Genomic DNA, 72089 nt, shown 5'->3' with positions numbered 1-72089 from the left:
ACAACTGATCAACAAACATATGTTGAACATCTCTAGCAATTAGAGAAATACAAATCAAAATTATTCTAAGATTTCATCTCACTCCAGTCAGAAAGGAAATTGTCAAAAATATAAGCAACAATAAATATTGATGAGGATTTGGGGAAAAAAGTACACTCATACATTGTTGATAGGACTGCAAATCAGTGCAAAAACTCTGGAAAGCAGTGTGGAGATTCCTCAGAAAACTTGGAATGGAACCACCATTTGACTCAGCTATCCACTCCACCATATATATCCAAAGGACTTAAAATCAGCGTGCTACAGGGACACAGCCACATCAATGTTTATAGCAGCTCAATTCACAATAGCTAAACTATGAAACCAACCTCGGTGCCCTTCAATAGATGAATGAATAAAGAAAATGTGGTTCGATGTGAGGGCAATCTGGCTGTGCCATCTTTCACCCCATAGATCACCAGGGTATATTCTGCTGATCTGGCTGGCAAGGTTGATGTCTCTTTCCTCCCTTCTCACTCCAAGTGCATCCCTTCAAAGCTTCTTGCAAGGTCAAAGAAGATTGAACTTTCCTGATAAAAAATGTGGTGTATATATACAATGGATTATTACTTTAATTCAATCCTCAATATATTCCCTGCACTCTCCTGTCCCTATTCTCTTCCTTCTACTCTACTAATCTTTCTGCTGTTTACTTATAGTTTATTTTTTTAAAATACCTTAAAGAAGAATAGAATTATGGGATTTGCAGGTAAATAGATGGAGCTGGAGAATATCACACGATATTCTAAAAAAACAAAGGCCAAACGTTTTCTCTAATATGCAGTACTAATTCACAATTAGGTGGTGGGGGCTAGGGAAGAATAGAGGTACTTTGGATTAGGCAGAGGTGAGTGAAGGGAGGGGAGGGGTGTCGGGGTAGGAAGGATAGTAGAATGAATCGGACATTATTACCCTATGTAATAATGCTTATATGATTTCATGACAGGTGTGATTCTACTTGAAGTACAACCACAAGAGTGAGAAGTTATACTCCACTTATATATGATGTATCAAAGTATTCTACTGTCATGTATAACTAATTAGAACAAAAAATAGAAGTGATGATTGTTCATTTTATAAACTTATAAAGTGATAAAATATTAATTTATAGTTTTTAATTGGTTAAAAATATAGCATCCTCTGTGTTATGTAAGTAAATTGCTCCCCATTCTAAGCCTTTGCCACAGAAGAAATTGAAATAACTTTGAGTCAATTTGAATCCAAACTAAACTGGATGATTTGTTGTCAAACAATTTAACAAATTTGAAATCTAATTTAATTTTATGATGTGAAAAAAAATTAACTGCATCATACATTGCTGAGGATGGCATTTAAACTATGAAGTGAAAGAGTATAATCAAATAAACTCATTAATGTTGAGGCCATTTTCGTCTAAGTTTTTTTTTTCTAGTTTTCACTGGATAGATAAGACATGATGTTAAAAAAATGTCTGGTTGAATTGAAATAAATATACCTAGATGGCTACTTGAGACCACTTTTTTAAAGTTATTTTCCCTTTCTACTCAAAAAATATCATTTTAAAACTCTTAATTTTATCAGCATTAAAATAACAAATTGATTTGTAATAATAAATTAACAGTCTTCTATCTAAACTTCATTTCTTTGCCTTAGCCTTATTTGAGTGAAAAGAGAATTTGTCTCCTTTTAGTAGTTAACATACCAGAACTGGAGGTTGAAAGTTTGCAATCTTGGACCACAGTATATTCCAGATATAGTTAGACTTAGCATGATCTGTTGTGCAGTTGAAAGAGTACTGGATAGAGGAAGTTGTATTCTATTCTTAGGTCTTCAATAAAAGTCTGCATAACCTCATTAACTATTCTTCCCCTTTAGACTTAAATTGTCATATATGGATAATGGAGATCAGGTCAGATGGTATCTGAACTCTTTCTTGATCTTAATTCTTTGGACCTGTGAGCTTAGAGTAAAAATACACTATGTAATTGTGAGAAGAAAATAAAAACCTAGTCATTTTTTTCCTTGAAAATTCAGTGGTCATAATTTTTATATTGAGCGTACAAGATTTCAAGTTAGCAGGCAATTGCCTGGAACATTTAGCATACTGTTTAAGCTATCAAAATGACATGATGAGATTTTCCTGGAATAAAGTCTACCAAAATAAATTTCCAAAGCACTCTATGGGTTTCTGATCTGATGTCTATAAATTATTATACAGACCTAAGTGTTTAAGAGTCCAAGTTATTTTTACAAGTTGAGTTGACATTCAAAAAAAAAAAAAAAAACATGTTGGAGAAAAGATAGCCCTTTAAAAACTGGTGCTGGAAAAACTGGATATCTACATGTAGAAAAGTTGAAGATAGATTCCAATCTTTCACCCTTCACAAATGTCAACTTGATGTGGATCAAAGACCTAGGAGTTAGGCCAGAAACTTTGCAACTGCATAGAGTCAACACTTCAATATATTGGCACAGGTACCCATTTTCTTAACAAGGCTCCTATAGCTCAAGAAATAAAACAAAAAATCAGTACAATGGATGGAGTCAAATTAAAAAACTTCTGCACTGCAAAGGGATTTGGAATTTTATTAAATAATATACAAAATCTTTTTTTCAGGATACATTTGATTTCTGAAACTAAATTTATGACTTATGGAAGTAAGGCTTTACTTTTTTTTTCTTACTTACAAATTAACTAACTGGTGCAAGTTCTGGTTTTAGTTTTTGGTTATCTAAATATTCTACAATTACCATTAGGTAAAGCTCCTCCTCCTCCTCCTCCTCCTCCTCTTCCTGCTCATCTTCCTCCTTCTTTTTCTTCTTTTGTATTCTCAGAAATTAGCATGATACCTGTAACATATAATCAACATGTGCTTATTTTTAGACTATACACTGTTGAAAAAAAGGATTGAAGTCTGATTTCACATTTGCTGAGTAATAGTTGACATAAACTTAATTAATGATACTTAGTAAAATTATAAATTTGAGAATAGAAAGAAGAGTTAAGAAGCCAATATGGCCAAATGTTAATCTTTGATCCTTACAGCCTCATATATGATCTCTCCTCCTTGTTTATAGTGTTATTACCTTAAATCCTTAATGTACTTGACTATCTTTAACCACGATGTGTACTTAAATCTACTGAAAGATTACACACTGGAGCCAATCACCCTTAGGGGAACATAGGAAGTAAAGAATCACTTAGGAGATATTTATGAGAATTTAAGGACTCAACAACATCCTGAATATGTCAGAAAATAGTTTTCAGGAAGTGAGTAAGAAGGCTGACTCATCTGGTCCTATCTGGGTGTCACTTATGTGTCCTTATTCCACACCATGTTAAATTGTTTAGGACAGGAGACAATTATTTTGTCCTTCTATTTAGAACCTTTTATGAATTATAGCCTTCAAAGGAATTTATCCCCATTGTAGGGAGGAAATGATGAGATGGAGCTAGAATCTTGGCCAGAGGAATTGAAACAAATGGCGATGCTAACCCTTTTAGTCATAAAGGGAATAGCATTGGTCTTAGAACTTGAACATTGGGGTCTGAGAAGTTAACTAAATGCTGGCTGTTCATACATAAATTCTTTTAGTTTTCTGAGTTTTAATTTATATAGCCTTACATGACATGCATGTCTATATATTTATGTCTATATATTTATTCATCATTAAGAAATTTTAGGCTACTGGTTTATTTTCCCTCACAGGTCATTCCTTGATTCCAAGTAGGTTGGATGTTATTTATTTTGAAATCTTAATTTATGTCCAGAGAAGAGTAAAATTTATCTTTTTATTTTTTTCTGGGTGAATCATTGATAAGAAGGAATCAGAAATCTCAGGGTTTTGAATTCAACATGCAATGTTGGCTCTCCTCCAAAATTTATACATTGAAACCTAGTCCCCATTGTGATAATATTAGGAGATGGCGCTTTGTGAAAGTCATTAGCTCATGGGGGCAGTGATCCCATGAATGGATTCAGGATCCTTATGAAGGAGATCCCATATAGCTCTTTCGCCCCTTCCACCATCTGAGGACATAGCAAGAAGGCATTGTTGGTGTGGAAATAGCCCTTCCCAGATACCCAACATGATGATACTTTGATCTTGGGCTTGCAATCCTCCAGGATTATGATAAATACATATTTGTTGCTCATAAGCAATTTGTGACATTTTTCTTATAGATGCCTGAATGAACTACGACACCACAGTAATAAAAATAATTTATGATGCAATAATAGAGAACCTGTCAAAATAAAATGCTAATTTCAGATGTTGGCACCATTTAGGCATTGAAATAGTGTTATTCCTTCCTAAATTTCTAGAAGTAGGAAAGAAACACCAATGTAGAGAACAGATTGTGACATTCAGGGAACATTTTTCACATACTAGAGATTTTAATGGATAGTTCCTCCAATATTCAACATGTAAGTGTATCATTGACACATTACATGTTCAAAAACTGAGAGGGCTGGTGCCCTTCTCTAGTTATGATACATATTATATTACAGATAGTTAAAACTTTAGAGTTTTGGAGGAAATCTAAACAAGTAAACTGTGTGATTTTACCAAATCCTTTAATTTGTAAAATTAGGGGATAAGGTTTTCATTAAGTGAGCTCTAAGGAACGAGTATAGCATTCCTGGTAAGTGTTATACTATAGACGAATTTGAGCTGGATGATGAAGGATAAGTGGTAACAAAACTAATGGGTAGTAGAAGACAATAGTCTCTCAGGTTGAAACAAAAGAAACAGAATATCATATTGGATATAAGCATGGTGTTTGCAGAGAGTTAAAATAACTCAATCTGCTTAATTATCAGTCTCCTTGAGTGTGGTCAACAATTAACAGAGTTTTCTCTGAGGCAAATATTTCACCAAAATCCCTTAATGTTTTAATTCTTTGCCAATCTTAGATTAACTCCTAATTCCCAAATGAAGACAAGTTTCACCCACTTCTCTGCTGATCCTTGAAACACATCATTTTGGTGCTTTACAAAGACGAAGACATTGACAGTGGTTTTGTTTTGGTTTTGTAATATGACATTTGGTAACTTCACCACTCCTTACATCTGGTTCCAGTTTGAGGTGAAACCAACCACTTAAACCTCATGCACCCACTGAAAGCTGTGGTTTTGTCACAACATTTTGTCACAAAAATTATATAAACATATAAACAGATGAAGAACTTGCTGGTTTTGTTTTAAAGATTTGGTTTTATTCCTCTGAATGAAAATAAAAGGCATTCTGTAAGAACTGAACATTAAAAAATTATGCTAACCAGACCAGCCAGCAATGGTTCACACTACCCTTGAAGGTCAGTTTAGATACATGTCCTAGTCAGATTTTCATTGCCGTAATCAAAATACTTGACATAAGCAACTTAAAGGAGAAAAGATCTATTTTGGCTCTTAGTTTCAGAAGTATTAATCTGTGCTCAGATGACTCCCTTGCTCTGGATCAGAAGTGGGGTAGAACATCATGAAAGGGCATGGCAGAGGAAAACTTCTCAGCTCATGGCAACTGTAAAGAAGAAACAGTAAGGAAGGGGCCAAGGACATGAGATTGTCCCCATTGACAACTTCCTTCCCCAGTGACCAACTTCTTCCAATATGCTGTACTTCCCTACAGTTTTCACCTCCTTCCAGTAGTCCATTTAAACCAATCAAATGTATTAACCCACTGATAAAATTATAGCCCTCATGACCTATTCACTTCCTAAAATCACCAATTCTGAACTTTCCGCATTGGGGAGCATGCTTTCAACAAATGAGCTTTTGGAGGGCATTTCAGATTCAAACCATAACAATTATACTAACATGCTTTATAATTATTTACCTCCTAGATGTTAATCTATTAAAAGTTTTGACCAACTTCTGTCTTGGGCAACTAGATCTTATATTTTATTCCCAAGGTAGGAAAAGATACATAGACATTTTTACTTTTGGTATGTGGATGTATGTTAGAGTCTATAAACAAGTCAAGATGGCGCCTGGCATTTTGCCAGAGGGAGTGGTTTGTAAAGTAAAACCAGTGAGCCATTAAGTGTGAAGATTCCTTATTGGTTGACTGCTGTATCTAGTTTATGTTAATTAAGATAAGCTGTGTGTAATGTATATATACCCCTCCGGTCCTACAATAAACGACTCCTACTCCTGCTGTATCAATGTACACAAGTTGCTCGTCACCCCCCGGTTATTTTGCTGCAGCCAGACTGCGGCAGATGGTGGCCCATCCAGGGAGCCCCGGGACACTCGGGGGTAAGTGACGAAAAAAAAAAGCTGCCCGTCCCTAGATAGGACGGGAGCAAATCTGCTCGTCCCTAGATAGGGCGAGAGGAAAAATGGCCATTTCGAGAAAATGAAGAGGATTGATACAGTATGTTTGTGTCTTGTTTTGTCTCAGTGTATTGTATTGTCTTTGTGATGAAAATATAGAAGGGGTGTTAGGTAAACTGATAAGGGAAGAAGGCACCCCAGTGGAACCAAGAATAATTAGGGCATGTGTTGATAAGAGCCCAGGAACTCTAATCAGAAAAAAGAAAGTTCAGAAGAAGAAGGATTATCAGGAAAAAAGTTGCAACAAAAGGCTATTACTGAATACTTTTCATTACTGGAGGGTGTGTGAATTGGTGCGGCGGCTGCCATGTGCGCGAGCTGGTCATGGTGCAGCAAGGACTTACCAAGCGGCGGCAGCCGGCTCTTCCCCGCCCCCCGCCTGGGGAGCAGGACGGCACTGCGAGAGCCCAAATCCAAACCTGACCCAGAGGCACAGTCTCACAGGCTCTTGCTCCCTGTGCCCAGTGGCACTTTGAGTCCGGAACACTCCCCGGACTCTCCCCGGGGCCATCTGGGGCTGCCGGGGATGCTGCATCCCTGAAGTTTGATCATTTCCAAGACCAGTAATTACAATGGTTCTTCCACACCTGGAAGCTAATGAGTAATGAGCACTATTAAGGCTTATTTCAAATGTAAAAAAACTTGAGATAATGTACTAAATTGTTCAGAAGGTTGTTTTCTTAGTGCCTGCTGGAATACTACAGGATTTTCTTTAGCCATCCGGAGTTCCTGCCTTTGTCCCAGTGCGGGTGAAGACAAAGGTGGAAGAATTTCCAGTGTTGCTGAGAACCAGATGTGACTTCGGAGCTGTTGCTGTTTCTGCTGCTACAGCTTAAGCTAGCTGCCTGCAGAACTTACCTGGACTGTGATTTAAGCTAGCTGCCTGCAGAACTTACCTGGACTGTGATTTACCTGGACTGTGAGTTAATCTATTGAGACACTGCTTTACCTGGAATGAGACAACAAACTGTAATCTACAACAAATTGTAACTCGGTATCTTTGCTAACGGTGTCATTGCTGGTATAATTTTTCCAAGGGCTTCTTGCATGGAGCCATCAATTGGCTTGGTATTGTGGCATTTTGTATCCTCCCCTTCTGCTTGTAGCAGATTATTTATGGTGTTTGTGTAAAAACCACTTATGGTCATTATTTAAATTAAACAAAAGGGGGAAATGTTAGAGTCTGTAAACAAGTCAAGATGGCGCCTGGCATTTTGCCAGAGGGAGTGGTTTGTAAAGTAAAGCCAGTGAGCCATTAAGTGTGCAGATTCCTTATTGGTTGACTGCTGTATCTAGTTTATGTTAATTAAGATAAGCTGTGTGGAATGTATATATACCCCTCTGGTCCTACAATAAATGGCTCCCACTCCTGCTGTATCAATGTACACAAGTTGCTCGTCACCCCCCGGGTTATTTTGCTGTAGCCGGACTACGGCAGATGTTCCCAGTGAATTTTTACTTAAGAGTTTTCCATTTTCCTTCTCAGCGCAATCATCACATTTTTAGACATTGAAAGAAATTTAGCAGTATCACACGTGCGCACAGGCAAACTCACTGCACACAAAACACACATGAAACCTCTCCAAGAATACATTTAACACTTTCAGTAAATACCCATTATCCACAGGAAAAAGTCCATGTTCCTTGGCTTGATGTTCAGCCTTTCATAACTGTCTTCAACTTAAAAGTTTAGCCTTATGTCCCTCCATATGCCTTCTGTCATTCATGCTTAGTGTAATTGAAAACATCACCATTTATTTGACATGTTCCTTATGATTCTTTGACTTTATGTTCATTCCTCTCTGTACTTAGTATGACCAGTTGTACCTTCTCAACCTATAAAATTAATACTCATCTATTTCAACTAAAATATTTGTCTTCAGTTATGTTTTCTCATTATCCCTCATTTTATTCTTATAGCAAAGTCATCAGAAGTATTCAATTCTTCCTCTGTGTATATAACATTTTGTGCATACTGTGGCATACTTTCACCACATTTGATCAAAATTATCTATTTGCATGCCTACCTCCCCTATTGAAAGCCAAATCATTGAAGCAATGCATCCTGTTCTTGTATTTTTTTCTTTTTCTTTTTTTTAATATTTATTTTTTACTTTTAGGTGGACACAATATTTTTATTTTTTTTATGTGGTGCTGAGGATTGAACCCAGTACCTCATGCATGCCAGGCGAGCACACTACCACTTGAGCCACATCCCCAGCCCCTTTTTTCTTTTTTTATACCTACAACAGAACACAGTTTTACCTCTATACCTCTCCTCACTTTTTACCTTCATCTTTTTTGGTTTAAAGTCTGTTTGGAGACTAATAATTTTTTTCTCCTGTCTTCAGTCACAACCTAATTCTAATCATCCTCCATGTTCTTCTCTGATGACCTGTTTCAAAGTGCAACTCCTGCTACTTTCCTTATTAAAATTAGGAGCATCTAAGATCAAGTTTGGGGTCCTTATTGCTTATGGTGGTATTTAATGATTTTATCCTATTTTATTTCCCTCTTCATCTTAGTGATACTGATGTTCATCTTACTTTTACCCTTCACTTCAATGATTATGAGACTTTATTAATTACCTATAATTGCAAAATATTCATAAGATTCATAATATTTATTGCCCACATGGACTTACCCAGCTTGGAATATTTCCATGTATCATACTGTTCCCCATGAAAATATTCTTACTAAATTAAAGTTGCTTAAATTTGGTGTTCCTCCTACAAAACACACATGAAACCTCTTAAAGTACACACTTCATACTTTCAGTGAATACTTGTTATCCACAGAAAAAAGTCCACGTTCCTTAGCTTGATATGCGGTCTTTTATAACAGTCTTGAACTTTAAAGTCTAGCCTTATTTTATACCTTATGCCTTCTATCACCCATGCTGGAGAAAACCATGCACACTTTACTTAAGTTGACCCCACTTAAAATTCATAGTTGCTAATCTCAGACAGAAACTTTGTCCTGACTCACAATCCACTCAAGGAAATGTACTTCATTAAACCTTCTATCTCTTCAAACAACTACAATTACTTCCTTCTCAGCCTTACTCAGAGATAATGAAGTTGCCTTTTCTTTCAATTAGAAAAATATTTTCACAAGCTTCTGTGAAAATATTTACTCACCTGTAAACTTTAGTACCAATACATTCTACTTTCTTCTTACAAGTATGGACAAACCATTAGTGCTCTACCTTTTGACCTCTATGAAGACTTATTACATTACTTCTGCAGTTTTATTTCTCTATCTAACCAATCTCTCCCTCTCACCAATTTCTTTCTCTCAGCTGTGTTATTGCCAACAACTTACAATGAGACTATATTCCATTTCAGGCAAACCTTTTGTTGACTGTGTCTTCTTCACCTGCTGTCTCATTTCTTTGCCACCCTGTACAGATCAATCTTGGCTAATTCTCCGTCTTTCCCCACTTTACACTACTTTCATCAGGTTTTAATTTTTACCAGTCAACTCAAGTGGATATTTTCTACTGCAGTGTGGCTGGGCACAAATCACGAGCCACTGAAGCAGGAACAAACTTTATTTCTGAACTCCACCAGCACACTCCACACACACTCCCCAGGAACTCTCCTGAACTCCATGCAGCTCCTCCAGGAACCACCAACCGGAAAAATCCCTCCTCCAGCACTTCCCCAACCACTGGGAACTCTCCGGTGTCGCGACCCCTTGCCCGCAAGGAAGACGCAACTCAGGAATCTTCTTTCAGCAGTTTATTCAGGCCCTTGATATTTCTTCTTCTCTCTCTCGGATGCCCCTCCCAGCCTTAATAAAGCATCTCAAGCCCCAATGCAAAGCTGCCACGTGGAGCTTTCTCATAGGGTGATAAGGGATTACGTGCCAACTCTCCAAAAAAGGAGTTGTTTATCACAGGCCACAGTGGAAGCCGGCGCCATCTTCTAATGGCGGCCACGGTCTATAGGAACGGCTCACCACAGTTCCCCCTTCTGTTTTATAAAACAATGCAGGCGAAAGTAGAGGTCCTATCCCACTGTGCAGAAGTGGCTGCAATGTATGGTTCAGTCCTAAGGAGGCGCCTTCCCCAGACCTGATCCCATATCAGCCGACGCCTTTTTTCGTAGGGCGGGGCGTGGACGTCAAACCCGCATGCAATAGGACATGCTTTCCTTGAGGTCCGTTGAGGGATCACTCAAGTGCAGTGCCTTGCCTCGCATCCTGCATCGTGACGACGATGAGAAGTAGGATAACACAGGTAGCCTGGTAATGATGACAAAATTTAAGTTGGCAACACAATCCCTAAGCCCCAGAGGAAGGTAAAGAGTCTGTAGCCGAGAAGAAAGACCAGTCCTGAAACCCATCTGCGTGCAATGGTAACAAGACCTGCAGAGTGCAAGGGCTATTCAGCACTGGGAGAGAGTAAGGAAGAGGACATGCCAATCCCAGTGCAATGTGAAATTAACTTGGGGTGCAATGGCCATGCCCAGAAATCACTGTTTAAGATGTGCAAGCCAGATTTGTGGAGAAATGCCATTTTCTAAGGCCGCAAGAGCTTGTATGATCATAGCTTTCTCTTGCGCATGGCGAGCTTTAAGGCGACAGAGAAGCCACAAACAAAGTACAACACCGAAGCAACACATTGCACCAAAAATGCCTACCCCCACCCACTCTTTGAAGAAGGAAAAAGCAGAAGATATCCAATCGGTGAATTGACCCAAAGTCACAGGATCGACACGGGTACTGTTCAAGACAGCTATCTGGGTTAGTTGAGACTGGATCATGTCTTCCGCTGCCGTGGACCAATTTCCGGCCAAATATTCGCCAATGATGCGGGAGGCATTCCTGGAATCATTAAATCTGACAGAGTTATGCATAAATGTGCACGTTGGTCAACACAACCCAAAAGCACCAAGTCGGCCAATTCTTCTACCTGAGCTTGGAGTAAATCTATTCTTTGGTTGGCAGCTAAAATCCCTGACAAAATATGTTGATTAATTGTATTTTGGGATTCAAGTATAGTGGAAGTTTGTTGAACAACTTGATTAATGGTGGCAGCAGTTTGTACTTGACTGGCCATGGCCTCTCCGGCCGTAACCGCTGCAGCAGCAGACACTGCCACAGCTGTCACTATAGCTGCCGTAATTCCAAAATCCCTACGGGTTCTAATCAATTCAACAATAGGAAAGGATTCTGGATCTGCAATAACCGGGATCGGGACAAAGGTTGGAATTTTCATAATCACTGCCATAGTCCAGGAGCCATTCCAACACTCAGACAAGTAGCAAGTAACATTAGAACAATTAAGCATCCCCTGTAATGTAACATTAGCCAAAAGAAACAGGAACGGAGATTGGAGACAGACTGCTGGGGAGGGTAATGTAGCATTAGATAATTGTGAATTATTTGCAAAAATTTTAAGCCTCCTACCTCGCTCCGAGTCTTGGGTAGTGCCAGAAACATTAAACAGCCAACTTTGGACTCCTAATATTTCCCTGGGGAAACACAAGCGCGGACTAGACTAGCCCAATCTGAGGGAGTCATACAAAATCTAGTAAGTCCCTCCATCTGAGTGAGAGTGAAAGCGGCATCTATGCCATAAGTGCGGACGGATTCTGCCAAGGTTTTAACTATCTTAAAGTCTAAAGGCTCATGATATCTTCCCCTGTTATTGTCCTGAAATACAGGGTATGCAAGTCCCATATCTGTATTAACTGTCCTCCAAACTTGCGCATGAAAAGACCTCCCGGAACCTTGGCTCCCCCCCACATACGGGGGTGGGGCAACAGGCATCATATCTTCTTCTAAATTTTCAACCTCCTCCTCCTCAGAATTCTGTTGACCAATATTAGATCCCTCCCCCTTCTTACAGTAGGCATGCGCGCCTTGTGTCTCCTTTTTCTTCTTTTTCATTTTTATCTTATGTAGTTGTTGTAACAATATATCAAGGTCCTCAGAACTCTCTGAGTCGCTTGTGTTCTCAGGCGTTCTGAATTCGGTCAAGTCTGGGTAGAGCCTTCTCCTATTTTTATCTTCAGGCTCTTTTGCCTTCTCACTACTGTTACTTTTGATACTCTCTGCCACTTCACTATGTGATCCTTCAGATTTTTCCTCATGTAGTTGTTCAAGAACGGCCTGACCCTCACTCACAGCTTCTTGGCATTTACCATCTGTAAGGCAACTACGGACCATTTTCCAAAGGGGTATCACCCCACCCTCTAATATGCCCTGCTCAGAAGCAAAGTCAAGATCTTTGCCTAATTTATCCCAACTAGGTACAGTAAGGCTGCCCGAAAATGTAAACCACGGTGCAGCGATATCTATCTCCTGTAAAAATCTCTGTAAAGTACTATGTTTCACTTCCAGGCCCTTGGAACGTAACAGGCCATCTAGGGCCAGGAGAAGCGGACTTGAAGATGCGGCACCCATGACACAACAACAAAAGAAGCACAAAAAACAAAAGCGAAAGTAGAAGCGAAAGTACACAGTGCAGCTGCAATAAAATGTAATGCTCTCTCTTTCTTTACAGAGGAGCTGCCCTGCTTTGGTCGCGGATCCCATTTACCTGGGACTAACCCCGCTTTGGTCGCGGATCCCACTTACCTGGGACTAACCCCGCTTTGGTCGCGGATCCCACTTACCTGGGACTAACCGGTGCACCACCCCTGACTGCTGAAAGTTCTGGTTCCCGGGTCTCGGCACCACTTGTCGCGACCCCTTGCCCGCAAGGAAGACGCAACTCAGGAATCTTCTTTCAGCAGTTTATTCAGGCCCTTGATATTTCTTCTTCTCTCTCTCGGATGCCCCTCCCAGCCTTAATAAAGCATCTCAAGCCCCAATGCAAAGCTGCCACGTGGAGCTTTCTCATAGGGTGATAAGGGATTACGTGCCAACTCTCCAAAAAAGGAGTTGTTTATCACAGGCCACAGTGGAAGCCGGCGCCATCTTCTAATGGCGGCCACGGTCTATAGGAACGGCTCACCACACTCCGGGAATCCCCACGAGAGCTCAACTGGAACTCAATGGGAACTCCTCGAGAACTCAAAAGTCATCATCTTAATGGCTTGCTGGCGTCACCTCTCAACCACTACTTCTGGCAAAAATGCCATGCGTCATCCCGACTCGGCTGTGGCCCTCAACATCTCCCCCCTTCTGTTTAATTAAACAACAAGCAATGTGACATAGGGACCGTCCCTGTTAGGCTGTCCAATACTACATATGGTCCTTACCTGTCATCGGATGAGCTGACCTCAAGGCGTCAGCCTCCTGTCTTAGGTTGGCACCACTGCAATTGGATCTTACCCGTCACTGACTACCAGTCCAGCATACAGCCATACTTGTGGATAGGCCTATGCACCAGTAGGTGGGTGAGGTTCTTTGCCTCACCTCTGTTGGCCCCCAAATTTGGCCTTTGCACCAGTGGGCCACCAAATGCCACATCTGGCTGGGCACAAATCACGAGCCAATGAAGCAGGAACAAACTTTATTTCTGAACTCCACCAGCACACTCCACACACGCTCCCCGGGAACTCTCCCCAATGCCACGCGGCTCCTCCAGGAACCACCAACCGGAAAAATCCCTCCTCCGGCACTTCCCCAACCAATGAGAACTCTTCAGGAATCCCCGCGAGAGCTCAACTGGAATTCAATGGGAACTCTCTGAGAACTCAAAAGTCATCATCTTAATGGCTTGCTGGCGTCACCTCTCAACCACTACTTCTGGCAAAAATGCCATGCGTCATCCCGACTCAACTGTGGCCCTCAACAATTTTCAAGGTTCTTTCCCTATTGCTTAAGCCAATGGTCACTTTTCAGTTCTGAAATTAACCAAAAGCATTTGTCACAGTTGGTTGCTCTCTGCTTCATTTGTCTTTAGAAAACTAATTGTTCTTGCTTCTCCTATTATCTTTGTTTATTTATTTGTTTTGTTTTGTTTTGTTTTTAATTGGCCTATTATTTCATTTGGTGTCCTGTCCCTTCTCTGGCTTGTAAACTTAGTATTTCAGGGATCAATTCTTGATCTCCTTCTGTTCTCTCAATAAATGTACCCTATGATTCACAAAGTTCAGTCACAAGGCATTAAAATGCTTTCTATCCTCTGATGACTTCCCAATTTTTGTTTTCAGCCCATTACATTTTTTTAGAACTGTGGGCTCATACATCCAGCTTCCTATTCAAAATCTTCACTTAGTTACAAACTGGCATCTTAAACCTACTATGGCTGTTATAGATTGAATGACTATGTTCGCCTCAGAATTCATCTGTTGAAATCCTAAATCCCCCAAGTCATGCATTTGGAGGTAAGACTTTTTTTTTTAAAGTTATTAGAGTTAGATTAGTTCCAAAGGGAGTCTATCATGACAGGATTAGTGTCTTTATGAAAAGACAAGGATACAAGTTACCCCTCTCTCTGTTCTCAGCCATGTGGAGATACAATAAGAAGACTATCACACTTGCAAACTATGAAGTTGTCCTAATTATACACCAGAATTTCTAGTTTCTTGGCCATGACTTTCCAGCCTCCAAAACAGTGAGATAAAAATGTTTGCTGTTCAAGTTACCCACTCTATTGTAATTTTTAAAAGCAGATCCCAATTAAATGCCTAGATGTCAACTAGCTGCCTAAAACTGGCATCTAGATTGCCTAACAAATGCTTGTTTTTTGAATCTTCTTCATGTGAGTGAATGACAACTCTATTCCTCTAGTTGCTTGGTCTAAAAATCTAAAAATGCTAATCCTAGTTCTTGCTTATGCATCACTTGATCAATTATCAAATCCATTCAGTTAACAGTACATCCAGAATGTAACTACTTTCACCACTTTCTCCATAATCACCCTACCATTGATCTTTCTGCTTCTATTTGATTTTTCTGCTTCTTTCTCTGTGATAACCTCTTTGCCTCTCCTCAATAAAGTAGTCACAGTATCCCTGGACATAAAAGTCAGATTGTTGGACTATTTTGTTTGAAGCCCTTCAATGTCTTTTCAGCTTGTGTTTACCTACAAAGTGCTGTGTATCTATATCCCCTCCTCTCACCTCATTTTTCTGATTTCATCTCCTGCTACTTTCCTACTCAAATATTTCAGTGATACAAATCTCTTTTTTCTTGAACATTCTGAATATGCTGTTGCTTCAGGATATTTCAACCTACTTTTTGTCTCTGCTCTGACTCTTCCCCAAATGTTTACGGGAGTCCTCTTTCATGTACTTCAGGTCTCTGCTCTCATGTCACTCTTTAGAGAGGGCTTCCTTGGCCATTCTTCATTAAAGTTTAACCACCTGTGACCTGCCATACATTTGTCTCTTCTTTATTTTCTTCTGTAGAATTATCACAGTCTTGTTCTCTATATTTGTTTCTTTATTGTCTGTCTCTCCCTACTTGGCTGATCCATAAAACAAAGATTTTATCTCTTACTTGTTATTATTTATCAGCAGCTAAGACAGTACTTCCACATCATACATGCTCCATCAGTGCTCACTGAAAGAATGAGAGAATGAATTTCCCACCACTACTTTACATAAATGGAACATAGCAGCAACACTTGGCTAACTGCTCTTCTCTGAATTCCATAACAGGCCTTGCATTCTTCCTTCTTTTTGCCCACTTCCACACACTCAAACCATACTTATATTTCAACTCTTATTTTACTTGCTATATCACATGCAAACATTTTACCTACTGGAAATTATCTCCTTAGACTACCCATACTAACTCAGATGGGTATGTAGCTGAGTGGTAAAGCCCTTGCCTAGCGTGTATGAGGCCCTGTTGTGATCCCCAATTCTGCAAACAAAAATCCATACTACTTCTTAAATTTAATTTGAGCAATTAGTACTTTCTGTTTTATCATTCTACAGCTTCTTAAGAGAAAGTACAGATACTCTTTGACATATGAAGAGGTTATGTTTCATAAACCCATTGTGAGTTGACAGTATCATAAGTTGAAAATACATTATGTGTGTGTGTGTTTGTGTGCACCTGTGCATGCCAGAGATAGAATCCAGAGGCACTTAACCACTGAGCTACATCTCCAGACATATATATTAGTTGTTGTTGTATACAATATCTCTTCGGTTCATTTATCTATTTTTAAGTGGTGCAAGGATGGAACCCAGAACCTTGCACGTTCTAGGTGAGCGCTCTACCAATGAGCCACAACCCCAGCCCCCACAGACCTTTTCATCATTTTTAAAAACTTTTGAAACAGGGTCTCTTTAAATTGCTTAGGGGCTCACTATGTTGCTCAGCTGGCCTCCAACTTGTGATCCTCTTACCTCAACTTCCCAAGTCTCTAGAATTACAGGCATGTAGCACTACGCCTAGTGAAAAATACATTGAATACACCTAATCTACTAAATATCATGTCTGACCAATACAGTACACGATATTAAATGCTTACTCTTGTAATCATGTTGCTGTGCTTGCTGGCACTGCCCACCATCTTGAGAGTATTGTATTGCATTTTGCAAACCTGTAAAAGAGCAGAATTCAAAGTTTGAAGTACAATTTCTACTGAATACATATCACTTTTTCACCATCCTAAAATCAAACCATTGTAAGCCAGGGACTATCTGTATCAAGTCTATTCTTGTCCAGACCCTAGCACACAGGAGCAACTCAGTGTTTGTTTTTTAGATCAATATAAAAATTAAGTTTCATGTCACTGATAAATGGCAAGGATATGCAAAAATCTGTACTGAGATTTCAAACCGAGCTTTAAGAAATAAAATCCAAACTGCTTCCATACACTAAACAAACAAACAAATAAACAAATGATCTTTCTTACATGATCTTACCAATTGCTATGGTTTTGAATTTCATGTGTTCCCAGTTTTCATGTATTGGAAACATATTTTCTGAAGTCACATGTTAAAGGTATTTGAGAGGTGGTATATGACTGGATCAAGAGGGCTCTGACATCATGGATTAATCTGTTCATAAATTAATGGGGTTATCAAAGGACTGGATTTAATATGAGATCAAGTTCTCTCTGGTAAGTTCCTTCTGCCTTGTAATGACCTGAAACCCCTTGGACTCTTTAGATAGTCCCATCAGCAAGAAGTTCTCACCAGATGAAGCCCCTTGGTCTTCAACTTTCCAGCCTCTGAAATTAAAAATAAATCTCTTTCCTTTATAAATTCCCCAGTTTGTGATATTCATTTAAAGCAATAGAAAATTGACTAAGACACCAATGCTTACAATTTCATTTTGTAGCATCTCCCACCACAGTGACCATGCTTGTTATATTGACCTTCTTGTTTTTTTCTAGAATACTCTAAGCTTGTTTCTACTTTGGGTACTTGCCCTTGCTGCTTTATGGCTTGGATTTTGTATGATATTTTGTTTTGTAAATTGGTAACTCGAGCGTGAGCTCAAAAATCTTGTGTGTGTGTGTGTGTGTCCTAGCCCAGACCACTATAATAAAATATCATAGTCTAGGAAGCTCATATATAACAAATATTAATTTTTACAGTTCTGAGTGCTGGAAAGTCCAAGATCAAGGCATCAGCAGACTTAGTGTCTAGTGAGGGCCAATTTCCTTCTTCATAGGCTTCTAGCTATGTCCTTACCTAGTGGAAAGGGCAAATAAGCTCTCTTGGGGCCCCTTTTATGAGTTCTAATCCCATTCCTGAGGGCTCTATCCTTAGGACCTAAGAACCTCCCCAAAGAGCTCATCTCCTAATACAACACTTTGGGGGTTAGAATTTCAACATATAATTTTTATTTATTTATTTAGGCACTTGACATTGAACTGGGGGGTGCTCTATCACTGTGCTGCATTTCCAGACCATTTTTATTTTGGTCTTGCTCAGTTGCAGAGGCTGTCCTCAGAACTTACAATCTTCCTATTTCGACCTCCAGAAATACTGGGTTACTACATGCACCACCACTCCTGGCTTCAACTTGGACCATAGAACTAACCTAATCTAAGGTCACTGCCAATTCCATTATTATCAAATCACCTTTAGTTAATCTCTTTATAGCACTTATCACTATTTGAAATTATACTTTGGGAATTGCTATTTTGTTTGCTTACCATTCATACGTAATTGAGTAATTGATTTCCTCTTCTACTTCTTGCCTTGTCTCTTCCCATAATCCATACTGCATATTTCTAGAATATGAAATATTTGAAGGTATTCGTTTGCCTTTTTTATGGCTATATCTACCATCTGTATAACTGTGGCATCTTGTAGATACTAAATAAACATCTCGTAGATACTAAATAAACATCTATTATTTAAAAAAAATCTGTTGCTTGGCTTGACTTTTTAAATAACTGCCACTTTGTTTTTTTTTTGTTTTTTAGCTTTCATTAATAGCAACATTGAGAAGGATTTCTTTGTCCCTTTTCCTTTCAACACAGGAACCCATGTATTCATTTATAGAAATAAAGCACTCTTCTAGAGCATGTCTAGACAGATATTAAAGGCAGCAGTAGTCCTGAAATGACCTGATGCTGTTTCATATTTCTATCACTTCCAGTTTATGAAAGACAACTTAGTCTCTAAAATAAGAATTTATATTCCTACACATGAAACAACTTTATACTAATGAAGTCATCCAGCATCAATAGTTTCAAAGGTGGAATAGTCTGAAAACATTTCCTTAAATATTTAAAGATTGCTGGTCTTCTAGGGTGGAACTATACATTGTCATATTCCAAACCACTGATGTTTAAGAACTTTGGTATTTTGTGGCAAATGTGGTTTTCAATGCTGTGCATGTGTAGATTTATTAAAATCTTCATGAGACCAGGAAAAAAATCTATATAAACATATAGAATTGACACCATGGAAACAGATCCATGTTGAAGGGTTTTATACTTAGCTGTCTTAATGTTTTTCCATTGTGGTCGACATTTGCTGAAGACAAATGGAAACCTTTTGTTTTAACATGAACCTTTCTGGGATCTTCCAAAGCAGTAGTAATCTCTTCTCCCTTTTAATTTCAAAGCCATATCTTTCTTTCTCTTTTTATAATGTTCCACTTTCTACCTTGTATTATAGTTATGCTTCATTACTCCAAAAGAATGAAAATTCTTACTAACCTTTGCATTTCTCCATCACTTCCCATTGCCTTCTATAATTCAAAGGACATAGAAGTTATTCAGTAAATTCTCAGGGAATAAATAAACAACAGCATTTCTGCAAACAATTCTGTGGCACATTTTGAAAGTCAAACATATGGAGAAATAAGATGACAGTAGAACAAACTTTCAAATTAACAATCCTATTCCCAGAAAAAAAACAAATTTACCTAGGATGATGCAGTGTAGCAATTTCTAGATTCCTAGGAACCTGAAATGTCTGCTTTTCTCTCTATTTGTAAGCTTTTAATAAACACCAACAAGGCATTTAGTATTCATCAGTAAAAAATGGTGGAAAGTCCATCAAAATGCGTAGATCTCCTTCCAGTTGTATAGTACAATGCTAAGCAAGAAGCTTCTTTATAATCTGGATGTAGAAGAGCAGACCTTGGAGTTACATTTCGGTCAGACAGCGTGGCATAAGAACAGGTTTGAAGAGGGACATTTTAGGACTTTTTGTGGAAGGATAAGTTGTCTGTCCCATTTACAAAGTAGGATAGATAAAGAAAAATAGTTCAGGGTAATCTGAGAAGGAAGTTGCAGACTGCCAAGGTGCCTGGACTCTTTGAGTGAGGTTTGAGGCTTTATTTGGTTGGTGGAGTATTCTTGACAGCATCTGCAGAACAGTGACATTATCAAAGCTGTGCCTTAGGGAGAAAAATTAGAAAGTGTGTGTTTGACAGGGTGGCTAGAAATAACCAGGGAGGAGAAATCTTTTCAGAGGCTTTTTCTAGGTAGTGTTTGTTTCCTATAAGAAAATGCATAAACTAAAATGTTTCTGTTTGACACCTAGGGGAAAAAGAAGATCAGACAATGACCGGATCATGTTTGTGTAATTTCTCTCTTTTATTTGTGCATATATATAATATATATATTCAGAAATAACATTGACTGTTTAGATTTATAGAGTACAGCATTTGACAGGATATTATTCCGATCATTTGGTTTCCAGATATAATTATTGGAACATTTTTGTTTTATTAGATCATATGACTGAGCACACTGGTCACAAAATCAATTTTAAACTTCACTCAATTTTCTTTCTTTAGGTACTTCTATTGTAAAGGTGCTAGTGGCAATTGATGTAGAGTAACTTAATATTGTGTGATATGTCAAATGTATTTGTTAAGTCTTATAACAAAGGATTTCCACATGATTTGGGGGAACTTAAACAAAAAACAGGCAGCAGGAAATATTCCACCCACCTTGAACTGCCATTTCTATCATATGTGGGGGGGGGGGATATGCAAATATCTCCTCAAAATCTTTTTTTTAAATTTTTTATTGTTGGTTGTTCAAAACATTACATAGTTCTTGATATATCATATTTCACACTTTGATTCAAGTGGATTATGAACTCCCATTTTTACCCTGTATACAGATTGCAGAATCACATCAGTTACACATCCATTGATTTACATATTGCCATACTAGTGTCTGTTGTATTCTGCTGCCTTTCCTATCGTCTACTATCCCCCCTCCCTTCCCCTCCCCTCCCCTCTTCTCTCTCTACCCCCTCTACTGTCATTCATTTCTCCCCCTTGTATTATTTTCCCCTTCAAAATCTTAATAATTCTTAGAAATCATTGATTTTTTTTTCATTTCTTGCATTATCTGAAGCACAGAACACAGATCTGGGCACATAGATAATGCTTTCTTACTAAGCTCTTACTGAATCACAAGCACATTCTGAACCCTTGTTTTATGTAAAATATCTTGCCAAGAGCAATGCTGAAAGGGCTAAGGTAGAAGAGAGAGCTTTCTCATTAGGTTTATTAGCTTAATGTTTTAACCCCATCAAATTATGCATTAACTATTTTATACTTATTTCATTTTTCTTATTTATAAACAGTATTTTTGGTGTGGGGCATTATAGGTCATATATACTTTTCCTTAGTTCTTTGATCACAGATTTTAATTTTAAAAAATAATTTAATTATAGTAAAACATATATAAACATTTATGATTTAACCATTTTAGGTGGATAGTTCAGTGATGTAAATACATTCACATTGTTGCACAACCATCAACACCATTCATCTTGCGACTTGTTTATTTTCCTTATATGAAATTTGTATACTCTAGTCACTAACTCCCCATTCCTCCTTCCTCCCAGCTCCTGGCAACTACCATTGTACTTTATGTCCCTATAATTTGATTATTTTATGCTCCTTGCATAATTGAAATTATGTAATATTCCCCCTTTTGTGACTGGCTTATTTCACTTAACATAATGTAGTCAAGCTTTATCCATGTTGCAGCTACGTCATGATTTCCTTCCTTTTAAAGGCTGAGTAATATTCCACTGTATATGTGCATTCCGTGTCTTAATAATCTTTTCTTTCATTGATAAACATTTGGGTTGATTCCACTTTTTGGCTATTGTAAATAATACTATCATGAACCTTAGTGTAAAAATACTTATCAAATTCTTCTTTTCAATTCTTTGGGGGTATATCCCAGAAGTTGAACTGCTGGAACTTTAATGTTTAACCTTTGAGGAAGCACCATGTATTTTCCACAGCAGCTGTACTATTTTGCATTTCTACCAACAATATACAGGAGTTCCAAGTTCTCCACAACCTTGCACATGACTTATTTATTTTTGATAATAGCTATTCTAATGCTGCAAAGTGGTATCTTATTATAGTTTTGACTTCTCTGCATTAATAATTGTTTTAATGGGAAATGGTGCTTGCCTACTGGCTGTTACTGGTTTGAGAGATGTTTTCCTTAGCAAAAGCAGTTCCCACGAAGATGTTTCACAGCTTCTATCATCAGTACTGATGCCCACTTTGGGCAATCTCCAATGGCTGCTCTTTTGGTTTCATTTATTAGATTACTGGCCTTATTTTGTATTGCCTTCCACTTAGATCTTCAAAAGCTAGTCAGCTCTTACTTGTTAATTCTTCCCTTTGGTACATCTCTTTAGGTTTTCAGTAAGCCTTCTTTTAATTATTTGTTATTGAATTATCATAAGTCATGAGTAGCCTCTAGATTTTAAATCAAATACTTCTTACACTCAAATCCTTGATTGTACCTATTGATTCTACTAGTAACTGAAGTAAGTTAGAAACTAATGGTGAAATTTGAGCTAAGTAAAAAGGTAAAACACATCTAATTTCATATTGTTGTTAAAACAAATATTTTAAATTCTACACATTTAGAAGAGTTATTTTAAAATCATTTTCCAAGGAAGACTTTAATTAAAAAAATAAAAATTCGGATGAATAACAACTTGTTTTGAAAATAGTGAAACAGTTACTAGGAAAAATCATTGGCAGTTCAGAAAAAAAAAAGCTGTTAAGGAGTTGATCAAAAGAGATAAAATCCTTCAATTATTGAATAATACTTCAGTGAGGAAAATGTTTGCTTTTTTGCAAACCAGTTTTATTTAATGAAAAAAATATATGAAAAGGCAAGATACTAAAGAAAAAATACAAAACCATGATTAGAAAATACGCAGTCACTCACCAGTTAATAAAAGCTCCCTTCTGGCTTCCTTCTTTCAAGAGCTCTGCTGTGCTTTGAGTTTATCCCACAGTTTTCTGTGTTGGAAAGTAGGTTTCCAATGTGGTGATGTTAAGAGGTGGTGATACATTTACGAGGTGAGGCCTAGTAAGAGGTCTTTGGTGACACTGTCTTTAGAAGAGATTGAGGGGGGCTGTGGATATAGCTCAGTTGGTAGAGTGCTTGCCTAGCATGCACAAGGCCCTGGGTTCAATTCCCAGCACCACCACCACAAAAAAAAAAAAAAAAAAAAAAAAAGAGAGAGAGAGAGAGAGAGAGAGAGAGAGAGAGATTAAGGTAGTTATCTTGGGATCCTGAGTTAGTTCTCTCAAGTGTGAATTGTTATCATAAGTCTCTTCTCGCTCTTGCATCATATTGTGCTATGTGATCCATCTTTCTCAGACATACTCCTACCATGCTACCATCTGCTATGATGTGAAACATGATGTGAGCCAATTGCCAGAGCCAGTGTCATGCTGTTCCAACTTCCAGCTTCCAGAACTCTGAGCTAAATAATCCCCTTTTCTTTATAAAGAATCTTGCATCAGGCATTTCATTATAGTAACAGAAAATGAACTAATACAACTTTTAAGATACAAATATAAGATCTGGTTTGGGATTTAGGATTTTTGGAAAGGTAGAAGAATGAGGAACAGAAGCCTAGGTGGTAGGATCAGCAAAATAGACTGAGTTCAGTGATCATAGAAATCAAGAAATCAGGGGCTGGGGTTGTGACTCAGTGGTAGAGCGCTTTCCTGGCATGTGAAAGGCACTGGGTTCGATTCTCAGCACCACATGAAAATAATAAATTAAATAAAGGTCCATCAACAACTAAAAAGAAAAAAAAGAAGAAAAGTAAAGAAAAAGAAATCAAGAAATCAACTAAATACCTACTCCATCAGATTCTATATAATACATTTAAAGCATAGAAAAAAATAATAGTAGAAAGAGAGATACTTCTACTTTTTATCAGATAGCATATGAAATACCTGAAATGACCATAAGGCTAGATAAAATATATATTTAAAACCCACATATACATGGACAGGTAGTTACATATATACATACACATCTTGAAGCTCATTTTAAGGTAACATTAATATAGGAATATGATAAAGAACATACAAACCAATGAGCTGGAAACCCTGGGGGATACATGGTCACTCATCAGCATCCACCTGAGGGTATGTGCCAAACCTTGGGATGACTGCACTTGGTTTGGTGGAAGAAGATGGAATTCAGGGAAAACCCCTGCTGACTCCCCACATAAAAACTGAGGTCCAAAGGATCTATGAAAGTCAATACTTTAACACAAACAAAAATGCAAATTTGCATTTCTATAGTAAATATTATGGGTCCAGATACTTGCATTTTGATTATTTTTAGAACCACATCATCATCACCATGGCAAAAACACTGTGAAGAAGATGAGCTCAGGCTTCACCTCAGTCAAGGCATCCTCATTTCTGAGGTGACCATTTTTCTGATCTCTAGCATTATTTACTAGTTTAACCTTTAAAAATGTTTTGTATCATTGACATCATACACTATGTTCTGTATATGTCTTGACATTTTTCTTACTGCATTTCATTTTTAATTTATTCCATTTTCCTCCTTTTCTATCATTTTTGTATTAAAGAAGTGTTTGTTATAATTCCATATAGCTCCTAAAATGCATTTTTATCTTCTTTTTGCTCTTGCTATCTCCTTCTTATTCACATCATATTATTTTGTTGATTACTCTAGAAATTACCGAATGCTTACACATTTATCAGCATACCTTAAAATATATTTTAAAAATCCAAAGGTAACAAGTATAAAATGTGTCATAAAATTAGAAGTGAATTCATTATTAGATGTGGCAATGGTAACTTTCACTTTGATAGTTCAGTTAAATAGTATTATGAAGGTTAAATTGAAAATAAAATGATTTTACATTATATATATATATATATATATATATATATATATATATATATATATATATATATATCACAGCAAGAAAAAAACAAAACAAGCAAACAAAAACAAATTAAAAATTCTAAACAAAACTTGACAATTCCCAGTAAAGTTGGATAGTATAAAAGCACAGAAGTAAAAAATGATCAATTAATTACAATGTATGTGTAAAGGTGATAAGCAGAATACATTTATTTCCCCTACCTAGTTATCTTTCATGCAGTAAAGTTCCTCTCAAATCTCTTCTCCTTGTAGCTGCCTTCATTATGCAACATGCAATTTTGATCAATTTACTCTCTAATCCATTATCTATAACGGTAAAAGTTTAAGTTTTTAAGTTCAATGTTCAGGTCCCTGAATCCTCATTCAAATTTATCTTTCACTATATATACATTTGTTTGCCTCACAACTTAAATTCTAGAAATATCAAATTTTTGAGATACCCCTGAATACTTCTATACCTTTTTGTTAGATGTTTACTCTTCTCAAGTTTCCTTACTTGCTCCTATTTTTTTTTCATTTTTTCCTCACCAAATTGCTATTTAGCTTATCCATTCTGAATCTTTCCCTTCCTTTTGACTGCCAGATTTGATTAGGTTAATTTGTTTAATGTACAGTTTCCTTATAGGCGATTTCCCCAGGAGCTTTCCATTAAAACTTCTGCATACAAATCTCTCTCCATTTTTATATCCAAGGAAGCCAGAGTAGTTCAACTGCCATTAGTGGTCCTAGGCAAAAAGACCTAAAATAAAATATGTACCAAATAAGTGACTGGCAACACAAAGTGGTGAGAACATAAAGTGAGCATGTTGGGCATAAATAATATATTGAAATATACATTTCATTGGAGAGACAGAGTGATAAGAAAGTCTGGAAAACACTCCATTTGCTCTGGTAATGAGCTATTAGCAAAATTGCAGTGCAATGTGGTGGCTGTCCTTTGGAGGTAAGAGCTGATACTAGGAGATGCTATAAAACTGGGAAATGTAAATCATTGAACCCCTAAATTATTTGTCTTAATTACCAGGAGTAAGTTGGTAAAATTAAGACCAAAATCAATGTGAACAGGAGGGACAGTTGACAGCCCCTTAACACCCACAGAGAGATGGTCAAGATGTTTGATAGGATATGGTATTTCAGGGAAATGGAAATGCACGATCAATAAGAATATTTCTTAATCTATTTAATAAAAAGAAATTAAATATGAATGATTGAAAGGCTAAGGGCAGCTCTCCAACAAAACATTATAATTCACACACCTAGGCTAGTTCTCAGATCTGGAACTGAAATTTGCATCCTCATGATGAAAGCCCTACAGTACCAACCAGTGGGAATGTATAAGGGGACCATGATTTACTAATTCCCGAGAAATCAATCAATTTGGTAATCATACCCTAGGTAAAAAGAAATACCCAGTCTTTTCAAGGATTGTTGACACTGATAACTAGGGATATATACCAACATCGATATTCAAGAATACTAAATGTCGTTATGTTTCTCTGTTAAATTAATGGCATAAGGGGCTAGGTAATGATGGAGTTGTTTTAGTTGACTTCTTCACCACTGTGACCCAGATACCTGAGGAGAACAATTTTAGAGGAGGAAAAGTTTATTTGGAGCTTTTGGCTTCAGAGGTCTTAGTCTATTGACAGTGGGCTTCATTGCTCTGGACCCAAGATGAGGTAAAAACATCATGGTAAAAGAGGAAAGCAGCTCAGGTATTAACCAACAGGAGGCAGAAAGAGCTCTGCTCACTAGGGACAAAACATAAATTCCCAAAGGCATGCCATCAGTGACCCACCTCCTTTAGCCACACCCTACATTCCTACAATTATCACTCAGTTAATCCACTGAAGTGGAATAAGGCACTGATTAAGTTAACGCTCTCATAGCTGGATCATCTCCCTTCTAAACTATATTGCACTATCTAATACAGGAGCTTTTGGGGGGACACCTCATATCTAAGCCAAAGCAGGAGTCCTAGTCTAATTTCAATTCAAAGTAGCACCACTGGATCCCACAGCTGACTGAGGCCATTTTCTTGGTCCACATATGTTCATTTGGAATAGAGCCATCCTCACACTGTTTTGTTGGCTAATGAGATAAAATTAATTAGTGGGAAGTCCAAGTGAAAGGCTTAAAAAAAATAAAAACACATCCTCGGGTAATGGCAAGACCAAAGTAAAGAATTAAAGCAGGCAAGAATAGTTAATTTTCATGATGTATACATTTAATTTAACAGTTTGGCCGTTAGAAAATCCAGATGGATCCTGGTGATGCCAGTGGATTTATGAAAACCCTATAAAGAAGCACAGATTATAGTTATTGTAGGGGATGTGGTGTCTTTGCTAATGCAGGTTATCCCAGCCTCAGGTTAAGTTGTAGGCTTGCATTGACATGATGAATACATTATATTACATCCTTAGCAAGAAAGAATGTCAGAAGTGATTTTCATTCACATGGGACAGAGAACAACAAACATTTGTGGTCTTGCCATACTGTTCCATTTTCCATCAAATAAATAAATATTATATACATAGTAGGAAAGGATTTGAACATCTAATTTTTCCACAGAACATAGAATTGTTTTATCATAGTATGTTTATCAAACCATTCAAATGAAAATTAAAGAATACATTGGAGTCCTTGATCAATTATATATGCCTCAGAGCATATTAGAAAAAAAAGGGACTCAAGACATAACTAAAGTTTTAGGGATCTCTAAGTCTTGCTCATACTGTACATATCCTTCAAAATAAAGAAAAAAATATTGCACCTTCTCCTACTACTAAGAGGAAAGCGTAAAACTTTGTAAGTCTTTTTCAGATTAAAAAGGAAACATGTTACTGTTTGGAACACTGTTCTAACACACTTATGGGGTGATACAGTAAGGGTGCAAGCTTTCAGTTTTACCTAAGAAAGGAAATGACTTTCCTGGATGTCTAGTTTATGCTAAGGGTGGCCTTGCCACTTGTACCACATGGTCAAGTATTTTCAATGGCATTGGTGTTATCAGTTCCAAACACTTCTGAATCACAAAGTCACTTTAGTCACAATGACTCCACTTTTCAGTACCAATTTCTATGTCAGTCAGGTTTCTGTCACTGGGACAATATCTGATGAGAATCACTTAGAGGACAAGAAGTTTACTTTGGCTCAGGATTCAGAGTTTCAGTCCATGGTTGGTAAACTCCTTCACTCTAGGACTTCATCACTCTGGGCTTCAGGTGAAGCAGAGCATCATAGTAGAACATCATGACAGAGGAAAACTGCTCACTGCACATTGCCTGAGAAGCAGAGGCTGGGGAGAAAAGTGAAGGCTACAAAATTATAGTCATCAAGAGCATGTTCCCAGCTATGTCCCATTTGCCTGTAATTACCACCCAGTGATTCATTAAAATTATTAACTCTTCAAATAGATTATCCATTGATTAGGTTACAGTTCTCATGATCTAATCATTCACCTCCTATATTAACACAGGAGCTTTTGCGTGATATTTCATATTTAAACCATACCTGAGATTAATTTAACCAAAGAGGTGAAAGATATCTACAATGGAGATTATAGATCATTGATGAAAGAAATCGAAACGTGTGCATGTGCACATGCTCACACATGCGCACACAGACATCCTGTATGTGAATTGGAAGAATCAATATTGTTAAAATGTCTTCTTTCCAATGTGATCCACAGATTCTATCTCCTAAAAATACTAATGGCATTCTGAACAGAACTAGAAAAAAAGAACTCTAAAATTATTATGGAGCCACAAAATCTCTGAGAATCAAAGGACATCTTGAACAAAAAAGAACAAATTAGGAGGTATTTCGCTATCTGACTTCAAGATATACTACAGAGATGCAATAATCAAAACAGCATCGTGTTGGCATAAAAGCAGATACATAAAGCAATTAAAATAGAACCTTGAAATAAAGCCAGATGTGCAAGTATAGCCAACTTATTTTTGATAGAGTTGGGATGTATACATAAAAGGTTGGAACCTGACCAGTGGGATTTTAGATGAACCAATTGGTGAAAATAGGAAAAGTTTAAAAAATGCATTTGAAGACACAGACAGGTCTAGATCATGTAGGCAACAATGAGAAGTTTGAATGGCAAGTTTACTGAAAGATCATTGGCAAATTTTAACAGGCAAGTGAATATTAAAAAAAAAAAAAGAAAATCTTCTTTTAAATTCTCCTCCCCGTTGGTAGGTAAAAAACAAACAGTAGGAAGACAAAAGTAATGGAAATAGCAAGGTCAATTAGGAAGCTATGTGAGAGCCCAGTTTAGAGATAGCTATAATCCAGAAAAGATGAAGATAAACTATCAGATCATTATATTTATTAAAGAATTTATTCTTAAATTGGAAGTGGCCAGAGTGGTGGTTCAGTTCAGGAGAGGGGGATGACTAATAACTAGGGAAACAAAGAAAATACGGATGACTGATCAGTTTATAACCTAAGCAACTGAAGAAATAAATGAAAAGAATTACAGCAAAAAAGGTGACTATTTTTATTAAATTTGATATTTTTGACTTTTAACCATTTATATTTTATTTACACTTAGAGCACATAAAATCTACAAGTCTGTCTGCCTGTACATTTATAAATAAAAGCATTTAGACATATATTGAGGGTATATGTCACAGACTTTTTACTAGTGGGTGGTCACAATCCAAATAATATGAAGATCATTGACTTATAGGAAAAAGAAATCAAAACTCATTAGGGGGATTGTAAAGCTCTTGCTGGTTTGGCCTCTGACTTTCTATTCTTCTTTGCTATGCTTCTTTTTCTCACAAAAGTTGATTCAAAGAGTTAGAAGTGGAAAACATTTACTGGGCAGTGGTGCTTTTGAAAGAAAAAGGGAAGAGGCAAGTCTGAGCAGGATGCAGACTTGACAGCCTCTGCAAGTCTAGCAGGAGTTGGAGAAAAACTGACTCAGCCTTTATATGCTGCTTAGCTCATTTTACAGCCAGGGCCCCTGTGGAAAGAGCATGACATCTGCTCACAAGGTGAAACAGACCCTGAAGAAACAAATGGCTGGTAGCTGTAAACCAACCCTATGCTTGCATCTTAAAGGGAGTTTTGAGTGGCATGTTGATCTCTCGGCTTCACTCCATCCACCTCTGCCCCAAAACATACACAGTCACCTCGGTGGTTCCTTATAGGTTTCTTCTGCCTGAAAACCCAAGCCTTGGTTTCCTACAGCATAACTGAATAATTAAACTACAGAGTTTGGTTTCTAATTTCGATCATTTCTTAGCTCTTTAAGCTCAATCAGATTATTAAAATTCTCTGTATATTTACAGATGATTAAGTATTCTTGACTATAAAATAGAGTAACAAATAGAATCTAACTCAGAGAGTCATCATGGGAAACATGGGAACCCGAGTCTCATGGGAAAGTTTAATTGTTGATACATTAAAAATGACTTAAATAGAGCCTGCATATCATAGGCACTCAGAAAATATTAGTTGCTATGAAATTTCACCACTTACTCAATGAACTGTATCATTAGAAAACTTCTCAAAGTTCTTTTTTGCATATTAGGCAAAATCACTATTGTAACGCCTAAAAAGGCTATGTTCAAATTTTTGATTGTATGTTAATATTCCACAATGTACTACAAACTGCTTGAGGAAATAATTTTTGTTTATATATAGTTTGTATCTCTAGTAGCTTTGACAATGCCTGATGTACAGGAAGAAAGGAAAGGAGGAAGGAATGAATGGGCAGAGGAAGGGAGGAAAGAAGGAAAGGATAATAAAGATCGTGATTAGTTAGCTCTGGGGTCATGTCAGTCAGTTATTGCTGCAGGACCAGACTCTAAGGACTTACCTCAAATGACAATTGGCACCTATTTTGTTGAAATCTGCAATATGGGGGAATATCACAGGGCTAACACCCTTCTCTGTATATGGCAGAGAATGGTTGGCTGCAACAACACAAGACAGAATATCATTGCAAGGAAGTAAGTGAATAAATGATGAAATAATTAAAGTAGAAAAAAAATTTGTTTTGAATATAAAAACCCTGGGGATGTTTATAACATGTAAAAAATTCCTTCATCTTCCTCTTTGATCATGTCCTACTTTGAAGTTGTGGACAGAGTCCATACCAGATGGCTATAGTGAGTTTTGCTGTATAGTAAAACACAAAAAGAAATATGACAAAGGCCCCGGATAAGGATAATGATAATACCCATACTACTTTACAGATTCCTATGTATATATACATTCTTACCTAAATGTCACCTAAAATAAATGATCCTATGGAACCAAACAAAAATGAATAAATGTGGAGAAAGAGCTCTATATATTCAGGCAAAAGACAAAGCTACTGAAATTCAGACACTAGTTAGTGAAAGAAGTGCTCAAAAATAAAATATCTTTTGATTTCTAATTTGTGCTGTCTCTACCACACCACCCAAATATTTATGATCTGTTTGTGATTTTAAGCCTCATTCCAAATTCTGGAATTTTAGCTTAACTAAGTATCTGAGATAAATAAAATTTTTATGTTGTCAAATATTTCTTTTCTAAATTTGTTTTTCAATATTTTTATATACGACAGTGGAATGCATTACAATTCTTATTATACATATGGAGCACAATTTTTATATCTCTGGTTGTATAAATTATATTCACACCAATTCGTGTCTTCATACATGTACTTTGGATAATAATGATCATCCCATTCCACCATTATTTATAACCCCATGCCCCCTCCTTTCCCCCTCAACCCCTCTGCCCTATCTAGTTTGTCTATTCCTCCCATGCTCCCTCTCCCTATTTCACTATGAATCAGCCTCCTTATATAAAAGAAAACATTTGGCATTTGGTTTTGGGGGATTGGCTAACTTCACTTAACATTATCTTCTCTAACTCCATCCATTTACTTGCAGCAGATGCCATGATTTTATTCTCTTTTATTGCTGAGTAATATTCCATTGTGTATATATGCCATATTTTTTTATCCATTCATCTATTGAAGGGCATCTAGGTTGGCTCCACAGTCTATCTATTGTGAATTGTGCTACTATGAACATTGATGTGGCTGTGTCCCTGTAGTATGCTGTTTTTAATTCCTTTGGGTATAGATCGAGGAAAGGCATAGCTAGGTCAAATGGTGTTTCCATTCTCAATTTTCCAAGAAATCTCCATACTGCTTTCCATAGTGGCTACACCAATTTGCAGTCCCATCAGCAGTGTATGAGTGTATCTTTTCCCCCACATCCTCGTCAACACTTATTGCTGTTTGTATGCATAATAGCTGTTATTCTGACTGGAGTGAGATGAAATCTTAGAGTGGTTTTGATTTGCATTTCTCTAATTGCTAGTGATGATGAACATTTTTTTTTTCACGTATTTGTTGATTGATTGTATATCATCTTCTGCAAATATTTCTAAAAGTGACCATTACAGAATGCCTCTCTATACAGTAAATTCCATCTGATTCCTGTTACACAGGAGTTATGTGCCGCGTCCGGCTAACGGAGCCGCGTCCGGCTATCGGAGCCGAGTCCGGCGAGGGACGGCGGGGTTAAAAATACACAGGACACCAAGGTTCTTCATCCAGGAGGAAGCATGTGCGTGCTTTATTGCCAAATTTGTTCCCCTTATATATCTTTTTAACAGCTGCGGGAAATCACTCAAAAGTGAGGAGGGAAGAGTAATAACTGCGTCCTTGGGTTACTGTCACGTCACCGTCCCCTATCAGGAGGCTCAAACAGGTCAAGATGTTCCCGAGAGACACATATGCTCCAGGCAGATAAACAGGGAACCGCAAGCCCGCGTCACGGCCTTGTGAGCTGGCCACATTGACATGCATAACAAAGAACTGGGGGTTGAGTCCTCAGGGGCCAAGGCGGGCCTGCTACCAACAAGTCCCCCTTTTTTGTTTTTTACATGTCAATGGGAATCAAGTAGCCCCTGTCTTAGGTCGTCCACCGCCCCTGCACTGCTTACCCGTCTCTGGGGAGGCCCCATTCCCCTGGCTTAGGTTGCAGTGCAAGCGTGGAAGTTGCCCGTCACTGGGCACTACAAGATCAGCTCTTGTCCTACGTAAACGGACACTTTTCAGTTAGGATGTCATGGCCAGAAGGACACAACTGCGGATCCCAGTCATCATCTTTGCCAGTGGGATAGCTATGACCAGGGAGCTTTCTGAACATAAGGGTCTGGGATGACGGCACCAAGTCGGCAGGGTAATTAGGGACCTGGGCAAAAGCAGGCATACATAGGAGGGCTCGGGTATTGGCTCCTGTCCAGTTACATCTCATCTCCGGATGGGTCGTAAGTACACCTCGTGGGCGGAGTCGTCCATCTCCAGGCGTTGGTAGTGAACCTGTATTGGCTTGGAGGTTAAAATGTTAATCTGGTCCTTAATGAATTGAGTTATCCTATTTGCAACACAAGGTCCCAAGGTTGCAATCAAAAGAAGACCCAGTAAGGGCCCCAGGAGGGGAAGAAGGTAGGGCAGGAACCCATTCATCCCAGTCCAAAGAGGGTTCTCGAATAATTCTTTTCTCCTTTTCTCTAGGTCTTCTTGAAGCTCCTTGATTTTAGTGCGAACTATGCCCGATTTATTGGCATAGAAGCAGCACCTTTCTCCTAAGGCTAAACAGATTCCCCCCTGATTGGCAGTCAGTAAGTCTAGGCCTCGCCTATTTTGGAGAACCACTTCTGCTAGGGAGTCTATCTGGTCTTGTAAGTCTTTAATGGTGCCAGATAGGGTCTGCACATCATCTATAAGCTGCTGAGATAGACGGCGGTAAGAATGTATCGCTGTACCCAGTCCAGCTGTGCCTGTGCCCACAGCAGCCGTTATTCCAAGGCCAACAAGGAGTGGTAAGGCCTGAACAGCTCTCTTGTGTCTTCCAACTAGGGTGTCTAGGCTAGGAATGGGTAGGGGTTCATCTCCTGAGATAATCGTGATATCAGGAAGCAGTAATGCCAGAACGTAACCGCCAGTCCAATTTGCTGGGAGCCTGGGAAAAGCTAAATTTCCACCACACATACAAACTGTACCATTAGGGGGACAAATGGGTGGAGTAGGTGAAGAGTAATTCTTTACTAATGAGCAGTTCCCAAAGGAAGAGACTCCAACATCAACATCATAGGTATTATTTTGCATCATGCCCAGAAGGCAAGACATAAAACCACCTAGAGGCTGCACCTTAAAGGGTAGCCCAGATTGACATGTGTTGTCATCATCAATGGTATAATTAATGGGGACCGCCAATGGCATGACTGCACCTGCCGTCATGCAGAGCCAGCAGTCACTAGCAAGTGTGGGATCAGAGTTGTTAAGTAAGAAAAGGGTGGTTTTTAAGATATCCCACGTGTTGGCATCCAGATCTGGGAGCTGAGACTTAGGCAGCACCAAGGGGTGGTATATGAGGTCAGGGACCTGTGGTTTCAAAAGCCTGATGATTTGAAGATGTTTAACAGAATCCGTGCCCCCCCCCCTCCCCGTCAGAGATCCCTGTGGGGGCTTCAGTGGGCCAACAGGAGGGCTTACCGACTTGACCCTGGCACCCAGCCAACTGAAGATAGGAGTCAATTTCCCCCTGAAGTCCCAGGGTCGTTGCTCCTTCCCGAGTCTGCGTCTACCCGTCTCGTGCAGCGTTCCGGGACCCAAATGGGTTTTTCCGTCCCTGGAGGGAAGACACATACAGCTCCTCTCACTCTAGCCAAGAGTGGAGCAGGGGGTTGCCACTTCCCTGTAGCCAGATCCTTCCATCTTATCTGTGCTTTTTGTATGGTGGGAGGGGAAAAGTGACGCTGCACCACTGTACTGCGTCCTTGGGTTACCGTCACGTCACCGTCCCCTATCAGGAGGCTCGAACAGGTCAAGATGTTCCCGAGAGACACATATGCTCAAGGCAGATAAACAAGGAACCGCAAGCCCAAGACAGGGCCTTGTGAGCTGGCCACATTGACATGCATAACAAAGAACTGGGGGTTGAGTCCTCAGGGGCCAGGGCGGGCCTGCTACCACCAGTTATGCACTAGTATATCTGCCTCTTAGATTTTGTTGTAATTTCTTTCTTCTTTTCTATCATTGTGTAATTCTCACAGTGCTAAACACAGTTATTGACACATATTTTACCAAACTGATTCTCTAGGAGCACAAGTCAAAGAAATATTATCAAATAATTTAGCTCAGAATTTTCAGAGGTTTAATTTTTTAAAACATAAGTATCAATCAGATTTATTTCTTATACAGAATAGAAGTAAAGAACACAGAACATAAAACCAAAACACCTGGGTTTTTAGACTGCTACTTTCTAGCTGTGAGAACCTTGGACAGGTTACTAAATATTTTGTTTCAGTTTTACCCCTGGTAAAGAGGAGGTGGCAATAATAGCACCTCCTCATATGTTGTGAAGATTGAATGACTTAACATTTATAAGGCTTTTAAAGAATTACATGGCAAATGGTTCAACACTATGCCTCACTGTTATTTTGCTGATTTTTTCCTTGGTGTCTTCAGGGAAGTCACTATGTTTCCTACATAGATTTAATTGTTAGTTCCCCAAGGTAAGAATGCTAGTTATATAATTGTAAACTTTTTGAAAATAATCCCACTTTCCGGGTTTCCTGTGTCTTGATGAGTACATTCTGTGTCCTATTGATAGCAAGACCTGGAAGCCAGGAGCATATCTCCACAAAAGGTCACTAATTGATGAGAAAGTATTTATGTCAGTATTTGTTCTAAAATCACCTTTGCGGCTAGAGGGTATGTTGCTCTCTCTATGGTAGAGAATTGTGACCTACATGAAACAAATAGTTACCTACATTTTCTATCTTTTGCTGTTTGTGATTGCTTTCACTTTTGCTCTTTTGCAGGAGGGGTAATTTTGCAAACTATCTGGCAATGACAAGGTTTTATTTCTCCTTGTTTAATAAAGTGTGAGTTAGAGGCTTTGGAAAAAGATAAAATCCCCACACAAACTGAAAAAAATGGAAGGCAGGCTCACTTTTTGCTGAGGGAAATGATTAACCCATTTATGTAATTAATCTCTCAACCAAAGTGTTAATGAATATCTGCTCTTGATTTCTCCTGGATATGAATAAATTTGAATGAGGATGGCTGGATAAATAAGAATTATGAGGGCTAAGGATGCAGCTCAGTAAAGTGTGTGTGTGTGTGTGTGTGTGCGCTCATGTGTATTTTATTTACCCCTTTAAACTGAGTGTTGGCTTATCAGTGAATGAATGTGGAAATTTAAAAATAGCTTAGGCAATGTTTCCCAAAGGTAAGTAAATCTAATATACATCAATATATTTTAATGGGATTAATTTTATTTTCATTTTTACAAGGAAGCATTAGTCAAGTTTATTTTAAATAGTCATAAGTTATTCCAAATAATTATAAAAAACATGTCAATTCAATAGAAAGTCTAGAACTAGGATAATGTTCCCAATTCATTTTTTTTATCCTGGATATATTTTCTTTCCCTCTTAAAAAAAAAAAAAGATAAAACAAAAAAATGGAAAAAAATGTATTTAAGCTGATAAGGTAGCCATAATTAACTTTTTCTTGCAAACAGGATTTTAGGGCTATCTTATTTTACATAAAACAATACTGGGTTAGAAAGAACACTTTTAAATATACATATACATTTAACACAAACCAAAATTACCATTTCCTATTGGGCATCACTTGTTTTATGTTTGTTCTTTGAGATACAGTATCAATACAGTGCCCAGGCTGGCCCCAAACTCCAGGGCTCAAAAGATCCTCTAGCCTCAGGGTCCTGAGTAGTGGAGACTACAGGGGCAGCACAGGGGCCCACATGGGCATCAATTGTTAGCTTTTTCCAAACACTTCACCAGTGTATCCCTTCCCCTCTTTTTAGATATGACTTGATGATAAATAGACTTTGGCATATATTCAACTTTAATAACCATAGTTTACAAATATATATTTATTCCATATATATTCCATATAGTTTTCCTCTTATTTGAGAAAAAATTTCTGATACCTAAGTTAACTTGCAATTAACTATCAGTTGATCTTGGAGGGAAAATTCTACCTACTCAACTTCTTAACTTCTATTAAATTCTATAAGCATGCTCTTTTATCCAGACGTAGCTGCAGATTTCTGCTTCAGAAGCACACATTTAGTTGTTTAAATAAATACCACAATTTTTTTTCACTTATACCAAGATGCTGGTGTGTATATATATATAATCTTTTTTTTAAGAGGGGAAAATTATTTCTTTAGAGATTCATAGAATAGTAAAAAAAAAAAAAACCATTTAGGTGAAAAGGTATAAAAAATTTTGAATCTTAAAGTTTCAGTTATTTTCCCTGAAGTTCTCAATTCCTCCCATATATTATAAACCAAAACAGGGTCTTATAATAGCAAAATTCAAACTAGGGTTAAATTCCAAAATAAAACTTGATTTAATTCAAACATTTCTCCTAAAAGAAGCAATTTTCCTGAGTTCTCATGTGTAAGCAATTTTAGACAAATTTCAAACTACATGATTTTATCCAGGTTACCTATCTCTAGGAAACCACATTTAGACATATCCTATACCTACCAGTGAAAATACTTATCTTCAGATCAGGTCACATTCCCCATATCTAGGTATATATGGCGTAAAATCTGGTGTTTAATTATTTAGTGTGCACAATATTTGAGTATAATTGGAATGCTCATTATAAATCAGTAATGCTCATTATAAATAACTTATCTATGCAGACTCAAAAATAACTGGTTAACTTTAAAACAACCACCTGTTTAATAACATAAATATCTTGATAAGAATGAACTGATCTGCCCTGGAAGACTAGAGAAATTATTGTGGGTAATTGCCGCAGTCTGGCTGGGCACAAATGCTGCAGTCTGGCTGGGCACACAATCACGAGCCACCACACAGCTTGTAGATTCAAACAGCAACTCTTTATTCCCGAACTCACACCAGCCGTCTACAATCACGTTCTGGGGAAATCCACGTTCTCTGCCCAAATCCACCTCCACTGGGCTTCTATCTCCAAAATATACTGTCTGAATCCCGTGAGAACTCAAGGGGAACTCAGGCAACAGGATACGCCCTATTCCCAGCAGGAATAATCTTAAACCTTAAACCTGGAACCTAAACCGGGAACGCCCTAATCCGCCTTGGTCCTTGAGCAAGGTCACCTACATTCAATATCACTGCAACATGGGGTACGCTGGCAAGGAAATTGTCATACCTACTTGGCTAATGGCTCCCAGCATCTCCCCCCTTCTGATTAATTAAACAACAAACAATGTAGCTTAAGGACCATGCCTGGTAGGTTGTCCAATTCAACATATGGTTCTTACCCGTCATCGGAAAACTGACCTTTAGGCGTCAGCCTCCTGTCTTAGGTTGATACCACTGCAATTGGATCATACCCGTCACTGACTACCGGTCCAGCATATAGCCATTGGCCCCCAAATTTTAGACCATCACTAGCAGAAGGGAGGAGAATACAGAAATGCCACGACACCAAGCCAATTGACGGCTCCTTGGGAAAAATTGCATCACTGGTGACACCATCAGCAAAGATATGCCAGCATTACCACAATTCGCTGCACCAAACGATAGTTACATAGTCCAGGCAAGTTCTGCAAGCAGTTCAAAGCGGAGGAATCTATCAATATGTCCATTTCCTCCCAAAATCCGTTTCCTCCCAAAGTAAGTTAACTCCTTGATTGAGCATTACTTGTTGAATTATATTCATTGATGCATCAGTTTATACAGTTTACTGTGATAGCTATCATAGAAGCTGTAGTCTGGTTGTATCTTTGTCTTCACCGGCACTGGGATGAAGATAGGAATTCTGGCAATGATGCTAAAGAGACATTATCCTGAAAATAATTATTAAATATAATGAAAAGGAAAGGTGAAAGTAAACAAACAGATCTGTTAACCTACTTTAAAAACAATCCTTAACAGCTGTTTACCTAATTTAAATTAAACCATTTAAATCACGTGAATAAAAAAAATAATAATAATTCGGATCCATTTTTTCATGAGTGCTCCTCATATAAGAAATATGGACATACGCACATACAGACATACAACACAAAACACAAGAGTGTACACAAACGTACAACACATAAGAAAATAGTAAAGGCCTTGTAGCTTTACCTGGGTGAAATCTCCATTGCAATGTTTAAAAACTCCACAGTCAAAAAATAAAACTGATCAGAAAAACATTAACCTAGGTTTGTATGAGCTCAAAAAATAAAAATAGAACCTTATGATGTGGAAAAATGCAATAATAAAATAGCTATTGAAAAAAGCATCCTGGTTAATCACTGTCGCAGATGTAAGAATGGCCAAGCTGGAATTCTGGATATCAGCTGTTATGGATTTGAGTCAAATCATCTTCTTTTCGATCTGTAGAAATTGTTTTAGTTAATCTCTCTGGAATCCAAATCGGCTGCTGTTCTCCCTGTGGAAAAACACAAACAGACCCCCGACTCCAGACAATCACTGGGTCAGGACCTTTCCATTGTCCTGTTAGAATATCTTTCCAAAGTACTTTAGGCTTATGTACATTTTTTGGATATATATGCCTTTCCGCAGCACTAAGTCCTGATGAATCTAAATTTTAAAAAGTTTAGGGTAAAAAGGGTTATTTTAAGTTTATCTTTGGGGGATATATACCCCTTTCCAATTCCCTCTTTTTGCTTTAATAAGTATGTCTGTATCTAATAGTTGTCTTAGCTTTTTGCATTTTCTATCTGTAATACCTTACTTGATATTTTCAACCATTTTTTCTTATTTCTATCTTCTAGTTTTTTTTTTTTTCCTAAGGTTTGTATATTTACCCTTAGTTGCTTATTTTCCTCCTAGTTTTTTTTTTTTTGTTGTTGTTTTCTATTTTGTGGGTTTAAAATTATTGTCTCCCTACATCTTTTTTATCTTTCTACATCTTCTTTATCTTTTCTCTTTTTAACTTTCTATACTTCAGTCTTTAAAGTTTTTCACTTTAAATTTTTAATCTTCTTCATCTAAATATCTTTTATCCTATTATCTTCCCATTTTTTTTAAGTAATGCCTTTAAGATTAATCCTCTTTCCTCCATCATGAAGGCATTTTAACCACCTTCAATTTAACCTTTTAAAGCCTTCCAATTATCATCTATACTGTACTTTTAAATGTACTTTTTCACCACCTACAACTTCACTCTTTTAAACGAGGCTTAGATTCTGTTTAAATCACTTTAATGTTAGTTTACATGGCTGCCCTTCAACCAAAGGCCTTTTTTTTTTTTAACTCCATTGAGAAGCTTTGTCTCAATCTGCCATGTACAAATATCTTTTTCTTCTTTCTTCCTTTCTCAAGCTTTTAAAGTAAGTCTAGTTTCCTCAAAATCTTTTTAAATGGCATTTTACAACTTTTACTTTACCACACAGAGATTATCTCATCTAGAAACATTTCTTTTTCCTTTAACCTTTCATATTAAAATATATTTCCACATCTTGAATCTTTTTATATCTCTTTTTTAACTGTTAACCCTTTTTATAAATTTACATTCTGAAACAACTCTTATAAAATTTCTGATTTAGACAAATTACTCCACTTTAATAAGATGAAAGACTTTCATGTTTTTTATGATACTATAATGCAATATTAAACCTTTTTCCATTTACCAATTTATGAAAACACACATAATGTTTAAATATATTACCTTATGGAACTTAATAAGTAAAGAGTACTTGATTTCATATTTAGTGGTTGATATTTTAACACTTTAGCTTTGTAAATTAATCAGATGTCTGTAAAAACCAAGATCTTAGACAAGTGTAGTAAACAGAACTAGCCATCTCTTTCTTGTTGAAGAAAAATCCTTCTACAGGATACCATGATGGTCTCATTAATATACTTAATAACTCATCTTTAAAGAGGCATTGGCTACATTTTTGTATTGTATCAACATATGCCCTAATTGTTCTTGGTCTTACTGGGGTGCCTCCTTCCTCTAACAATTTTTCTTCCTCGGAGGCGAACAACTTCAAACCTTGAGTCAACCATTTTCCCCAGTTTGCCTGAGAAAGTTCTAGGAACAGGCAACTTGAAATAAAAACAAAATAAATCAAAATAATAACACATTGTTTTTTGAAATGTTCACCCATTCTTTCTCTCTTCCTCAAGGGTGAGAAATTTCACTTACCTCTAAGCTTCAGAAGTTCCCCGCACGGGACGCCAAATGCCGCAGTCTGGCTGGGCACAAATGCCGCAGTCTGGCTGGGCACACAATCACGAGCCACCACACAGCTTGTAGATTCAAACAGCTACTCTTTATTCCCGAACTCACACCAGCCGTCTACAAACATGTTCTGGGGAAATCCACATTCTCTGCCCAAATCCACATCCACTGGGCTTCTATCTCCCAAAAAATACTGTCTGAATCCCGTGAGAACTCAAGGGGAACTCAGGCAGCAGGATACGCCCTATTCCCAGCAGGAATAATCTTAAACCTTAAACCTGGAACCTAAACCGGGAACGCCCTAATCCACCTTGGTCCTTGAGCAAGGTCACCTACATTCAATGTCACTGCAACATGGGGTACGCTGGCAAGGAAATTGTCATACCTACTTGGCTAATGGCTCCCAGCAGGTAATTATAACAACATGATGATAGGTTTTTCAAGGTCCTTTCTAAAGTCAGTAAGCTCTTGGGCTCCAACTGCTCCATCCATGATTCAGTGATCACAGCTGAGTGTAACAGACATCATGCTGAGCACATCACATCCTTGTTCATTATTTGCCAGAACCAGCTTATCCCCTGAAACACCAATTCCAAAATGCATGCTTGAGGTGAGTTAATAACAGCAGAGAAATTCTTACTTCTACACATTCCTAAATTGGTGGTTGTAAAAGGGCTCCCCTGGAACTCTTGTGGCTGTAGCTTACCCTCTCTTCCTTTGGCTGCCAAAGAAACAATATCATTAACAATGGTTTCCAGTCATTTTATATGTGTTTACAACAGGTGAAAGAAAAGTGAGAAAGCGAGAGACAGGCGAGTGAGAAATGAAGGACAGAGACCAGGCAGAGATCTGCACAAAGGTTTATTTGTCAAAGCTGACAAACACAGGCCATCTCTCTATAGAGAGGAGAGAGGTGCCTGAGATGTTCGGGTGTTGAGCCTATGTAGGGTCTGGGTTTGGAGTTGTAGCCTAGCTCTATGGGATAGGCTCCAGGGTGCTTGCCCTCAGAGCTAGGCGGGTGGGGAATAGCATGGGATTGGCTTAGGTTGATGGCATCATGGGGCTTTCCAGAGTCAAGGGGTTCTGTCCTTCTGGGATTGGCTTAGGATTATGGTACCATGGGGTAGGTCACTAATGGGGGTGGGGGAGTTCGGTAAGAGAAAGTACAGGAAAGTGAAACTTATAAGATGGCAGTTAACATTTAAGATGGCTGCTTGAATGTTGAATCAATCCCCTATAACAGGTGTGATGAATCCAGCAATGCTGATATCCCAACATGATTTTGTCTTTTATAGTCATGTCCATCCAAGAAGAATTTGCTTCAGTAGCTTTTAAACTTGCCAGAGCTGAAGTTTTTATGATGAAGTCATTGACAGAAATTTTTCATCTCCCTTCTAACATTTTATTAAGTTCTTTTAATACCAACAAAACTTCTTTTGTATTTTTATAAAGGTAATAATGAGATATGGTTTTCTTCAATTGCATTAACCACTGTGCAGTAACTTGACCCATGTTGCTGACTGGAGTGTCTGTGAAGACACCTACCTGTAGGAATGGATGCCATTCCTGGACTCGGGGAGGCATATCAGGTACTAGGGCAGAAGCCACTTTAGTAGGTACCAAAGAGTCAATGACCTTCTGGATTATTCCACCATCTGATTCTGTCCCATTTTAGTGGTGTAGGGTCAATGTCTTTCTCTGCTGCCAACAATTTTTGATAAGGGGCTAACAAACACACGTTCCTTTAGTCCAGCTGGAGCAGCTGGAAAAGCAATTGAGGATGTAGGAGCTAAAGATTGGGGAGTTAGAGGAATAGTGACCCCCAGGGTTGGGTAGGTGGTGGTACTTGTGGGTTTAAATCAATTATTTCAGTTGGCCTATAGTCAGCAAAGGCTGCTCTATCTGCTTCCTTTCCTACCATGAGACAAAATGAGGGATAAATATTATGCCTCCAGGAATCAGGATTTTGGCCTTATAACCTTCTTCCTGTGCTTCAAAACCTATAGTGGCCTTGTCACTTTCTTTTTTCTGCTTATAAGTCTCCTTCATTTAGCTTCTCACCCAGTTTTCCCCCTCATCTCTGAACTGTGCCCATGGACATGGTGGGAAAGCAGGCAGGAAGAAGTACCTGCCTGGGAGTGGGATATGAGCTACCAGAGGCCTGAGCAGAAGGCACAGGTGATGGTGCTGGGGCTGCTTTTTGGATAGGTGCTGCTGAGGAATCCCATGTATAATTTTTAAAGGCCTTAATATCCTCAGTCTTTCCAACTGTGTTAAAGATGATGGATCCAACAGGAACATTTCTAACAACAATGATCTTTGCCATTTTACATTCCTCCAGGCTCTTAAATCCAAAAGTTGCTTTATCAGTTTCAACTTCTACAATTAGATCATCCTCATTGATTTTGTCTCCTAATGGGCTATACTGCCTGTTTGCATGGTGGGGAAAAGAGAAAGTAATGGAACCTTCTGGTTCCACTGCAGGGCTGAGAGGGCAGACAGCAGTTGCCTGGAGATCCCAAGTTGCAGTGGTAAACAGTTCCATCAAATGGTGCCAGAGCTGAGGCTTCAGCAGCACAGTGCTTGGACCCTGCCATAGACTGTGGTGGTGATTTTGCAAGGAGAGAAGTAGGTGCAGACCACGAACTCACACATGGATCACCAGCTCCCTCCCAGGAGGCCATCCACCTAGACCCAGGGCTGCATTCCAGGCAGTCACAGACAGAAGCACCACCTAGTGCCACTAATGCCCCACACCCCAAACCTTCACCATCTCTGGAGTGACCTCTTCAAGCTGGATTAACTTTAAGAGCATCAATAACCTGTTTTAATTATAGTGTCTTTAAATTGAGAATATAAAGAGCTTTGGTGGGAAAATAGGTCAAAATAACACACAATTAACATCTCTACAAGGAAGCTATAAACTCTTAATTAGCAGTTGTTGATTACCACATGCATTCTAATAAAGATTACCAGAAGAAGGCACAGCATGTTAGATGCTCCCTGACTTTTAAAATTAGAAGGAACTGAAGCCACCAAGTGTGAATGGACTTCTACACCAAAAGTTCTTATGATCTACTTAAGTAGGTTTATGTTTTTTTGATGTTTATACTGAAGAATTTCATCTGTAAAATTATCTTTGGATATTTAGAAAGAAATAGGCTAACTACTCCCAATCTTTTCAAAAGACTGACATTTTCCAAGTTACAAATGAGTTAAAACTGTTATAGTTATGTAAACCATCTTAAAAATAGGATTTTATGAAGAGCAAATATCTTGCTTTTAATCAAGCAGTTTGTTTCCTTTGAACTATATCATTTTAAGTCACTATTCTTTTCTATTCCAAATGCCTCTGTCCCTGCTAGTGACATAACTATATGACCCAGTATATGGGTTTCCATATTTCCCACGGTCATTTATCTGAGAGACTATCCTTATGCCATTTTGTCTTCTCAGTGCCCTTGTTATTATAAACTAATATGTGCTTGGGTTTATTTCGGGGCTCTGTTCTATTCCATTGGTCTGTCATTGCTCTGGTTACTCCAACTTTGTGAGATAATTTAAACTCCGGAATTATGATGTCTTTAGCTTTGTGCTTCTTGCTTAAAATTGCATTGACTGTTCACAACCTTTTATGATTGCATATGAAATTTATGAATGTTCTATTTTGGTGAAAAATACCATAGAAATTTTGATAGATATTTTGTCTAATTTGTATATTACTTAGGGTAGAATGAATGTTTCAAAAATTGTAATTCTTCCAATCTGTGAACATGAGATACCATTTCAGTTTTTCTATCTTATTAATTTTATTTCATTAATGTTATGTAGTTTTTAGTGTACAATCTTTTACCTCCTTGATTAAATTTATTCCTCAGTACTGTATTCTCTTTGATAAACAAGATTGTTTTCTTGAATTATTTTTCATGTGGAGGATATTATTGGTGCAAAGAAATGCAACTAACTTTTGAAAGTTGATATAATATGCTGACACATTACTAAATTCATTTATTCTAATATTTATTATTATTATTATTACTATTATTATTAGTGGTGCCAGGGATTGAACTCAGGGGCGCTTGACCACTGAGTCACATGCCCAGCCCATTTTATTTTTATTTTGAGACAGGGTATTGCTAAGTTGCTTAGGACCTTGCTAAATTGCCAATGCTGGCTTTGAACTTGCTATCCTTCTGCCTCAGCCTCCCCATGCAACAGATTTTACTTTCTGGTTTTTAGGGTTTTCTGCATATAGGACTATGTCAGCTGCAAACAGGGATAGTGTCTTTTTTTCTTTCTTACTTGAATGCCTTTTCTTTCTTTTTCCTATCTGATTGCTCTTGCTAATAAGTCCTGTGTTGAATAAAAGTGATGAGAATGAACATCCTTTCCTTGTACTGGATCTCAGAGGAAAAGCTTTTAGCTTCTTCTCATTCTGATTATAATATTATCTGTGGAATTTTATAAATGGATTTTATTGTCTTGAAATTTCCTTACATATCTAAATTGTTGAGATATTTTTATCAGGAAGAATATTAAACCTTATCAAATGCTTTTTCTAAAGATTTTTGGAAGAGTTTAAGAAGAATTGGTATTAAATCTTCTTTGAAAGTTTGTTGGAAATCAGCTATGAAGCCATTTGGTGATGGACTTTTCATTGTTGGGAGGTTTTCAATTACTACTTTACCTCTTTAATGATTAATATCTGTTTAGACTTCTGTTTTTTCATGATTCTGACACCACTAGTTACTGGAAGTCTTGTTTTCTCACATATTGAAGTATAACATTAGAGAAGCATGCCAAGGCAAGCATATAAAACAGGGTTTATTTTTTTTATTTTTATTTTTTTAATTTTTTATTGTTGGCTGTTCAAAACATTACATAGTTCTTGATATATCATATTTCACAATTTGATTCAAGTGGGTTATGAGCTCCCATTTTTACCCCATATACAGATTGCAGAATCACATCAGTTACACATCCATTGATTTACATATTGCCATACTAGTGTCTGTTGTATTCTGCTGCCTTTCCTATCCTCTACTATCCCCTCTCCCCTCCCCTCCCCTCCCCTCTTCTCTCTCTGCCCCCTCTACTGACATTCGTTTGTCCCCCTTGTATTATTTTTCCCCTTCCCCTCACTTCCTCTTGTATGTACTTTTGTATAACTCTGAGGGTCTCCTTCCGTTTCCATGCATTTTCCCTTCTCTCTCCCTTTCCCTCCCACCTCTCGTCCCTGTTTAATGTTAATCTTCTTCTCATGCTCTTCGACCCTACTCTGTTCTTAGTTACTCTCCTTATATCAAAGAAGACATTTGGCATTTGTTTTTTAGGGATTGGCTAGCTTCACTTAGCATAATCTGCTCTAATGCCATCCATTTCCCTGTAAATTCTATGATTTTGTCATTTTTTAATGCAGAGTAATACTCCATTGTGTATAAATGCCACATTTTTTTTATCCATTCATCCATTGAAGGGCATCTAGGTTGGTTCCACAGTCTAGCTATTGTGAATTGTGCTGCTATGAACATCGATGTAGCAGTGTCCCTGTAGCATGCTCTTTTTAGGTCTTTAGGGAATAGACCGAGAAGGGGAATAGCTGGGTCAAATGGTGGCTCCATTCCCAGCTTTCCAAGAAATCTCCATACTGCTTTCCAAATTGGCTGCACCAATTTGCAGTCCCACCAGCAATGTACAAGTGTACCCTTTTCCCCACATCCTCGCCAGCACTTGTTGTTGTTTGACTTCATAATGGCTGCCAATCTAACTGGAGTGAGATGGTATCTTAGGGTGGTTTTGATTTGCATTTCTCTGACTGCTAGAGATGCTGAGCATTTTTTCATGTACTTGTTGATTGATTGTATGTCCTCCTCTGAGAAGTGTCTGTTCAGGTCCTTGGCCCATTTGTTGATTGGGTTGTTTGTTCTCTTATTGTCTAATTTTTTGAGTTCTTTGTATACTCTGGATATTAGGGCTCTATCTGAAGTGTGAGGAGTAAAGATTTGTTCCCAGGATGTAGGCTCTCTATTTACCTCTCTTATTGTTTCTTTTGCTGAGAAAAAACTTTTTAGTTTGAGTAAGTCCCATTTGTTGATTCTAATTATTAACTTTTGTGCTATGGGTGTCCTATTGAGGAATTTGGAGCCCGACCCCACAGTATGTAGATCGTAGCCAACTTTTTCTTCTATCAGACGGCGTGTCTCTGATTTGATATCAAGCTCCTTGATCCATTTTGAATTAACTTTTGTGCATGGCGAGAGAAAGGGATTCAGTTTCATTTTGTTGCATATGGATTTCCAGTTTTCCCAGCACCATTTGTTGAAGATGCTATCCTTCCTCCATTGCATGCTTTTAGACCCTTTATCAAATATAAGATAGTTGGAGTTTTGTGGATTGGTTTCTGTGTCCTCTATTCTGTACCATTGGTCCACCCACCTGTTTTGGTACCAGTACCATGCTGTTTTTGTTACTATTGCTCTGTAATATAGTTTGAAGTCTGGTATCGCTATACCGCCTGATTCACATTTCCTGCTTAGCATTGTTTTTGCTATTCTGGGTCTTTTATTTTTCCATATGAATTTCATGATTGCTTTCTCTATTTCTACAAGAAATGCCGTTGGGATTTTGATTGGCATTGCATTAAACCTATAGAGAACTTTTGGTAATATCGCCATTTTGATGATGTTAGTTCTGCCTATCCATGAACAGGGTATATTTTTCCATCTTCTAAGATCTTCTTCTATTTCTCTCTTTAGGGTTCTGTAGTTTTCATTGTATAACTCTTTCACCTCTTTTGTTAGGTTGATTCCCAAGTATTTTATTTTTTTTTGAAGATATTGTGAATGGAGTGGTTGTCCTCATTTCCATTTCAGAGGATTTGTCGCTGATATACAGGAATGCCTTTGATTTATGCGTGTTGATTTTATATCCTGCCACTTTGCTGAATTCATTTATTAGCTCTAATAGTTTCTTTGTAGACCCTTTTGGGTCTGCTAGGTATAGAATCATGTCATCTGCAAATAGTGATAATTTAAGTTCTTCTTTTCCTATTTTGATGCCTTTAATTTCTTTCATCTGTCTAATTGCTATGGCCAGTGTTTCGAGAACTATGTTGAACAGAAGTGGTGAGAGAGGGCATCCCTGTCTTGTTCCAGATTTTAGAGGGAATGCCTTCGATTTTTCTCCATTCAGAATGATGCTAGCCTGAGGCTTAGCATAGATTGCTTTTACAATATTGAGGTATGTTCCTGTTATCCCTAGTTTTTCTAGAGTTTTGAACCTAAAGGGATGCTGTACTTTGTCGAATGCTTTTTCCGCATCTATCGAGATGATCATATGGTTCTTATTTTTAAGTCTATTGATGTGGTGAATAACATTTATTGATTTCCGTATATTGAACCAGCCTTGCATCCCAGGGATGAATCCTACTTGATCATGGTGCACAATTTTTTTGATATGTTTTTGTATCCGAGTGGCCAGAATTTTATTGAGGATTTTTGCATCTAGGTTCATTAGAGATATTGGTCTGTAGTTTTCTTTCTTTGAAGTGTCTTTGTCTGGTTTAGGTATCAGGGTGACGTTGGCCTCGTAGAATGAATTTGGAAGTTCTCCCTCTTTTTCTATTTCCCGAAGTAGCTTGAAAAGTATTGGTATTAGTTCCTCTTTAAAGGTTTTGTAAAACTCTGCTGTATACCCATCCGGTCCTGGGCTTTTCTTAGTTGGTAGTCTTTTGATGGTTTCTTCTATTTCCTCAATTGATATTGGTCTGTTTAGGTTGTCTATATCCTCCTGACTCAATCTGGGCAGATCATATGACTTAAGAAATTTATCTATGCCTTCACTATCTTCTAATTTATTGGAGTATAAGGATTCAAAATAATTTTTGATTATCTTCTGTATTTCTGAAGTGTCTGTTGTGATATTGCCTCTTTCATCCCGTATGTTAGTGATTTGAGTTCTCTCTCTTCTTCTCTTCGCTAGCATGGCTAAGGGTCTGTCGATTTTGTTTATTTTTTCAAAGAACCAACTTTTAGTTTTGTCAATTTTTTCAATTGTTTCTTTTGTTTCGATTTCATTAATTTCAGCTCTGATTTTAATTATTTCTTGCCTTCTACTTCTTTTGCTGTTGTTTTGCTCTTCTTTTTCTAGGATTTTGAGATGAGGTATGAGATCATTTATTTGTTGGTTTTTTCTTTTTTTAAGGAATGAACTCCAAGCAATGAATTTTCCTCTTAGAACTGCTTTCAATGTGTCCCATAGATTCCGATATGTTGTGTCTGTGTTTTCATTAATCTCTAAGAATTTTTTAATTTCCTCCTTGATGTCTTCTATAACCCATTGATCATTCAGTAACCTATTGTTCATTCTCCAAGTGATGTATTCTTTTTCCTTCCTTCTTTTATCGTTGATTTTCAGTTCCATTCCATTATGATCAGATAGGATGCATGGTATTATCTCTACTCCTTTGTATTGTCTAAGAGTTTCCCTGTGACATAATATATGATCTATTTTTGAGAAGGATCCATGTGCTGCTGAGAAAAAAGTGTAACTGCTTGATGTTGGGTGGTATATTCTATATATGTCAATTAAGTCTAGGTTATTAATTGTGTTATTGAGTTCTATAGTTTCCTTATTCAACTTTTGTTTGGAAGATCTGTCCAGTGGTGATAGAGGTGTGTTGAAGTCTCCCATGATTATTGTATGGTGGTCTATTAGACTCTTGAACTTGAGAAGAGTTTGTTTGATGAACATAGCTGCACCATTGTTTGGGGCATATATATTTATGATTGTTATGTCTTGTTGGTGTATGGTTCCCTTGAGCAGTATGTAGTGTCCCTCTTTATCCCTTTTGATTAACTTTGGCTTAAAATCTATTTTATTTGATATGAGTATGGATACTCCTGCTTGCTTCCGAAGTCCATATGAGTGATATGATTTTTCCCAACCTTTCACCTTCAGCCTATGTATGTCTTTTCCTATCAAATGCGTCTCCTGTAGGCAGCATATTGTTGGGTCTTGTTTTGTGATCCATTCTACTAGCCTGTGTCTCTTGATTGGTGAGTTTAAGCCATTAACATTTAGGGTTATTATTGAGATATGGGTTGTTCTTCCAGCCATATTTGTTTATTTATGTTACTAAACATGGTTTGTTTTCCACTTTGATTATTTTCCCCCCTTTAGTGTCCTACCTCCCACTGTTGGTTTTCATTGTTATTTTCCATTTCCTCTTCCTGTAATGTTTTGCCAAGGATGTTTTGAAGAGATGGTTTTCTAGCTGCAAATTCTTTTAACTTTTGTTTATCGTGGAAGGTTTTAATTTCATCTTCCATCCTGAAGTTTAATTTCGCTGGAAACACAATTCTTGGTTGGAACCCATTTTCTTTCAGTGTTTGAAATATGTTATTCCAGGATCTTCTAGCTTTCAGAGTCTGTGTTGAAAGATCAGCTGTTATCCTGATTGGCTTACCCCTAAATGTGATCTGCTTCCTTTCTCTTGTAGCTTTTAAAATTCTCTCCTTATTCTGTATGTTGGGCATCTTCATTATAATGTGTCTAGGTGTGGGTCTCTTATGATTTTGCACATTCGGCGTCCAAAACAGGGTTTATTTAAAAACAGGTAACATATACTTCTCCCAGGAGAGAGAAAGGAGGCCATAGCTAGTGTCCTGGTATCCCCAGAAGTGAGGGTTTTCTGCCTTTTTATATGTCCTAGGCTTCTTTTGTTCTCCTGTTTCATTCCCCCTTATCTCTCTTCTTCCAGCCTATGTGCCTAGGTCCAGGAAATGCTTGTTGGGATGGCCAAAAGGTGAGAAGCAGGTGGACTGGGGAAGGGCCAGACACATTAATTAACAACTTTTATAAGTCCCTGTAGGGAGGAACAATCTGTGGGACAGGTTTCCTTAGCAAGAGGTTGAAGCAGGGGGCAGGATATCTTGATTAGGGTGGAGGAAGGGCTCTGAAGACATTAGCATTTCAACTTCTCCAACTTCCCAGACCAAATGGACCTCCTTGATCCTATCTGACCTGATTTACCGTATATCTATACTTATTCCCTCTTATAATTCTGCCTTCATTTCCATTGTAGTAGACTGTGTATTTTCAGAATTTAGCTATTTCCAGATTATTCAACTTTTGGCATCTTGTTATTCATAATAGTTTTTAAAGATTCTTTTCTCTTTTAAGCATCCATTACAATGCCTTTACTTTTTTGTTTTCTATTTTAGTCTTATTTCTTCTTAGTGTAGCTAAAAGATTGTTGAATTTTTTTAAGCACCAACTCTTGGTTTGGTTGATATTTCTATAGACTTTTAAAATTCTCTGTTTGATTTATTTCTGCTCTGATCTTTATTATTTATTTCCTTCTGCTAACTTTAATTTCTTCTTCTTTTTCTAGGTCACGTAGATTCCCTGAGGTTGTGTATTTGAGATATTTCTTCTTTTTAATGTAGGCATTTGTTTCTATAAGTATTCTTAGAACTGCTTTCGATGTGTCACATAGGATTTGGTTTATTGTTTCCATTTTTATTAGTGTCGAGATATTTTATGTCTTCTATTAAATTTCCCCTTTGAACCACTGCTTGTCCACTAGTATGTTGTTGAATTTCCACAAAATACTGTGAATTTTCTGGTATTCCTCTCGCTTTTGATTTCTCATTTCACATCATTGTGTTCAGAAAAAATAAACTTGACATAATTTAGGCCATTCTAAACTTGTTATGTGCTAACGTGTCTGTCCTGCAGTGTTCTATGTGCACTGGAGAAGAATGCTATTGAATGGAATGGTTATAGAGTCTGGTAGGTCCATTTGGTTTAAATTGTAGATCATGTCCAATGTTTTCTTATTGATTTTGTGGATGATTATTCATTGTTAAAAGTGGAGTATTGAAGTCTCTTGCTACTATTTTATTGATATCTATTTCTATCTTCTGTTAATATTTCTATATTTAGGTGCTCAATATTGGGTGTATATATATTTATAGTCATTATACCCTCTTGAATAACTGACCCCTTTATCATAATGATCTTTTTTAAAAAAATTTTGACCTAATCTCCATTTTATATAATATAGGCATAGTTGTTCTACTTTCTTTTGGTTTCTACTTTCATGTATTATCTTTTCCATCCCTTCACTTTCAGCTTATTAGTATATATTATATATATACTAATATGAGCTTCTAGAAGGGAAAATTTCACAGTGAATTAGTAAGAATCAGGAAAACATCAATGCTAGTCCAACTTGCTGTTTATGGGACTTCAGGGTACTAATGGATTTGAAGGAGTCTCTGGAAAGTTGTGTCAAAGAGTTGATCATTAGAACATATTTAGAAGCAAATGCTTTGGGCTTTGGGGTAAACTGCTTTTGGGAAAAAAACATCTAGATACTAAAGATAATTTCTTAAATAAAATCTCTTCAAGATAAAATTACTGTGATATTGCAGTCTTTGCCTATTTTGTGATCAGAGGAAATAGTCACAGTAGGGTATAAAGACATTGTTAGGTGGGCTATGTGAATCCTAATGCAGTCATACTGTGTAAAAAGTACATAAGCAAAATCTGCAAAATAGTGGCAAGTATTTCTGCAAAATAGTATTTAGCAATGATTCCAAAAGGTATTCAGCAAGAGTATCACTTTTAACTAAAATATTTTTTTTTCAAATCCTAAAAAGAATAAGTTAAATTGTTCATCTTTTTTTTTTTTTTTAAATATACAATGGCACACTCTGCTAGGTACCATGTATGGGTTTATATGTGGATCAACCAGTGAGTGAATTCTATTTTAATATGAAAGTCTTTACTTTGGAAATTGACCAAGTGTCAGAATTATACTGGGTAACTACAAAACCAGCACAGGAAACCTGGTATTAAAGGAAGCTATCAATTACACTGACACTTAATGGAGAAAGTTTTGTCATGCTTCCATTTCCTATGACTCCAACCCATTATTACTCTTGGTCTCACTTTTTTTTTTTAATTATCATGGAACAGAGGCTTTTACAATGACAAATGCCCTACTCACGAAAAATTTAAAGACAAGAGAAACAAAGTAGTTATTGAGCTTCAACTAATTCAGCATCTATTGAATGAGGACAGGATGTCTCCCAGGCTAAATCAGTGTCATTGAGTGTTATTAAAACTCTGAAGAAATAATATAATAGCTTATGATCCAGGGAAAACACAACAGAGCAGTTTATAGAGAAACAAATCTTATGAGGTTGTTTCCATAATATAGGAAAAAGAAAGAGTGAGAGAACAAATGAGAGATTGAATCAGATCTGGCTGCTGTGTGTGTGTGTGTGTGTGTGTGTATTTGTGTGTGCGTGCAAATACTCATACACACGGATGGTGGCGGCAGTTTGGACACAGGTATCCTTTAGTACAAGGAGAGCAGTTGCCTTTAATATGTTGAAATACTTAAAATGTTCTATAAACTAGAGTAGCATCTGAAAAAAAAAACTAACTACTTAAATGATTTCCATAAATTATAAACTAAAAATTATTCCATTGGCCACTCTTGTGGATTTTGTTAATAGGAGTTGATGATATATTGATTGTGAAGTCCAAAGCAGTAACTCATGCACTTATTAATAATCTTGGAGGAGGTTCTTATGTCTATCCATATTCTTGGCCCATATGCTTTTACTTAGCTTTGAAAAAATAAACTCTAAGAATAGTGAAATTTTTTCAGAAGTCAAAAATATAGATAAAATACATTTTTCAGTGAGTTTGAAGAAATCATGTTTACAAAACATCACCTAGAATTTATGATTGTTGTGCAAATAAATGTGGGTTTAAAAGGTTCCTGGATTCAGTTGTGGATCAGTCTTTCCAACTTTTACTTCTAATTATTTTAGCATGTTTTCTTTTTTCCTTTAACAGGTGTTTTTCCCCCTAGCACATTCCATTGGAAATTTATATAGAAAAGAATCATAACTGAGAACAATTCCCAATTGCCCAAACTTCCTACTAAAGAGGAAAATGAAACATTTGCTACTTTGTTTTACAAAATAAATTTATTCTCCAGACCCATTTATGTGGGCTGTATTTTCATTCAGACCCTCTGATATAGCCAGATTTGAAATTCCATTTCTCTGTATAACATCTTCAGGTGTTGATTATAAAATGCATCTGAACAGAGTGAGATCAAATGAATCTCAGTTCACAGCACAGACACAGAGTTTAGTGGTAATGGATGAAGCTTTTAAATAGAAAATTTTACAATGATTTATACTCTGTTTAATAAAAAAGTTAAGCTTCAAACTCTTGAAAAACTTCTGCACAGAAAAGGGAAAAATCAACAGAGGGAAGAGAAAAACTACAGAATGGGAAAATATTTGACAACTCTTCATCAGACAGAGGATTAATATCCATAAGATTTTTGTCTAAAAATTAGGATAAAAGACAATTAATGCCATTTAAAATGAATACATATTTATCAAAATAAGAAATATGAATGACAACAAATATATGAAAAAAAATGCTCAATATTGTTTGCCATCAGGGAAATGCCAATTAAAATTACCATGAGATAAAATATCAATTAGAAAAGTTATTATCAACAGAACAAAACAACAACAAGGAAAATTAATGCTGGGGAGAATGTGAAGAAAAACTCATACTCTATTGGTAGGAAAGTAAACTCGTATAGCCACTATAGAAAACAGTATGGAGGGTCTGCAAAAAACTAAAAACAGATGTACCATATGATCTAGTTCTCCCACTGTGGGTATATATCCAAAGGAAATGGCCTCAACATACTAAAACAAGTATCTGTGTGCCCATGTTTATTGTAGCACTATTCACAGTAGCTAAGATATTGAATCAAACTAGGTATCCATCAACAGACGAATGGGTAACAAGAATGTCATATATGTACATAACGGAGTATCATTTGGCCTGGTAGAAGAATGAAATCTTGTTATTTGCAGCAAAATAGATGGGACTGGAGGACATTAAGTGAAAAGAACTTGACACAGAAACACTATTACCACATGTTCTCTCCTCTATGTGGAAGTTTAAAAAGTCATTTTGAAAGTAGAATAGTGATTACTATGAATTGGGAAAGGTTTTGGAGGGTGGAGGCAAAGTGCAAAAAGGGAGGTTGGGTTTGGTCAGTGCATTCTGTATGTATGGATGGAAATATCACGCTGAGGACTGGGGTTGTGGCTCAGTGGTAGAGCGCTTGTCTCGCACGAGCAAGACCCTGGGTTCGATACTCAGCACCACATAAGAATGAATGAATAGGATAAAGGTATTGTGTCCAAGTGCAACTAAAAAATAAAATAAAACAAAAAAGGAAATATCACACTGAATTCCATTAATATATACCATTAATATATATTAATAAAAATGATAAAAGATCAAAAAAGAATCAAGATGCTACACATCTCTAAGAAACAAATGCTAAAAAAGTGCTTAGCTCTAGTCCATCTCTTTTGCCAATTTCAGTGCTGCAGAAAGGCAATGGACGATTTAATGTATGTAGCAATATTGTGGATTATTCAGTGCCACAGATGGGTAACAGCAGATGCATAGGGGATAATCACTGTGCTCTTAATCTATCTCTAACTGCTGCCATGTGAGGGTGAAATTTAAAAAAAAAAAGGTGAGATGATTATAATGAACTTTCATGTACTCTTCACTTGAATTCAATTAATATATTGTTAGCAGGGTGTGATGGCACATGCTTATAATTCCAGCAACTTGGGAGGCTGAGGCAGAAGGATCACAAGTTTGAGGCCATCCTCTGCAACTTAGGCCCTAAGTAACTTAATGAACCCCTATCTTAAAATCAAAAAATAAAAAGAGTTGGGTATGTGGCTCAGTGATTAAGCACCTCTGGGTTCAAACCCCATTACAAATAAAAGTATGGTAATATATTGTTGCAGTTTTTTTTCTTTATCTATACACACATAGACACACATAGACACTACACACACACACACACACACACACACACACACACACATTTTTCTCTTCTTCCTTCATATTTTCATTGAAACATTTGAAAGTTATGGATATCATAATACATTGTACCTATATAACTTTGTATGTACTAAAGAAAAAAAATATTTGATATACATTACTGCTGTATACCTACTAAATTAAGAAAATTGACAATTCACATGATATTGTTCAATAGGTAGTTCATACTCAGTTTTTAAAATAATGTCTTTCATGACGATATGTCAACATTTTTTGTTTCTGTTTCAGGATTCAATCTAGGATCATAGTTTTCATTCTGTTGTCATGTTTCTTTAATTTACTTTAATCTGGGACATTTTCTCAGCTTTGCTCTGTGTTAGTTCTTCATTACCACACAACACATTATCCTAAGACTTAGTGGTTTAAATAATATTTTCACACAATTCCTGTAGGTCAGGAATCTGCAAAGGCTTTAATTTAGTTGTGTGTTCCAGTGTCTCTCACAGGCTGCAATCAAGGTGTCAGCTGGAACTGGAGTCATCCCAAAGTCCAGCTTGGGAGGGAATCCTAATGTATTCGTTGGCAAAATTTGTGGGCTGTTGGACCTAAAGCCTAGGCTCCTGTAGACTGTTGACCTGAGGCCTCCCTTAGGTCTTTTCCATGTTGTCAGCTCACATTCATGGCAGCCAACTTCACCAGAACAACAGAGAAGACAAGACAGGAGAGAGCAAACAGAATATAAGTTAGAGTACTTTGGACCTTAATCATGTTAATAACAATCCCACCACTTTTGAAAAGTTCTATTCATTAAAACAGGTCATTAGATTCAGCTCACCCAGAGGGTATAAATACCCCGTGGGAGTCATGTTAGAAGTTATGTACCACTCTGTATTTAATTGTTTGGACAATTTTGAAAAGTATAGACTCATTTTTTTTTTTTTATAGCATGTCCTCCAATTTGGAACTATCTGGTTGTTGCCTTATGGATTATATTTAGGTTTTACAGTTTTGGTAGTGATAAACATAAGGATATGTATATTTTTTTCAGTGATTTTATTGGAAGATATCAGTGAGGTTCATTCATTATTGATGGATTACATTTCATCACTATATATATATATATATTTTTTTTTCCCATTGTGTATGTTAATATAGTTATTTACTGTGAAGTTACTACTTCTGTTCTTTGCAATGGTAAGTAATCAGTTGGGGATGGGGGATGCCATGCTTTGTAAATATAACACTCTCTCATCAACTTTCATCCAGGGGTTTTAGCATCTGATATGGGCCAAATTGTGTACTCCCAAAATTCACATGTTGATGTCCCAATGCTTGGTAAGTTAAAATGTGACTATATTTAGACATAGTACCTGTAAAAAGGCAATTCAGTTAAAATAAGGCCATTAGGGTGACCCTCAATCAATCCAACTGGTGTCCTTATAAGAAGAGAAAATTGGTACACACAGTTGGATACTATGGTTGCCTGCACACATCTGAAAAGTCATCTGAGGATGTGGGGAGAGAAGATGACCAGATGCAAGCCAAAGAGAAAGGTCTAGGAAAACCAAACTGCTCACTCCTTGGTCTTGGAAGTTGAGCATCCACAACTGTGAAAAAACATATTTTCATGTGTGCTTTAAGTCACTGAGTTTATAATATTTTGTTAAAACAGCTTAGCAAAACAACACAGCCTCTCAAATGATGTCTATTATAAGAATCAATTTTAGCCTGGTGGTTGCAAATTCAAGAATTAAAAATCATTAATTAGTTCAAAATTTATTAACCTTTCTTCCTTTCTCATTTTTTTTAATATTTATTTTTTAGTTTTTGGCGGACACAACATCTTTTGTTTGTATGTGGTGCTGAGGATTGAACCCGGGCCGTATGCATGGCAGGCGAGCGCGCTACCGCTTGAGCCACATCCCCAGACCTCATTTCTTAATTTTTTAACAACTCCCTTTTTATTTTCTGGTATAAGTGTGAACTGATGGACACTGTAAAAAAACATTTGATGTGTAATTATTTATTCCCCTTATTATTCATTTTGTCTCAATTTTTTTTTCTGACTAGTCCAGTGGAACTCCTTCAAGCCAGATTCCATTTCCTTTAACAGTGACTTATAATTTTTTGAGTACTCATTCATTATCTTATTCAACTAGATGTGCTAAAGTTGATTTATAATTTTTCTAAACCATTTTGGCTTTCATACTTTATTAGAGGATCATCTAGTGTGGAATTTTATTTAGAAATCAAGATTGGGTGCCAGGACCGGGTATGCTCGCTGTCTCTTGATCCCTTTGAAGGGGATTTTATCCATGGACAACAACATAGTAAATACTGACAGACCTTTTTCTTTCTATAATAGAAAAGAAAGGAGGTTTGTGGGACTATTAATATAACTTTGGAAAATGTGAAAGCTTGTTTTCAAGTTGTATGTTAAACAGACAACAAAGCATCTTCTATTGTATTGCTTTGTATGAGAAGAAATTAAGGAGCTGGTTGGTAGCTGAGTAGGTTCCAAGGCAGTTGCTTAAATGGTGACCTATTCATAGATAATTTTCTTGTATCAGATGGGACTTCCTTAGCAATCTAGCAGTCAGCCTCAAATGTATCCCAGTACTTGGTGGGCAGTCCTAAGGTGGCAGAAGATTTTGACTCCTTTCATACAGTAGGTACAGAAATGTACACACAACTTGAGTATGAATGGGCAGGGGGTGGATTTTGGTGACTCCTCTGGTCAAAACCACACAAATTATTAGAACTTTAACTTCTTCCCTTGGGAAATGATGGGGAGCAATATGTGTCATGCTTATTAAAGGAAGAATGGCAAAAGCTGTGCTTTCATGGTGCAGCTGTATTTTATTTTTCTATAAATAGGTAACCTGTGCATCCTATTAATCCACCCTAAACTCATCCAGAAATGCAATAATAGGTTTCAGAATTTCACAGTGGATCCTGGTGGCTGCAAAGGAACTTTGGCTTTCTTGGGGGAAAAGTTTTTGAGATAGAACAATTCTCGGGGAAATCATAGAAAAGGCATTGACTAGTTTGAGCTCAGTCTTCCCTGAACTGGACTGACAATGTTGATGAAGATGACTCTTGGAGAATGAGAAGCTCACCCAAAGAAATTCAGAGAAACTCTTGCAGCTGGACCCACAATTCTGGAGAAAAATCCACTAGCCCTTTCTGTTTCAATCAGATGAAAAATTAAAGGAAAATAAAGGAAGCTGTCATGACATAATGCAGCAAATTCCCCATATTAAGGCATACTCTTTTTTTAAGTGGTTGCTATTGTGTGGTTCAAGTTCAAGGAAGGTGAAGGGTAAATATCCTGCATCCTCAGATGAAGCAGTATAGCTGTGATTGCTGTGTAAAGAGGTACTCAAAACCATGATTGATGGCATCAGTAATAGAGCTTTGGGTGGACAGAAGTATGGAAACTTGTTTGAGTTTAAAGTTGCTATGTGTCACAAAATGAAAAGTGAGAGAACTCAGGCCTATAGTCCCCGTGGCTTAGAAGGCTGAGGCAGGAGAATTCCAAGTTCAAAACCAGCCTCAGTAACTTAGCAAGGCCTAAGTAACTTAGCAGAGTGCCTGTCTCAAAATAAAAAAAAAAAAAAAATAGGAAAGGGCAGGGGATGTGGCTCCATGGCTAAGTGCCTCTAGGTTCGATTGCTGGTACAAAAAAAAAAAAAAAAGAGTGAATGTAGTATAGTGAATATACTTTGATTCCTGGTAGGTAGTAGTTTTCTTTCTTCCCACCTCTGTATTAAGATTCAGCCATTTTAAAAAGAAAAATGTTTAGGAGTAAGAAAATGTTGTCTTTGTCCCCAAGGTGGACTAAGGTTAAATACAACACTTAAAATATACTGGGAACATCAGGACAAGGAGAAATTTGAACTTCTATGACTTAGTTTGATGCAGGCCCCACAAGTCAGTATTTTACCAGGGCCTTCTCTACAGTATGAGGGGGTGTTCAGAAGGCATGTCCCTTTGGACCTTTTTGCTGTTGCTTTTACATCTGAATATAGTGGTAGGAATTGATATTTAAATACTTTTATTTTTGTCATCCCATAAGTGCCAAAGCAGACTTCCCCAACTGGACAGAGCCACATATATAGAAGTGTTATTTTTAGGACCTTTCAACTTAATAAAACTACTTTGATTCATAAGCATTTGTGAATAATTATTTTGTCAACTGGTGGCCCAGGCAAAGGAAGCAACCTCTATTTGAAGGTATGCTTTGAGGTTTTGGACTATTCAACTTTCTAACATGCCTACAGGTGCATTCATTTTGAAAAGCAGCTATTAAATTGATACGAAATTCATGACCTATGGGTTCTTTGTTACTTTTCGAACCTAATAGCCCAACAGGATGTGTCAGTCTTGACTATAATCAATAACATGGTAAGAAGGGCTCAAAGAAACTTTGCTTGTTACATGGAAATAGCATATCCAAGAACAGCTGGCTTGGTCCCAGAGACATCTTGGCTTGACAGTATTCTTGGGGGAAAGTATATCTCAAACTGCAACGCCTCAAGCAAAGCCACTGGCTAAATAGGGCCCTCAGTCCACAGAGGTCCCCTAAATGTTTGGACCTGGTTCTCCAATAGTTCAGTTAGGCTGATATTCAATTTTGTTTTCTGGCTGCTACAATTATTCAGCCTAAGTACCAGTCATAAAGAACCAAAATTGGATGTGGTTGTTCCACTCTGCGGGCAGCAATTTAAGGTCATTCTCATAGTTCTGGCTAATACTTTGCTGAAGAAACCTTGTTATATTAGATTCTGTTACTAATGGTCTAGCTGCTTAGTCTTTTCACTTGAAAAGCCATGATTTGTAAATTTAAGCTGCTCCTCTATGGGGCCATGAACTGTGGAGACCATGCTGATTGAACTACCTGGGTGTCTTATGTAAATGCTCAAGATGAGGGTCCAGTTTTTGATACCATTTGCATCAGGCTGTTGAATGAGCTGTCCCTGACCAAAGTGCTGCCTAGAGTCATCACTGCATTGGACGTGGCAGCACATCCATCTTCATAGACTGAGCATACTTTACAGGACTCAGTGTTCCTGACTTACAGGACATTCATGCATGCCAGGTGTGTTGTTTCTGGAAACGTTGACCCATTTGGTCCATAGTCAGAAAGGCCACATTTTAGGAGGAGCAGGCTCTTGCCTTCCATTGGACTACTGGCTACATTGAACCAGTGACTCTCTCAGAGCTACTGGAATAGCTCACTATTGTTACTTTTTCTAGTTGGTGTGTTGCTATTACAGTTTGCCCAGCTGATTTCAGCTGAGTAAGTATGACACTTGACACCAAATAGTGTCATGTTTTCAGATTCTTGACACTTACAGAAGTTTGGCAGTGGTAAGACTCATTGCAAAGGGCACTGAAGTAATGAGCTGATAATTGAGGGGATCCAGGTACCATCCATGCTTCCTACCTTCCATTCACAACGACATGATATTGCTGGGCATTGAAATAGCCTCCTCACATTTGGCTTAAAAACATTTCTGACTTTATCTTTCTCACCTCCATGTGGTAATTTAGCAAGGCAGTTTGGTCATTAAATATAGCTATTTCTCAGAAAACGATAAACCTTTGGTCACTTCCTATTTTAAATATTCTGGATTCCTCCTTCTCAGTTCTTGGAAATGATGCTTCAGTCTTTCTCCTGCCAAAGATTCTTTGACTAAATTTTAATGAACCTTCTGAACCTCCTCTAGAACTATTTTTGTGCTCCCTTATAAATTCCACTTTTAGAAAGAAACTTACTGAGTCATTTTGGCAAAACTCACCACCCTTGATATCTTATCACCCTTGATATGTGATCAGATTTCTCATTCTCCATCATCCCCCAGGTGATATCTGATCACCCTGGTCTGCCTTTTGCAAGATTCCTGTTAGGGCAGTTTAGTGTGGATCCCATTTTTTTCCCGGTGTTTCTTCTTAGAAGTTTTCTGTCTACCAACTCTCCACCCTAATCCTTGGCTATAAATTCCCACTTTCCCATGCTATATTCAGAGTCCAGCTCAACTCTCTCTTCCACTGCAAAATACCACTAGAGTGTTCTCTATTATGGGTGGACCCAAATAGAGACTGCCTTATTATCCTTCAACGAAAGTCATGAAGTCATTTTTCTTTAATATACTTAACAGCAGCTCAGGCTGTAGTCCCTCAGCCAAAAGAGGGGCTAAGGGATCTGAACTTATGGTTCAAAGTTGCATCCTTTTTATGACCTCAGCTCAGAAGATACTGGTAATTACTACTTGGTTCCAATATGCTGCTTTCATAATGTCCCTAAGGAGCCTACAAAGACCAAAATGGGTGACAAAATGAGTTTTCATAAGTTTCATAATGATTTTGTTCTTCCATTGGAACTTGGTAGATAACAGGCCTGGGTATGAGCAGGAAATTATTGAAAATAATGTTATATAGAAACAGTAAAGTGACACATAAATTTTGTGGCAATGGGCATGAAGTAATAACCCAGGCATCTGTAAAAGAAACATTGTAAACCCCTAGACATTTACTTTTTCTTTAGGACTCACCCCTGGTGTCTTCCTCATGAAGGAAAATGTCATGATACAGCTCTTTCAAGCTGTTGCAAGCACCATAAATTCAGTTGGAAACAATGGTGAGAAATTCAGCTATTATTTAAATGAAGTGATACTTTGGGGTTCATTATTCTGCCTCACACAGTGAATGTGAGGATTCAAAAACAATAGAGGACACATTGTGTGGTTCCATTTATGGGACGTTCATGAAGAAGCAAAAGAAATCTATAAAGTTAGAAGCTAGAATAATAGTTATCCCAGAGATAGAAGCCATGTGGTCTGGGAAGGTAAGTGAGGAAGTTCTCTGAGATAATGGAAATTTTGATGTGCACATATCTGTTGTGATTAAATGCAAAATTTGAATATCTGTGTATTTTAAATTTGTGAATTTTAATATATGGAAGTTACTTCTAATTTAAAACAAAAGAACAAAAAAGATTTCTGAGAGTAATCACTTTTTTATTTTTCTTTCTGCCACCTACTGCAGTAGGTAAGGAAGTAAATTTTCCTTTTTACTCTTCTTTATGCCATGTGTTTGATTTTTACTCTGTAGAGTCCTTTGGGGTCCCCATTTTACCTGAGGAATGTCAATCTGGGAATGTTCCAAACTTTATCTTCTGTCCCAGATTATATGCCATCATCAAAGTGCTTTCTTCAAGCTTTGGCACATGCTTTCAGAATAAAGGCCGGCCGTGCACCCCTGCATTTCTTAAGAGTTCCTACTTTCTTTGTTTATTTTGCTCATCACATCCTTATTTTCATGTCACTTTACAATGAGTTTTAAAATTTATGTGTATGTGAATTGTTGTACATTTCAAATAAATTTTATCTAATATTACTACAGTTTTAGTGAAGAAGGTTACTCTGGCTACATAAACCACTATATACTGTTGAGAAACAGTGACTCTGCTAGTTGTAATTGCCCTTGTGAAGTTCGGACCTTTTATGCAGCTTCATTTATGTTGGAGGTTTTCATTTTTGCTTTTCCCTTAATTACTGCAGGTATTGCAAATGGCCTCCTGTCTTTTTCTCTAGTCCAGAAACAGATATGAGATTCACAATTGGGAGCTACTCTCCTGTGATAACACCATTCACTCAGAGAGTCCCTGCAGGCATGCCTAGCTCCTGGGTGAATGACTCTTGTCTTTTTCTCATCACTTCAGATACAGAATTCACCCAAGAGGTAACCATGGCAGTGGTCACAGCTTTTTAAACTTCTCTTACAATTTGAAGAAACAATCCTGGCTTCTGACTTAATATAACAAATATGGCCACAAGATATTCACCTATATATACCCTGCTGTCTATAAAGTCAACTGCCTCACTGAATTACTGGTACTAGTTTAGTAGTTATTGCCTGCATCTATATGCCAGCATCTTTAACAAGACCTCTAAGGCCTCAGAAATAAAACCAAGGATCAATAAGTGGAATGGAATAAAATTAAAAATTTCTGCATGGCAAAGTAAATAATACATAGCATGAAGAGAAATTCTACAGAATGGGAGAAAATCTTTGCCAGTTACTTTCCTGATGGGATCAATACTGAGAATATATAAATAACTCAATAAATTTAACACACACACAAATAAATCCCAAATAACCCAATGAATAAAGGACAAAAAAGGACAAAAGCAAACAGAAATATAAATGGCCAAGAAATGTGTAATAAATTATTCAACATCCCTAGAAATCAGGGAAATGAAAATCAAAACTAGGTTGAGATTTCATCTCACTCCATTTAGAGTGGCGATCATCAAAAATAAAAATAATAATAAATGCTGGTAAGGATGTGAGGAAACAGAGACTGCAAATTAGTAAAGCCACTGTGAAAAGCAGTATGGAGATTCCTCAAGAGACTAAGAATGGAACCACTGTATGACCCAGCTATCCGAATTCTTAGTATTTATTCAAAAAACTAAAATCAATATATCATAGTGATACATGCATTCCAATATTTATAGCAATGCAGTTCACAATAGCTGAGTTATAGAACTAGCCCAGATGTCTTCCAACAGACAAATGGATAAAGCAGATGTAGTCTATATGACGATGGAGTTTTATGCAGTCAAAAAGAAGAAAAAAAATTATGTCATTTGCTGTAAATGGATGTAACTGGAGAACATCATGCTAAGTGAAATAAGCTAGACTCAGAAAGTTGAGCATTAAATATTTTCTCTGACATGTGTAAGTGAGAGAGAAATAAGGAACTAAAAAAGAGGGTGGGGTCCCACATAAGTAGAAGCAAGAACAGTGGAGTAGAGGAAGGGCTCTTGACCAAGTTGTAGGAAGGAGAGAGGGGGATAGGAAGGAACTGTGGAATGAAATTTACCAAGTTGTGCTATGTGAATGTTTGAATATAACAGAATCTATTCTATTCTTATGCGTATCTACAATGCACCAATTAAAAAAACAATAAATAAATAAATAAATAAAAAGAAGACCAGCAGAGTATAGAAAAAAGAACAAGTGGAGGAAAGTGGGGAGGGAAAGCAGAAGTACTGGGGTTAAAATGGAACAAATTATATTGCATGCATGTATGAATTTCAAAATGAACCTCACTGTTATGTGTAACTGTAATTCACTAATATAAACATTTTTTAAAAAGAAGTCATTGCCTTAAGTTCACAGTTGCAATTGTTAATTTTTGTTTCTGTGAAGTACAAATATGATTCTTCTTCAATTTTATTTTTGAATTTTTAAAACCTAACATTGCAATAGAAGAGCAAGGAAAAACTCAAAGCATTTTCTGTGCTGTCTTTGGATTCTTGTAGATCCCTCTGCAAGAAATTGAACAGTAAGGCATCACTTAATTTTCTTTTTTTTTTTAAGAGGGAGAGGGAGAGGGAGGGGGGGGGGAGAGAGAGAGAGAGAGAGAGAGAGAGAGAATGAATTTTTGTAGATGGACACAACACAATGCCTTTATTTTTATGTGGTGCTAAGAATTGAGCCTGGGTCTCACCCATGCTAGGCGAGTGCTCTACCACTGAACCACAATTCCAGCTCCATCACTTAATTTTCAACACAGACCAAGACCTGTTTTGTGAAGTGTCTTTTCTCTCCTTTTCCCCCTCAAGGCCTCCTTGTTCCTTGCATTCTAAGACTATGCTATTTTTTTTTTTTTTTTGTAACAGGAATTGAACCCTTGGGCCCTTCACTACTGAACCACAACCTGGCCCATTTTATTTTTTATTTAGAGACAGAGTCTGCTAAGTTGCTTAGGGCCTTACTAAGTTGCTGAGCCTGACTTTGAACTTGAGATCCTCATGCCTCAGCCTCCCAAGCAGCTGGTATTACAGATATGTGCCATCGCACCTGACTACATTGTTTTCATGACTCTTTTTCCTATGAGAATTTGAGCTTCTTGAGAGCAGGTATAATATCTTGTTCAAATCTGCATCTTTAAAACATAACAGTGTGCCTGCTAAATTAAGAGCTCAGTGAATTCTTAAAATTAATTAGATAATTAAACATCTCTGATTCATTTCCAAAACTTTACAGTCTGATGCTACACAGGCTCTTATGTTTTTCTCTATTATTTATTTTTTTTCTTACTGTTTTTTAACAGCCACCCACTGTACCATCTAAGCTTGTTGCTTTGTTTCTACAATACTCTGTGACATGCTTATCTTTGAGCATTTTTCTCAGTTGCCTTTGAAAATTGATTGTGTATGTGTGGTATATTTAGCAACTCTTTCTCTACAGCATATTTTTAAATCATGAAATACAATGACCAATGTATATATATTTTAAAAGAGGTACAAATGAAAAGCCTCAGAGAAATTGTAGGGGAATCTAGCAGAAATCAGTCAAATGTAGGTGACATTAAACACAAGTTCATGTTTCATTCTGATTGAACTGGTCTGAATTTCACTGAGCTGTCTGATGTATGCCAGGGTTTTAATGGGCAACAGAGAAATATAATGTCTGATGTGCATCATGCTGGAGTTTGCTTTCCAAAGGACAGAGGATTAAGGGGCTCATTCGGACTTTGCAGTTGCAAAACCACATGAATATTATGCTGACGCTGGAGCCTACAATTTGACCAAAATGTATATTTTTAAAAAACCATGAATATGTTCCATCCAAGCCTGATATTAGATAAAACAAGTATCACAAGAGCAAGTTTGCATATGTTTAAAAAGGAAACCATTGTAGTGTTTGGATTTATACCACACAGTTTTTGATTCACGTCTAAAATTGTAGCAGAATAGAACCAAAAATGGACTTTTGAAAGTTGACTCTGTCACTCACATGCATTTTTCTGAGTGAAGGCCTCATGTTTAGAAGAACAAATGCCTTCATTTTTATCTGAATACATCATGCAGGAAATTCTAATTGATCAATCAAGCTTATTTCTTTTATTAATTTTACTACATAAATTTATAAAAGACAAATAAGAAGTCAGACAATCTTTTATTTTAAACTTGGTTGAAATAAAATCATGAAAAATAAATAAATTAGGTATTGTACTGGATACTTGTTAGGAATACTTTATGTATTAATTGGCCCTTAATTAATCTGACCCAAAAATCTCTACAGGTGAATTGACTGTATTAGTTTAAGCTTGTAGGTTTTGGACTGGGTCTGTCTAGACTTTTAAATCCCAGTTTCACAATTCTTGGCTGAGTTATTTAAGCACTGTGTGCCTCTGGTACTTCTTATACAAAATCAGTATCCACTTATGAATGTTTGTAAGTGAATATAAAATAGAATAAAAAAAATTTCATTCTTATGTATATGCTTACTATAACAAGAACGTACAAAACACTGTATACATATAAATGCATATAAGCTTTGTTAGAGAATGGAATTGACTGATTTACATAAATATAAGCAAATGCACTTATATACATTTTAATATACTAATACCTACATGTATATGTGTTCATAAATATGCATGTATACGTGTGTGTATGTGCTAGTTAAGTGCTTTGAACAATAAATACCTGGTTCATGATAAATTATATGTATTATCAATTACCATCATTGATATTACCATTGTCAGTGACTGATTACATGCTTGCTACCTTAATTAGTGCTTTAACTCACACCTGCAGTAGCCAAGCCCAGTTCATCCTTTATCCTGTCTGTTCCTCACATCATTAGTTTTCTCCTTACTGGATTTTTCTACCAACATTCAAACATTCTAAGATTTTTTTTTCTTAAAAGAATAACCACAATACTTTCTTTACCCAAAGTGTCATAATAGTACAGAACAATTAATTTTCTTCCCAATAAATAATACTGGGTCAGTTGATGACCTAAGACATAAATGTGAAGAATAAAACAAAATAAATTCTAAAGGAAAAGAGGAGATCTTTATTACTAAAACTAGGTAAAGATTTTTAAAATGGGACACAGTAAGACTCTCACTATAAAAAAAGTTTGAAATTAAAATTTAGGATTTCTGTTCATGAAAATATACTAATAGATTGAAAAGGAAAGCTATAGAGTTAGAAAAAATATTTATGAATCATGTAAAGAAAAGCTTATATTCAGACTATATGATGAATTTCTACAATTCCATAAGAAAAAGACAAAAATCTTGGACAGGCTCTTCAGAGGAGGGAAATTTAAAGAGCCAATAAAATACTCAACATCAACAGGCAATCAAATACATAGAATTTAAAATCACAGAAAAACAGCTCTCCTTGCTGACCAAAATAGATGAAAATTTAAAGATACATAATACCAACTGTGGTCAAGGATGTTGAATTGAAATTCTTATATACTGCTGACAGGAATATATAGCTACAATTAACATCTCTTGACAGTATCAACTAAGCTGAACCTAGATAGACCCTACATCCCAGTGATTCTAGCATATTATTTGATTTACTTATCTGATATATTTATCTTGTTAATGTCTGTTTCCTCTGACAGAATGTAAATACCCCAAGGATAGAGGTTTTTATATCGTGTTTGCTATGTTCTGAGTGCCTAAAACATAACCAGTGCAATCAGAGTGAAACATGAACTTGCATTTAATGTCACCTACATTTGACTCAAGTCCTTGAGTAACACTGCAGAGGGCTTTCAGAAGAGAAAGCTTGTTGTTTGCTACCCAAGGTCATTCACCTTTATGATTTTTCTGTGAGTTTTTAGGATAGAGTTTAGTTTTATCTAAAAGCAATTCAATAAACTCTCATAATAGTATAAAACAAATCACTATCACAATATGCTACCATTCTGGTTTAAATAACCTCTTAAGGTTCTAAAATAAAAGCAGCCAGACAGTAGTTTTAATATCTCAAGTCTTTTGAAGTCATTTTGGTTCATAATTTTATTGTTATGCTGCCCAAATGATGTACAAAGAACATTGAAATGTGTTTGCTATCATTTAATTCAACTGATGCAGGTAATAGATTCTAGAGAAATATATAGCTGAGGAGGTTAAAATTTTTATAAAGTTGGTGCTGAGTAAATTTATTTATTTGTTTTTGAAGCCTCAGAGATAATGTTAAAACTTATAAAAGAAGAGATTTAGATCAGAAATAAGAAAGTCTTAAAACAATAAGCCCTAAGATAGACGTTTGTATGGGAATGAAAAATTCCATGAGGTTACATAGGAGAATATCAACAAATGTGTATACAACAGTGGCTAACATAGAGGGTTAAATTTTAAGCATTTGGAGGGAGTTAACAAAACATATTTTGGGATTTGGTTTAGAATTATATTTTATATCAGACACAGTGCACATTATTTTATATAATTTGAATATGAAATGATTTATCTAAGTTATTTTCATGTTCTAACACAAATGATAAGTACTTTGGGGGGGGGTTAGAATTATCCCAACTGAAAGTATGTTTGATATTAGTTGCATGATGATTTTAATATATGATTGTTTATATCTGAAGATGTGATTGTATTCAATAATTTATTAGCCCAAATTTTAACAAAATGTTTGTCAATCTAGTAAAAGATAATAGACAAATACACATTATACTAAGAGACATTATTTGTAGCACTATATCTCTAAACTTTAATTTCCTCATATAGAAAATGTAGAAATGACAATAACTATTGTAGAGGATAGTTCTGATCACTAAATAACAACTTGGTACAGAATTCTGTAGCAGACTAGTAAATGTGCAATAAATATTAAATATTATTATTGCAGTAATCATTTGCATTGTTATTTTAAATACTTTTTGATGACATAGTAGCACTTTATAGTGTATATAACTGGTCCTATTTTTGCAAAGGAAAATTCACAAAATAAATAAATTAAAATATCATATTTCAATAGATATTACTTATGGCCATGAACATACTGAGAAGACAAGTATTAACAAAGGCAGTTCCCATTCCCCAAGGAAGCTCTTTTTTTCTCTTAAATATATATAGGGATCTTTTTGGGTGGAGGTACAGGGGATTGAACTCAGGGGCACTCAACCACTGAGCCCAGGCTTATTTTGTATTTTATTTAGAGGCAGGGTCTCACTGAATTGTTTAGCATCTTGCTGTTGCTGAGGCTGGCTTTGAACTCAGGATCTTCATGTCTCAGCTTGCCGAGCTGCTGAGATTACAGGCATGTGACCACACCCGGGTGATATATAGTGATTTTTTAAGCATCTGCATAAAAATTATTGTCAAGGTACTAGATTGAAGTAAGCAGAAATTAATTTGAAGCCACACAATAGAAAAAACACTTATTGTCTAGGAAAACTGATAAAATATTTTTAGGTGGATGTTTGAAAGTGACAAAAACCTCAAGTACATAGTGAATATAAGCATAAACTAAAACGGTTTTATCCCTAACAAAAATACCCATGTCTATGGTAAAATGATCTCATAACATTTAACAAACTAAACAACCTAAGCTTCATGGTATTATTGTCATGAATTTGTTTCTCATTAAGTATAGTCTATTTAAATATTTGAAATAAAAAATAAGCATAGATACTACAGCCATTTGAAAATTACTTTTGATTCACATGTTTTAAAAGCAAAAGCTTCCGTTAGTCTTACTTTCACTAATTTATATTAATTTAACTGGAAAAAAGGATAGTTTAATAGACTGCTCTATTGCAGGCCTTCCATTTCCTAGGGGGGATAAGATATAAGTCTATCATAAATAAAACTGATGGACATAGTTGCAGCTCCTTAGCAATTAGTGGGGATGGGCATAAGAAGGGGAATTATTTGCACAGAAATCAAGTTTAGTTTTCAAACCTGTATTTATGATTTTGAAAAGAGCCAAGAAGAGGAAAAAATTTAAATAGTTATTAGGGGTTTTATGGAAACTAAATAAATGAATGGTTCCAATGGGAAGCCAAATGTAAGTATAAAAAAAGATAATTTAGCAGTGGCAGGAAATCTTTGGATCTTGAAATAATACATTTAAAAACTGGTGAAGACACCAGTTCTCGAAACAATGACAAAGCCAATCAAAGATGATTTCTCCATTTTAAGGCTTCCTCAGCACTTTTAGATTCTGCTTTTCTATCAGTTTTTTTTTTTTTTTTAAGAGGTTTTAGTTTAACATTCAGTTTTATAAGGTTATGGAAGAAATGCTATTCTTTCTTATAGGCTTTTCTCTGCTCTACTTTTTATCATTGAAATGTGGATTAAAATCTCAAATATTTAGGCAGATCTTTATCTCTATAATTTATATTCTAAAAATGTATAATCTTATTTTGTTTTATTTATTTAAAAAATATGAGTTATTCCTTTTATTCTATGTGCCAGTTCTATATTGGGTGCTATGACAAAAATAGAGTAATCAGATACAATTATTGTCCTGAGAGAACAACGATGTGTGTGTCTGTGTGTGTCGGGGTGGGGGGATAATGGACATAGAGTACCCACACATAGATGTCTCAATATATATGCACACCAGTACCTGAACTTATGTGTACTCAACACAGGGGTGACAGGAAAAAAGAAAATAATGAACTTGATGACAAAGTTATTTAAGAAAATAAATTTAAAGAGTATCCTTCAACACATAGAAATAAACTGAATAAAGCAGCCAGAAGTCTGGGGAACTCTGGTAGCTTATGGTGACAGGAGATCTTATTACTAAGCTGAAGCAATAAAAGGTGTGAGAGAACTGAAGAAATGGTCACCACGGGTGGAAAAGTATTTGAAAGATGAATATGATTCACTGGGAAAGAAAGAGGAAAAGAAACTTCTGATAAATATGATAGCATAAAAAAACCCATAATTAAGAAAATGAAGGCATGGAAAAATTAGAACTGTAAAATTCTTTGCATTTTAAAAACTTTACATAATTTAAGCAATCACTAAAAGAGGAATGGGAACTGAACACATTAAAAAGTTGCATGACTTTAAAAATGACCCTTTATTTTTCACAGTGATGCCTGAAGGCTGGAATAAGGCTTTCTCTAGAATTTTCAGGGACGGGGCAAGAGCACAAATGGATGGAACACACCGCATAGGGAAACTTCTCCCACATTTATGTGGAAGTCCAGGTTTAAGTTTAGAATAATCCATCGCTAGAAATGTGGTAATGAATAAAAA

At 36.9% G+C, this 72089-nt stretch overlaps 1 protein-coding gene and 1 pseudogene across 1 annotated transcript; both read right to left on the bottom strand.

Annotated features, from left to right (window-relative positions):
- Nucleotides 1-32822: 32822 nt before the first annotated feature.
- On the bottom strand, nucleotides 32823-34585 carry LOC139706653 (syncytin-2-like). Its single transcript, XM_071614887.1, has one exon. It carries the CDS (start codon nucleotides 34583-34585, stop codon nucleotides 33188-33190), a length of 1398 nt encoding a protein of 465 aa, XP_071470988.1. The 3' UTR covers nucleotides 32823-33187.
- A 6942-nt stretch (nucleotides 34586-41527) lies between these two features.
- On the bottom strand, nucleotides 41528-43414 carry LOC114093236 (dihydrolipoyllysine-residue acetyltransferase component of pyruvate dehydrogenase complex, mitochondrial-like; annotated as a pseudogene).
- Nucleotides 43415-72089: the final 28675 nt, after the last annotated feature.

The sequence above is a fragment of the Marmota flaviventris genome, chromosome 8 (genome assembly GCF_047511675.1).
Source record: "Marmota flaviventris isolate mMarFla1 chromosome 8, mMarFla1.hap1, whole genome shotgun sequence".
Classification (NCBI taxonomy): Eukaryota; Metazoa; Chordata; class Mammalia; order Rodentia; family Sciuridae; genus Marmota; species Marmota flaviventris.
Note: the sequence above shows the minus strand (reverse complement) of the source record. Positions and strands in the feature narration are given on the sequence as shown.

Excerpts from the sequence above, each read along its gene's own strand:
- LOC139706653 (XM_071614887.1), bottom strand. The coding sequence starts at position 34,585 with ATGTGTCTTCCCTCCAGGGACGGAAAAACCCATTTGGGTCCCGGAACG.